This window comes from Dysidea avara, chromosome 8, assembly GCF_963678975.1.
Source record: "Dysidea avara chromosome 8, odDysAvar1.4, whole genome shotgun sequence".
In the NCBI taxonomy this organism is placed as follows: Eukaryota; Metazoa; Porifera; class Demospongiae; order Dictyoceratida; family Dysideidae; genus Dysidea; species Dysidea avara.
The window spans coordinates 36,269,767-36,322,623 of NC_089279.1; the positions used below are offsets into that span (position 1 = coordinate 36,269,767).

The 52,857-nt window shown below is 38.3% G+C and overlaps 3 protein-coding genes and 1 long non-coding RNA gene across 4 annotated transcripts in view; 2 read left to right on the plus strand and 2 right to left on the minus strand.

Moving 5' to 3' along the window:
- Positions 1-1,190: 1,190 nt before the first annotated feature.
- LOC136265196 (galectin-3-binding protein A-like) lies at positions 1,191-15,125 on the minus strand. Its single transcript, XM_066060035.1, has 4 exons — positions 15,010-15,125; positions 14,786-14,957; positions 9,602-9,741; positions 1,191-1,619 (listed from the first exon to the last, which is right to left on the minus strand). The coding sequence occupies exons 1-4, from the start codon at positions 15,068-15,070 to the stop codon at positions 1,321-1,323; spliced, it is 672 nt and encodes a 223-aa protein (XP_065916107.1). The 5' UTR covers positions 15,071-15,125; the 3' UTR covers positions 1,191-1,320.
- Positions 15,126-25,382: 10,257 nt separating this feature from the next.
- LOC136264073 (uncharacterized) lies at positions 25,383-31,580 on the minus strand. Its single transcript, XR_010704946.1, has 2 exons — positions 31,490-31,580; positions 25,383-25,603 (listed from the first exon to the last, which is right to left on the minus strand). It is a non-coding gene; the product is annotated as an uncharacterized lncRNA (long non-coding RNA).
- An 8,033-nt stretch (positions 31,581-39,613) lies between these two features.
- LOC136264120 (uncharacterized) lies at positions 39,614-42,337 on the plus strand. Its single transcript, XM_066058811.1, has 2 exons — positions 39,614-40,124; positions 41,189-42,337. Exons 1-2 carry the CDS (start codon positions 39,660-39,662, stop codon positions 42,200-42,202), a joined length of 1,479 nt encoding a protein of 492 aa, XP_065914883.1. The 5' UTR covers positions 39,614-39,659; the 3' UTR covers positions 42,203-42,337.
- Positions 42,338-52,053: 9,716 nt separating this feature from the next.
- The window catches only part of LOC136264048 (large ribosomal subunit protein eL15-like), a 1,399-nt gene continuing 595 nt past the window's right edge, over positions 52,054-52,857 (plus strand). The window contains exons 1-2 of the mRNA XM_066058730.1: positions 52,054-52,113; positions 52,277-52,595. Coding sequence (XP_065914802.1) covers positions 52,287-52,595 — 309 coding nt within the window. The 5' untranslated portion in view covers positions 52,054-52,113; positions 52,277-52,286. The remainder of the gene's footprint in view (positions 52,114-52,276; positions 52,596-52,857) is intronic.

Genomic DNA, 52,857 nt, shown 5'->3' on the forward strand with positions numbered 1-52,857 from the left:
TCATTTAGCAAAGGGGGATTCTTATAGTGACCATCTTGAATATATTCCCTGCCCAAAGAGAGAAAAGCAGTCTGGCCAAAAGACTTTGTTATTACACAAATAACCATGTGAAGTAGCTAACATCATTAATAAGACCACCTCATTATAGTGACCATGTCAAGTAGGTCTCAAACATAGCTAAATGTGTACTTCGTGACCTCATTAATAAGACCACCTCATTATAGTGACCATGTCAAGTAGGTCTCAAACATAGCTAAATGTGTACTTCGTGACCTCATTAATAAGACCACCTCATTATAGTGACCATGTCAAGTAGGTCCCAAACATAGCTAAGGTGTACTTCATGACCTCATTAATAAGACCACCTCATTATAGTGACCATGTCAAGTAGGTCTCAAACATAGCTAAGGTGTACTTCATGACCTCATTAATAAGACCACCTCATTATAGTGACCATGTCAAGTAGGTCCCAAACATAGCTAAGGTGTACTTCATGACCTCATTAATAAGACCATCTCATTATAGTGACCATGTTAGTAGAGTGGTGTGCCGACACATAGTCAGCACCATACTTGTAATGCACTTTGTTCATCCATCCTCGGAGTACTACCAGGGGGTGGCTCCTGAGTTTCCAGAAACCGGTCAGGTTCAGATCAAGATAATGTATAGTAATTAACAAGAGAATCTGGCTCTCCCCTACCACCTACAACTTAATTAGCCTATCTGTGCCCCTCCCCTTGCCAGCTCCTGGATCCACCCTGAACAATAATAAGCTTTCACATAGTCAGTACCTATGTGGTTATCTAGCACACCAGAATTTCGAGGTGGCCACCAAAACAGGTTCCACTATACAATTTAATACCATTCAGCTTGCGGTCTGACTTTCCACATTTCTTAATCACTCCTGGAAAGCAATGGCAGCTATAATTTACCACTGACTTTCCTATTTTATAAATGTAAAAGAAACCAAAGCTGAACCTGACCCTAACACTAATCTTAGGTTTGCCTGTTAAACACTATCTCCCACTCCACCCCTGCTCCTTGAACACCATTCATACAACTAGTGTGCTTGACAAACGATCATCAATTAAAGTGCTACCTGTATGTTGTAATTGCTCAATATAAGTATTACTTTTAAGTAACTGGTGTGTTGATCAGTAGTTGTCGCAAACTAGCACAGTACAATGATGTCAACAATTGCAATATTTTTAATAATAACAAACACAGCATATTGTAATGTAGGAAATAACTATGTATACAAATCATGGTGGTAAGCAAACAGACACACAATTAATAGCACCACACAGTAAATGTGTACAGTTAGTAATATTGTGTGGTAGGAGGTGGGGGGACAGGTTGATATCCTGTTTGCGGCATGGTAGAATAACCAACTGGTTTACCATATGGAGGAGGAGCAGCAACAGTTGCAGTAGTTGTGACAGCTTGTGGCTGCTCAACTAGTACGGTACGTACACTGTAGTAAGAACGTCTCCTGTAGTAGCAGGGACAAGTGGGGATGAAACAGCATATGCACAACATTATCATGGAGGTGATGAAGGCGAAGAAGAACAATGTTCCAAATATAATCCCAATGACCTCCCCAGCAGTGAGACTATCAGCTATGAGGAGATAAACATTATTTACAGATCATAAGCTATGATTTGTACCATCTACTATATGTGACCATCTCAATAAAAACCCAACTTGTTTGCACAAGCATGCGTATTGAGAAAAAAAATTAAAATAATTTATAAAATTACGAATGCTACAAGAAAAGATAAGTAAGTTTTATTGGGCCAGTACTTGAAGAAGGAAAGCTCAAATCGATTAAAACTATACACCATCTTATTCACCTGCTCATGGAGAGTTCATGAATCTTTATTTTGTTTCTGTAGCTCCAACGGTTTGCGTGTCATGTGTGTTTGTTTACAATTCAGTAAACGTAAACAAGATTGTCATCATTTCTCTACAAAGCTGCCTTCATATCCATATGCACAAGTGACAGTGTTGGGAGTAACGCGCTACTTATGTAACGCATTATGTAATATTACTTTTGTGGTAACTAAGTAATATAAGGAAATACACTATAAAAACAGGTAATATAACTCAAGTTATTTTACCTATAATCGGTACGCATTCACCTGAGCCCCCGCCAAATATAGTAATATCAAAGAGGTGAACATGCGTTCACTCCCAATGATTTTGTACATGTTTTTATGTTGTAAACATGTTTGCACGCCTGAATCGTCCATACTAAATGTATGGGATATTTTTAAAACCTCATAACTCACTTGTTCTTACCTATATCAGCTTTTTTGATTAACGTTTCCGGCGTTTAAAGGGCTTCACAGTGCTACTAAATGTTTGGGCAGCTGGCCCATGTAAAAAGAGTTATTAACAAGAAACTAGGGCTCAGGTGAACTCGAACAGACTATACAAACGTAATGCATTACCTAAGTAATATAGTTACTATAATGAATCGAATATTACATAATATTATTACTACAAGTAATGAAGTTACTAATCTCGTTAGTAATCCACTGAGTAACACCTAGCCAGAATGAAGTAATGAAGCCTACTGAATGAAGCTTATTCACCAGCTTCTTACTTATAACCAAGATTTGCACATTGTCTAACAACGCAATCATGTCATGTGATAACGTGGTAGTTTCACACGTGACAGCTTAAGGCTGTGGACACAAAGTAATATAATATGTAATATTATTATAGTTACTTTATTATATGGGTAAATTTAGTGTTGTTTTGGTCCTAAAGTACTAGAACTAAATACACTTTTAGTACAGCTATTTAATTTTAGTTTTGGTACACTAGAACTAAACTAAATTTATGAATAATTTTGGTTCAAAAACTATAACTAAACTAAAATTCTTTAAACTTCTGGTTCAAAAACTAAAACTAAACCAAAACCTTTTCAACTTTGAGTTCAAGAACTGGAACTAACTAAAAGGTTTCATGTAATCCTATGCCTAAAAGATTATTCCTATTAGCACTTTTCTTTGAAGATGCTGATGCTTGCAAATGATACACATACCACAAATGTGTTACCATTGATTCTGCTGATTAAGCATTTTTCTTTCTGCTATTTAAACTCAATTATTTAAAGCATTTGTTTATTTGTATAAAATGGCAAGTGGAGGTGGAAGACCAAAGTCAAGTGGAGTATGGGGCTACTTTAGGTTTGATAAGATCAATGACAAAAGTGTGTGTGATGTAAAAACTAATGATGGTTCAGTTTGTGGTAAAGAATTTAAAGGCCAGTCTTGATGAACTTGCCTGGGACAACCTTACTGCAACACAGTGGAAGCATTTAGAATTCATTCAACAACTACTTCAGCCATTTGCTCACCACACTAACATCACTTCAGCCGAAAACAGCACAACCATTGCAATGGTTATTCCTATCCTTAAAGAACTAAACCTGCACTTTGAAGAAATGTGCAAAACCAGTGGAGTAGCTGTAGTATCCAGGAGAATGCTTATAGATTTAAACCGAAGATTTATGTTTGCTACCAATCCTGATATGCCTAATTTTGATCTAGTTTATGTAGCAACCACTTTGGTAAACCCTGCATATGGTAAGATACTGAATGATAAACAGCTAGAAAAGGCAAAAGAGTTCATATTACAACTAATGCATATTAACAGACATGCTGAAGAAACGGAACAATCGTCACCAGGAAGTCAAGAAAATGACAATGAAGAAATTAATTTGCCAATTTCAAATGATGATCAAGATGGACAGCCCCCACCTGCAAAACGCTTTAAACATTTAGATCGAGTCAGTAGACTGCTAGATGAAGAAGACGATGAACAGGACCATCAAGAGAACATATCAACCACAATATCGCTGGAGGAGCAACAATTGAATCGGTACATAGAATCCAGAGTTAGTAAAGATGATAAAAAATCGATCCTTTTGAGTTTTGGCAGAAGAAAAAAATGAGTTTCCAGATCTGGCTTTAACTGCTTGCAAAATTCTCGCAATACCTGCATCATCAGCTCCTGTTGAGAGAATTTTTTTCTTCAGGGGGAGAGGTTACCAGAGGTAAAAGAAATCGTTTAACAAACCATAATCTAGAACGAGAGATATTCTTGCGAAAGAACAAAATGTACATTCAAATATGATTTAAATTCTTGCTGTGCAATAGATGTGGGAAAGTGTGCAACTGGGTATATTAATAACCTCTGTATGGCAAGGGTTAAATTTGGTTTCACTGATTCAGATTCAGATTGTAATAAAAACTGAACATACTAGTAGTACACTAACTAAAACTAACTAAAATTGGGTACTGCAACTAATACTAACTAAAATTACAGAAGAGCTGGGTACTAGAACTAATACTAACTAAAACTATAGTTAGCTGAGAGTACTAGAACTAAAACCAACTAAAATTGCAGGTATTTAGGGGTACTAGAACTAAACTAACTAAAACTACAGCTAACTAATAGTACTAAAACTAGAATCAAACTAAAATGATTTAGCAGTACTAAAACAACACTATGGGTAATATGTAACTGTAACTAAATAGTTCAGTTGCAAGTAATATGTAATTAGTTACTTTTACCAAGTAACTTTCCTAACACTGGCAAGTGACTACAGGGCTAACACTATACCTTGGCTGATGTGGTAATCCATGGTGAACATTTTAAGCCAAATTGCAATGTTGTAAACGGAAGTTATGGCTGCGAACGTAAGTGCCTGTAGTTCATTTTCAGTATAGTCGCTGTACAAATCAATTATCTTGCTCTTCCTACTGTCTATCGCTATAACTCCAAAACTACTCACCACAGAAGGCTGAAATTTTGGTGATCCATTCCTTGATTACTGCAGATAATGCTAAGAAAAAAGTTTAATTGTGCGAACAAGTTGGATTTTTGCTGAGACGGTCACATATTGAATCTCTGTTAAATGACCCTTAGTTGTAAAATTCTAGATGACATCATTACCTCATCAGTCTAATATAATAGAACATACCCATACCACATAACAACAAAATGTGACAATAAACTAAATTTGGTGAATTGGCGATTCGTTACCAAACCACCAAATTTAATATTATTTTCATCCCTTGCATCCAAGCTTTGATAGCATTTGTTTCAAGTGTGGCTTCTGCTACTTAAACATACCTTGTACTGGTAAATTAGGATGGTTCCATGCATGCAAAATTTAACTGCGGTTCACAACAGAAGCTGTCTGCTGTAAGACCATACTAGAAGTTGTACTCGACTAGTGGGCATGGTTCCATGTAAGCTTGTAAATAGCAACATACATGGATTCATGCAAAAATGCTTCATGTATGAAAACACACGATCCCAATAAATGGGTATGGCTTACAAAGAACAATGAGACCCAGATATTCTATAAAGAGGGTCAGACTTGGATGACCCAAACCCGTTAAAGTGACCAAGCCAGATGCATGCAGTGACTAAATCTACATATAAGATAAACATATTTTAGCACAAAAAGGATTGTACAGTGCTCCCTCGATTATCTGGCCCCCTTGGGATCAGGCATGCTCAGATAATCAAAGCACATTCATTTATATACAGAGCACTGTTCAAGTACTTTAATAGAACATACGTCTAGATAAATACTCTAATAGAGCAGTCATTTCTACTGTTCAAATAACCTGTCCATGTGTTTGGATAATCGAGGGAGCACTGTATTTGTACAGTTAGTCTTTCTGTCAGCTTACACCATATACAACCTCGTGTGCAACAGTGTACGGCCAATTTTACAGTAAAAGCATTGTGCCAAATTAAAATTTCGCCAATATTTGCTGTTATATGGTACTTTATTCCTTTGTGCAAAACCTATCTTCCACCACATTTACTGGTTTAAACATAACTTTAGCCTAGCCTGAAAATTGATTCAAGGGTGAACACAAGTTAAGGGCAGGCAGGCTTTTCCCCAGTAATGAACAATAAAGTCATTTTAGAAATAATGTACACATTCCTTTCAAGTACAGCAGTGCTGCATTGCCCTACCACTCTTTAGGGAAGAATCAGGCTGCTACAGGCGTTTATTGCATAAAGTGGGTTAATAACCAGCAACTATTCAGTATTGTATAGCAGGCTGCCTGTCATCACAATACCTTGGCAATATTTGTTATGCACAACTAAGTCCAAGCATAGATAATAGAGTAAAAGGAATAGGAAACGCAAGCGATTTCCGGTTTGATTTGCGTTACGCATGACTTGAAAGGACAAGACAGGTTTGTGCTCAAGCATGGTAATTAGTGTTCTAAGCAGCGTAAATAGTAATCCAACAGACTACAGCAAGTATTTAGGCCTTTGTGAGAGATTTTGGCGAGAGAATTCAGACCATAGATTTTGTAACAAAGCGTATCGCATTAACTGTAATTGTTACACGCTGTCATACTTTTGCTCATAGTACCTTCATGCCTCGTCCATACCGCTTCTTTTATAGCCGGTTCCACTTTCGAATATTGTGGTAAGCTAGGCGTGTCACCAACACAGTCTTTTACCATTACGTTGTACTGCAAGGTGGTTTAAACTTTTGGTAAAAAATGGAAGATACTTAGTCGTTTCTTCAAGTAACAGTTCCTGTTTTGCTCTGATATTTCCTCTGGTTCTCTCTGTTAAATGGTCAGGAATAGGTTTATCACAGTTAAAAGGATAGAATATATTTACGAAGAAAGTAAAGTGGTTTAAAGTAATTTTTGGGCTGTTGTTTTTTCACTTTCAATCTCCTTTAATTTTGCACACAACTTCCTTGAGGGTTGGTACCATCCTAGTTCCCTCGATTACTTACTTGAGTTCATTGTAGCAAAGTTTCACAGTTGTTGGTTGCAAAATTCTGTCGTTACAACAATTTGTTTCTCTTTGATACAAGCGCAGCAAGTATAACGAGTATGTTCATGATGTAATACGTGGAATTCCAATAGAAATGTACGTATTTTGTGACATCATGTTATTGCATTTCCTATCCCTTTTAAGTACTCTATTATCTATGGTCCAAGCATGTATTGTTCAAAGCAAACCAAAATTTTCCAATGAGTTCTGGATATTCTCATCAACTGGCGGACTGACTTACAAAAAAAAAACTGTTATTTTAAAAATGAAGCAGGGATCCAAGTAATTAAATGTAGTGAAACATGGGAAAATCTCTACATTGGCACATTATGACAATGATTTGGTTCAATGCGGTAGGGATTTTCCCACCGAGCTATGCTGTAATACCATCATTCATCTCTTGGATCCCCTACATCATTTTAAAACACTAGTTTGCAGTTTTTGTCTTTGTCGTTATACTATCCACGTGTGACTGTTCTATCAGGGTATTAGAGTATCTCTTCACCTACCAGGAGCATGTAATATAATTTTCATTTCGTTAGCATTATGAATGCAGCTAGACCAGTAATAAGGGTGTGTGGTCATCAAGTAAAATACACTGCATGGTCCCTGCCAGCATTGAAACTGGGTCGGATCATCCGGGTCACATTTTCTCCGGGTCATCCTGGTCTGACTCGGTTTACAGATTATCTGGGTCTGACCCGGATTGGATCACGTGAGAAACTAAATTGTTAGTTTGATGACGTGGAAACTTATTGATGCTAGTCGCAGCTCTTTTGTCAGCCATGCCCACTTATCGCGTTACAAACATATGCTCAGCCACGCCCATTTATTAGTAAGTGTAGTCTGTAGCACAAAACCGTGTCCGTTGCTTTCTGCAAGCTTATGTGGAGCTACGCCCACTAATCTATTATTGTACATAGTCTAGTCTTGCAGCAGGATAAATACTTTTGTGAGCCACACCCACTTTAATATATTGGGAAATTGTAATACTAGGTATGCACGAAGCCACACCCAATTGCTGTCTGTAAACTCACAGTAGCTACGTGGAACCAAACCCACTGACTGATTTTAATTATTAAACCATAGATTATTGAGAGTCTTTGCATAAGCTTACCGGCTTAGTTGTCACATAGCTACTTGTTTACTCAACATGAATCGAACCATAGGATCGAATGCTCAAGACTACCTGAAACATAGCTCTTATCGCACGTCTTGGCTTTAATTAATCCGGGTCACATCTGGGTAAAATCTGGGTCAGTGCGTCATCTGGGTCAGCAGTAGTGGCCTGGTTTCAACACTGGTCCCTGCACTTGATCGCTATTAAGACTATGAATGGGCATTGTCTCGAATCTATTAAGGTATCTACTGAGTGTAAGCGCTTTAAATAAATAATTTTGTGGCATTTAAATATGCTGCTCAAGGAAGATGTTGACATGGAAAATTAATACCTTGATATGGTTTAAGTAGATGACGACCAAGGATAAAGAAAAGACAAGAAGCGGAGGGCACACAAAAGGCACATGCCACTGGTGAGTTTGTTATTGTGGAGTAAAATGGTGGCTTTGCGCTGCTTCGTTTGGCCTCCAGCCTTGCGACTGTGGTCAGGCAAGCAGGCAGGCAGACAAAAATTTGAGGTTTAGTGATTTTAAAAATAAAAATTTTAATTCTATATTCGACTGCCTGTAAGTGTTTTCTTGATTTAATGCTGTATTCCATGTTAGATGGACTATTATTATTCCGTAAAAGTGATTTTCGTCACATAAGATGTTTCTAGGATGATTTTTAAAGGCAGCATTTAGGCGGCACCCGTCACTTAAGGGGTATCCCTACCCCTACATAGACAGTACTACCATATATACCATTTGATAAAATATGCACAAATGTCACTTGAAATAATGTCCACTTTCTAATTCATCTTACACTTGTCACTGCAGAATAGTGTATACTTACAAAAAGGCAGCATATGTGACCGAATTTTGGAAAACCGTTGATATACGCACAATAGTACTTTTGTAATAAAACGCATAAAAACTATGGGTAAAAAAACACAAGCTCCAGAAAAAAAATGCAAGTTTTTATCACCTCACTGGTGGGCGAATTAAGCATCCAATGGATACATCCTGGGCATCATCGTGTTCACCTGTGCATAGGGAGTACAACAATCTTTGTTTCATCTCCATACACAAAAGGATTTCAAAGTTACAGACGTTTGTTTACGTTGCGGTGACGAAAGAATTAACCGACGATCATTTTTCAGTGAATTTGTCTTCCTTCTCGTACACAGAAGCATGCCTGGGGCAAAACCTATACCTTGGTGGATGCACAAATTCATGGCAAACACAATGAGCCAAGATTCAATTCTGTATGCCATTGTATCAGTAAGTTATGATGGTTTATGTAAGCGCCTGTAGATTCTTTTCTCGATAGCTTCTGTACATATCAATTTGTTTGCTAGTCCAGCTGTCTAGCTAGTGCTGTATTTCCAACGCTGCTTAACTTAGAAAGCTGAAACTTAGCTAGTCCATACCTCTGTCCCTGTAGAAAACAAAGAACAAATAAAATGCATTTTGAAAATTGTGCAGATATCGACAGTTTTCTAAAATTAGGTCACATATAGCTAATTCCATTGACACAACAAATTCGAACAATAACCACGGTGGCTACTCAAGGATGTGGTGCAGCTTGTAATCAAATACAGTAACCCTTGAAAAAGTTGCTTGTAAACATCTAACCATATGACTATGGCATTGTCAACACTTACTACATGTCACCCCAACATCTTCAGAGTGGTCACACTGATTGAATGAATCACATTCTGTTATGATACAGTCTCTCAGCTCATCTTCATATCCAGCACAGTAAGTATCACAAATTACAACTGGAGCAGTAGACGAGGGAAACCTGTAGGAAGGTAATGTGATAAACATAATACACTCTCTCATTATATACTTCCATGATTGGTATTCTTAGGAATAGCTTATTCCTTCGAGTTAAAAGGGGTGTGTCTCATCCTTACACGAATGAAAATGTAGGGCAGCCTTGTGGCTTTGTCGAGAGAATTTACAGGGAAATTACGATAGACAAGCTATGAAACAGGTGAGACGATACTTCTGCATGTAATAGGTAGTTTTAGTGATGTGCAATATGTGATATATATCAAAATATCGCGATAATTTTTTTATATCGTGATACGATATAGAATCATTATATCGTGATATGAGCCAAAGTATAGATTTTAGTTATAATTAGAGAAAACTGTACCCAAGATGTCATTGTACACTGTAATATTTTTTTATAAAAGAGCTTGTAATGTTGTATGCTAGTGATATACCATGTTGTATTGTACTTCTAGTACATCACTGCTACAAGTGTCATCGGTGTAAGCACACAAGCTGAGTGATGAGTTTGTATATTGTGATATATATCGTATCGTGATAATTGTGTGTAATAATTGTGATGTGAAAATATCCTATATCGCACACCACTAGGTAGTTTGATGCAGTTTGTTCAATAGCACTTCTTTAGCAGTGTAGTTAGAGATTTCACTAATTACAAATACATAATTGCTAACTTATTATTGACTGTACCATAGAAATTTTAACTTCAAATTGGGATCATAGATATATACAAGTTGATGCTATGTTACTATGCAACTACAGGAGCTAACTCATCCAACTATGTATTTCTACGTTATTACTTTAGCTAATAGGCTTTATTTTGTAATAGTGCATCAATCAATTAAGTAGTTGTAATTTCGTAAATCATGAAATACTTCTAAATTATGTTGCTATGCACTGCTAAGGAAGCGCTTGCCATGTTACACACAGCATATCTTTCTCAACTGTTTTATAGTTTACCATGTTTTTTTTTCTGTAAATTCACGCAACAAAGCCTCCAAGTTACCATTCATTTTCATTCACGTATGTAGGGTACACATCCCCTTTCAAGTTGAAGAGATACAATTTCCTGGTAGTAGCCTATGGGTCCTGCTGAGGTGACCGTTAAATCTAATGGGAAACCACTTTAAAAGTTTGTAGTGTTGCTACACCCAGATTATCAACTGGGAAATGAAACCACCTTCGAGACCAAAGCTACCTGTGCAGTAGCTTTTATTTAGCGGCTACTTTTACCATTAATGATTTTGCTCACATGGGTACGTATAGACAAACGTATCTAGGTACACAAACTACATGCTTTTATGAAAACAATTTCAGTAAACCAAGTACCTACAGCTGGCTTTTGGCTGGTTGTGAGCGTGCGCCTAGTTTAACAAGAGAGGTCGGTGACCTCCCTTGTTTCACTACTTTTGATTTCTATGATTTCTTAGTTTTTCCTTGTTTCCTATAGTAAAGCTGGGCTCAAACAAAAGCTGAAATAAATAAGCCAATATCCTTACAGAAAGGTTACAGAACTGTGTTGAGAAATATCATACATGCATAGTCCACCAACCACATGATCCACGAAGGCTCGTAAAATTAAAGCCCATGGTCAAGAAGTTTCTAGTCTAAATTTGAGGGATCTGCAACAGGCCTAAAATGTTGTGATCGCTGGTAAAATCTGAATGAATTAATAATAATCTTTTTATTGGAAATCTTGAAATCTCACTTTAAATCCTAAATATTTCAACTGAATCTCGTGGCTGGCTTGTCGAGTTTGTCGATCCCTTGTCTGAATCAGAGGAGTATCACTAGATCTAATACACTACTATGGTTGAAAAGAATTCATCACTATCACTTTTGTACATCGAGAGTTCATCAAGAAGTGAGGAATGCCAAGATGAACAACAAAATTAATATTACCACAACTTTTGAAGAAAGCATTTGCAGACCAATCCTCATGTTTCAACTGTTAAACCCACCAAGAGAAGCCTAATGACACCCTACAAACGAGGTACGCAGCAGTTAAAGCAGTAACAGACAGATCTGCACAAGACAACTACCGTAACCCTTCGTAATTGGTACGATACCCGAGCAACCATAGCGATGAACTTTAAGAGACAATTGGCTGACAACACTCACCTATAAAGGAAACTACCAGGATAAATTCATGAAGAAACAACTTATTGGACCTGTAACAAGGATTGCCCGTACATAAAACTATTAGTTGCTATGGATATGGCATCACTGTTGCAAATCCCTATTTGCACTATATTTCCTATGGACACCTTAAGTACAAATATCCCCCACGATTATGCATACCTTTTGCTACATCCTTCACCTACCACAGTTTCCCCCTCCCCTATCAATTCTTGAGTGCATAACAAAACAATGAGAATACAAAATTTTATGATATCCTGTATTTGGTCTTTAAGGGAAGTTAACCTCAGGCATAATGCTTTACAAGTGCTATCCTCTCTAAGAGAACACCTTCACTTCTACGTGGTTTTGGCCATAAGGAGATTGGTTTCAAAACTAGAGTTATACAAGTTAGAGTCTATAGAGAATCTACAACCTCCTAATAAAAGTTGAATAAGAGTATGATGTACAAATCTGAGATAAGCTAAACAGCCTACAATGACCTATCTTAGATTTCCAATACACAAAATCATCACACAATTGAAGAGTTCTTTTGGCTGCCATAGTCCTAGCTATTTGCATGTGTTACCTAACTGACTGAATTTATTAGAATAGCCACCCTGATTCCCTGTAACATCATACAGTACAGTAGTACTGTATAGAAGCTGTTAGGGTTTTCTTACCCTTTAATATAACCCTGAAAACAGCCTCAAGTTTCTTTCAAAACAGATTGGTTAAGCATTACCAAGCCCAAAAATTCCTTTGGAGCAATCCCAAACGTTTCTATGGATGTTTACAAATTGTCTATTTAACTGTTTTTTCTACTGACTGAGGCCAGCATAACTTGACTATGCTTAACACTATGGGCTTACACTATTTGACATTGCTTCAGCCAGAGATATGCCTTTTCGCCACCCACAGTAAGTACAGTGCATGCAACATGTACTTACCTTTGTCCTCCTTTGTGTCCCATTCCTTTCTCCACTGCCTCAAAGGTGTTGACTGGCAGTAACATAAGGTATCTTCGGTGCATTACAAGAATCGTCCATAATTGTCATAGTAAGTGGATTGATTGTAGAGGCACTTCTTGTACTGTTCTTTGTGTATAGCAGGTAGAACATACTTGAAAACAAAGTGGAATAGCTATTCCCCTCCCAATAATTGATAGTCAGGGTGCACATTCTTTCCATAGTGACTTGATTGACTGCAGAGGTGTTTCTTTCATTTGTAATTCTGTATAGCAGGTGGGGTCAAAATGGGAACAATGTTTTCCAGTAATTGAGTCGGGGAGCACATTATGTCTGGCCAGCTCCATTCGATGATGTATGCATTGGTTCACCAGTCATAAATTATTATAAGAAAAAATTAATTTACACATATTTGAGTAGGGATCACAGAAATAAACCGCAAGGAAACAAAGAGAGGTAATCTACACCTGAAGATATACTAGTGGACATTGTATTTAGTATACTAGTATATCTGCAAGTGTAGATGACCTCTCTTGTTTCATTGCTTATGATCCTGACTCAAATATATATTTATAATTTCTAGTTTTCCTTCATACGTACATGTTGCTTATTTACTGTATGGGTAAGGAATGTATAAGTGCTGATACAGTAACAAAATCCTAAGATAGTTTTCACTTAGTAGCAGGCTACAGGTTCCCTGAAGGCCCTTAGCTACCAAGACTCAACTATAGCATGTGTACAAACCAAAAATATGTAGTCCAGTCTAGTAATTTAATACACCTAAGAAAATACCTATCATTTTACAACACAGAAACATCTCTTGCTAATCAACAAATGTGGTAAAAGTAAGCAATAGCTAATAGTAACACACATAGAACTTAGCCAGCATTTGTAGTAAAAAAAAAGCTGGTATGCTGATAAGATGTTGATGGAACATTTCTCCTGCCACCCACATGGAAACCACAAAAATTTGTGGATGAAAAACTGTCTAAAAGGGAGTGTCTTTATTAGAACGTATGTGACCCACTGAGCAAAAACCAGTCATTTTCGTACACTCCTCGAACTCCATTTTATTGCTTCTCTGTTATCTATAGTAACAAAGGAGTGGACAGCCAAAGTTTCAGCCTTAGGAGTTATAGCACTAGACAGTTGCAATAGGACTAAATACGAATTGCACTGGCTTATGTATCAATTCATTGTTGAGTATCGTATAGTTCAACATTTTTTTGTGGCAGCTGTGTAACACCAATAATGTTTATGTAGGGGATTTCAGACTAGCTAGAACCAAACAATCTACTGTTGCTGAATTTAAACAATGTAACTGTCCTTTACTTCATTAGCTTAAAACCTCATGTAAGAAAATCAATTGACATTGATCCATTTTGGGTGGATGAAGGGCAAATGTCTGTGTACATAGATAAATTATGGCAGTGGAAGTTTCCTATTTAGACACATTTGGCTGGTTAAGTTTGCCCCTTAAACTTTACTACAAGGAATGTTCCACCATTCATGTAATGTACAGACACTCCACATCCATGCTCAGTACAGTAGGATGTACAGTGTAGGCTTTCACAGACCCACTTTACTGGATTATACTGGTTTACATTTTTGTAGTATATGCTGTTTTAAACTATGCACCTATCAATGTCACGCCCCACCTACCCCAGGTCGGGCAGTGGGCGGGGATTTGCAGGGGATTCGTCACCCGAACTCGTCCCCAGGGTAGGAGCATAACACAAATAGCCATACTTGGCCATATTGTTAGTGATTCTCGGGATAAATAATACGAATTAGTAGGGATTTGTAACTGGAAGTTGTCCCCAGGGGTGGGGAATTTGTCATCTAACATTTACAAATCCCCACCAATCCCCGACCTGGGGTAGGTGGAGCTTGACATTGATAGGTGCCGGCACTATTATTGTTTAATAGTAGTAGTAGTAGTAGTAGGACTTCGATTCTCACTCTTGGCTATCAAGAATATCAGTAGACCGACGATATCCTAGTTGTTTACACGCCACGTCTCCAGCATCATCATCAAATCCATTACTACACACGGTACCCCATGTGCCATCAGCCAACTGAAAGTCTAGTCTACCGGAATCTCCGCCGTTATAAATCCTCAGATTACCATACCCTACAAGAAGACATCGCATATCAAACCCTAAAACAAAGTTCTATTCTATTACATGCTAAAGCAGGCGACGCAATGATCACCAACGCGATAAATAGTTGAAGGATCTCCTTCATCCTGTTTGTGACGTACCTCGTGACAAACTCACTTTACGCGCAGGAGCTTAGAAAACATTTGAAGGGCGCTATTTACGCATTAGCGCAAGCCCGGCTGGGCACGAGACTAGGAGTACGTCATCTGAGATAGCGGCCAAAGAAATACTTATTATCAAGAGTAAATTGTGACACTCTGTTGAACCATTGATAGTATATGGTTGAACTGTTGATAGCTAAAAGCGTTTAGTAACCTACAATATCAAGGGCGTAGGCAGGGGGGGTTCAGGGGCGGATCTAGGATTTATAAAGGGGGGGGGGGGGGGGGGGCTAACTCAAGGTACTAATCTCTTGGGTAGAGGTAGCGAAGCACACTTCCCAGCATGCCAAGCATGCTGGAACTAGGGGGGTCTGGGGGCATGCCCCCCCAGGAAAATTTTGAAAAATAGATGCTAAAACACTGCAATTTGGAGACATTTCCACATAAAATTCATAATATTTTCTGCCTGTAGATATTTTATATACTGCCTTTAGATTATAGGTATGGCTCTCTGAAGCATTTTGCTAATGGAAAAGTTTGGGTAGGTACAGACAACCAAGTACATGATGCACCCCTCTCACAATTGCACAACACTGAATGTACCACTCTGCGTGGGCAGTTCAAAGGCACCGCCAGTGCCATAATTTGTATATTGCACTGCTGCAGACCGCAGCGAGTGCATTATAACTTATAACGCACTGGTTGCGGTTTTTTAGACCACAACGAGTGCATTGTAAGTTATAATGCACCGACCGCAGTGCAATATACAGATATTGCACTGGCTGCGGTTTTGTGCAGCATAGCACAAGTGCCGGTGGGCGAAGACCACTACGACACCTCACCTAATAGGTGGAAAGACACTTCACAGATCACTCGAATTCTTTTATAGCCTGACATGTAAAGGTCGATTGTGGGCCATAACGTCACCAATACGTATAATGTTTACAAGCAGCCAATGGCGATCGAAAAATCCAACACGGGTGGCCACAACTCTAGTCTACATATATATATAAACGTACTTATACACCTTACTAGTCTGGTGCCATCTTAGCCCAGATTAAACTGTAATCCACTTCGACAATGACTCAATAAAACAAATATATTCTAAATAATACTAACCTTTACGTTCGATTGTGGTAACCAGTTTTGCCATGCCGAGTTTAGCCAGTGTGAATAGTAAGAATTAGACTAGCATCGTTTAGTAGTTAGGTTTTGTTTACTTAAAACGTCTATTTAGCTACTTTTTTTTGCTCGAGAGAATCACTATGGCGAATAGTCTGGTGCTTAGTCTATATGGCGATTGAGTGATCACGCTGGCATGCTGAGCACTACATGATGAGAGTCGAACAGCGAATGCAGGTTAGTGATATAACCCATAACGTACTAGCTTTCAATATCTCAGGTGGCTGCAGTACTGCAGGGGGAACGTCATCGCAACGTCCGGCCTGGTTACCCACAATCGATGTTAGAAACCTGGCCTTTATAAGTGTTATAGCTGTCTTGTGAGACTCTCCCCACCTATTAGGTGAGTGGTACATAACAGTTATACAACGTGCACTCGTGCTCTGCCTGTATAAACGCACTTGCCTTTGGGCCTAACGGCCCTCAGGCTCGTGCGTTTATATCAGGCAGAGCACTCGTGGCCGTTGTATAACTATATAATAGATGCATGTTAGAATAATAAGTAGATCTACCAGTGCCACTTACCTGGGAGTAACAATAGATGAACACCTGAAATGGACAAACCATATCCAACATGTAACCTGTAAAGCAAACTCAGCCAATGCCTTTTTGCGACGTAATATTAGCTCTTGCACTCAACAAACTAAGAAGCTGTGTTATCTAGCAATGGTACGTCCTATCTTAGAGTATGCATCAACTGTCTGGTCTCCATACACTAACAATAGCATCTACAAGTTAGAAATGGTCCAACAAAGAGCTGCAAGGTTTATTACAAACAATTATTCATCCTGGGCTAGTGTAACTGAGATACTAGATCACCTGAATCTACCAACTCTTGAACAGCGACGGAACAATTTGAAGCTAGTTATGATGTATAAAATGGTGCATAGACAAGTTCACATCGATAATGGAACCTATTTAATCCCAACAGCAAGCCAAACACGAGGTCACGATCAACGATTTTTGCAGCCACACTCCAGAATTGATTCTTACCTTTACTCTTATTACCCCTCTACAATTAAATTATGGAATAACCTATCTAGCAGTACTGTGGAATCACCTACCTTAAACACATTTAAACTTAATTGTAGCTAAGTACAATCACTATAATTTATTCTTAATTTAATCTGTTGTACTATATACTCCATATGGAGGTTTCTGTACAGTAAACAAATAATAAAAAAATAATGCTGAAAGTGGAAAATTTTGAAATTTGAACAATACAAGATTGAATCTGAGAACATTTTCAATGGAAATTGTGAACCTGAATTAAGTATTGTCATACACAAGTAGATGAATGAAGCCCTTTAAACAGACCAATTCATTTCATTGCATGTATAGGTGCAGGCAGATTTGGAAAAATTCCATAACAGAACCAACTACATGTTTCCAGTGAATGTTCTATTAGAGTAGTTAGCTGACTGCTCTATTAGAGTATCTCGATCTTGTAAACCTCCAATGCTGATTCGGGTCCTTGTTGCATAAATTTTAGCATAAATCCACTGATAATACCTTGGAAAGACGTTTATAAGGTGGTTTTATGAGTATTTGTATTATTAGTGATCATATAATTATGCTATGACAAAATTTCATTATAATACTCTGCATATTGATCAAGTAAAGCCTAAATATGAAGGGGGGGCTTCAGCCCCCAAAGCCCCCCCCTGGATCCGCCCCTGGCCGGTTCGGATGGTTCGGACGAACCCCCCTTTCAGTATGGGGTGCCATCTGTCTCAAAAACCCAAAAATTGAGATCTAAACCAAATATCGTCGATATTTACTAAACATCGACGACATTTTCTAAACATCGACGACATTTGCTAAACATCGCTGACCTTTACTTTTTTTTTTTACTAAACATTGCCGACATTTACTAAACATCGACGACATTTGCTAAACATCGCTGACATTTACTAAACATCGACGACATTGATGACATTTGCTAAACATCGACGATATTCAGCAACTCAGCTGCTTTCGCGTTTTAATTTTCTGCGGATCCTTTACTATAAAATCGAGGGGTCGCCAACGCCCACGCAAAATCACTAAATTGTGTACTGGAGTCCCAATATTTAAGTATTTCAAAGTATTTATAAATACATTATAATTATAATTTCGAAGATGTTTTTACCTCGAGTTTTTGCTAATTATTGTGCAGGAAACACCTAAGAGAGTAGCTGACAGGAGATCAGAGGAACTTCAGAAGAGACAGGTGTACTTAATTGCACTGTCAATTGAAGCGTTCGAGGGCGAAATCGTTGTCCTTGCTCGATAAGTGACTCAAGGGGCTTAAAGTGACTACTCCTCGGACTACCCAGTGCTATCAAGTGATTTCTATCGAGCAGTGATTTCTATCGAGCATGGCTTATAGAAGACTCGCCATGTGGCGGAGCATGTGCAAGTGTATATAGAGCGGCGGCCGTAATTGAACTCATGAACGGACGAAAACGAGAGTAACCTATTTAATACGTGATTGGGATTTGAGATTTCTAAATATTTAATGGATTTCTAATTGGATTTCTGAGATAGTGTTCGGGAGTCCCAAGGTGTTGGCGACCCCTCTTATAAAATAATAATATTATAGGCGCGTACAATACTAATAATTGCTGATTAGCTGCTTGCGACTGTAGCTAGATGAATCATCTGGGGTATTACGTGACTCATTAGGCATTCGGACCTCCTTTAATGCTGCGCATCTATTAAGGCCACACCAAGTCAAACCTTAGTTTCTGGTCACCCGCCCGCATGGAAAACTGGAACCCCAGTTTATGAGGACTATTATTAATATTACAAGCGCTTAAGTGTACGTGACCAAGGACAGTGATTTTTAATCACTGCAAAAGATCGAGATACTCTAATAGAGCAGTCACACTACCCTTAACTCTAATACTAGAATAGACAGATACTACTATAACGTTTTTGACTTGTCCTTGATTAGCTATATAGCTAGCTATTAGTAATGCTTCTGTTGCCAGTAAGTAATTTCAGTACAGTATGTATGTAGCATTGATCACTAGCCTAATGATCAGATATACCATAGCTTTAAACTTTCCTAACAATTCAGATGTAGTTCTCTAATGATGAGTCTAGTAACTCTTCTAGTGGATCTAAACTTGGACTTCCTTATCACTGATCACTGATATACTGACTAGAAATCCGGTAACGTTTGGTGAGCTCAAACTTCAACTATTCCATGGTTACATAATTGCAAGTATGGTCCTAAATTAGCAAGTGCATGACATCCCTTAGTTAAAACATTAACTTAGCTTTCCCACATGATCACTGAAAAACACTAGCCTGGAGCACTCAACAACTCAACTCAAAACTTTGACAGCTACTTTACTCAAGGTTTACTGTATAGAAGGCTGGAAACGTATGCATATATAGTTGGCTAAGACTTCACATTTGAAAGAGTTTCTGATGATGTGTTAATATAGCTTTGGATTTTTATTAGCTAGCTAATAAATAATAATTTCCTGACATAGCTAATGAAACATTTCATTTGTAAAGCAAAAGTAGCTACATGAGCAGACCTTTTCTTAGTGTTAGCTACACATTGTTGTGCTCAGCAGTGTAGCTAGCCATCAACAATTTTTCTGGTGCATTTTGTAGAAGCATAATTAACTACTTATGCTATAAGAATGTTGGTTAAGCTTGGTTGTAAACTCAATATGAAATGGGTAAATTGAGCAAAATTAATAACATTACAGTATTACTGGTGTATATGTAAGAGTCTATGATAGTCCTGAAGTCCTGATCATCCGCCCGCCCGCATCCTTTTGTTGGCTAGGGAGTGACCAGAAACTAAGGTATGACTTGGAGTGTCCTAAGGTCAATGTTGCTGTGTTGGCGACGAGTTGGACTGAGAGGAAGGAACTCATCAGTGAGGATACGAGGTATGGGGTTAGCCTCTAAAGCTGTTATTATTATTGTTAATTAGCAAAGCCCACTAGGGGCAACACGCTAATGAGCATTACAATCACATATATTATATTACTTACAGCGTTCTTAAATGTTTCAAGATCTATTGTGTCGATGTTAGGAATTTGAAGGGAGTTCCATTGAATAATTGTTCGAGGGAGGAAGGAGTATTTGTACACATCAACTCTTGTTTGCAATTGAGTTAGCTTGAGAGGATGTTGAGCACGGGTGGAGGACACTGGAGTTGGTGACGGTAAGCAATGATCAGGTATTGCTAGTAAGTTCCTGACAATCTTGAATAGGAAGGTGAGTCTAGCAATTGTTCTTCTGTTTTGAAGTGTAGGCCATTCAAGACTGGTTAACATGTCTGTGATGCTATCATGGTTTTGGTTAGATCTGTGCCAGGGTTTGTTCAAAATGAAACGAGCAGCGTGGTGTTGAATCATTTCTAGTTTACTAATACTAGTGTGATGATAGGGGTCCCAGATGGTTGAGCAGTATTCTAATGATGGTAAGAGCAATTGTTTGTAGACGTGTTCTTTAATTTCTGATGGTGCATTGTGGAGATTTCTTTTTAAGAATCCAAGGAGTCAATTTGCCTTGTTACAGATGTAATTGTGATGTGAGGATCCCATGATAACTTGTGGTGGAGACGGATTCCAAGGTAATTGTGTTCTAATACTGTAGCCAGTGGAATGTCGGACATTTTGTATGTGAAAGTACTCTTGTTATGGTGTGTTGTTATCTGTAAAATTTTACATTTGGAGATGTTAAATTCCATCATCCAGTCAGTTGCCCATCTTGTCAGTGAGTTTAAATCATCTTGAAGTATTTTATGGTCTTGTGGTGTTTTAATGGTTTTGTAAATAAGGATATCATCTGCAAAAAGACGGATCTCACTTTGGATGTTGGCAATGATGTCATTGATATAAATCAAGAATAGAACTGGTCCAAGAACAGACCCTTGGGGAACACCTGTAAATGTGACAGCATGTACACTGCACGTTTTTCACTTTTCAATGTTCCAGTGACAGAACTCAGTCTGGCAGAGGCAGACTCTCACGTGAACGAGGGTCTAGAGACTCTATAGCATACAGGATTTGTGCACAATGACAGCTACATACTTTAATTTGTGCATGCGTGGTGTATGTTGGGTTGCCTTGTGTGGCCAGACCAATTTGGTAGGGAGAAGAAGGGATCTATATAGTACAGTTCAAATCTTGGTTTATACTGGTCTTGACACTACCCATTTACATGTAGTGTTATTACATGGCAATTTAAATTAGTTGTTTCATGGGCTTGACTGACCCAGGTGAATAACCACCTAACATATTTTCAAAACCTAGCTCAAAAATGCACTATATGTATATGGCTGCAAATGAGTTGCTGTCTCATTGATACCATACCCCATTCTTGTATTTTGTTTTTATACTTTTATATGCCGACCTAGATTTGTTTCCTGTTAGTGCAGTGATGTACTATTATCATGCTATAATAAATATTTGTGACAAAATCAGTCTTATATATACACAAGCCTATCTTCATATGGACATCAATACAGCATTTTAAAAATGTGTATGCATCACTTTGTATACTGTACTTTACCTACACTGCTGTACTATTATTATTATTATGATAATTGCAAACCTCGCAAGCGAGTATGTAAGTGCAATATATGTACAAAATTAATTAATATTAAGTAAGTAAGTAAAAGAGTCAGTTGAAGTAGCGTTAACTATTTCAGTTGGTAATTTGTTCCATAATGCAATGGTGGCTGGGAAAAAGCTAAACTTGTATGGATCAATCCGTGTAAAGGGTACAGTAAGTTTGTAATCATGGCCTCTACAGTAATTCCTGGATTGTAGTTGATATAGTTAGGCCACACCAAGTCAAACCTTAGTTTCTGGTCACCCGCCCGCATGGTAAACCTGGAACCCTAGTTTATGAGGACTATTATTATTATTACAGGTGCTTAAGTGCATGTGACCCAGCAAGACACTTATTTTTTTACTGCAAAAGATCGAGATACTCTAATAGAGCAGTCAGGGATTCCAATAGAGCAGTCACACTACTCTTAACTCTAATATTAGGTATATATGCCACACTAATAAAATGTTTCTAACTATAGCTAGTTTTTTCCTTGATTATATAGCTGTTCAGATTATAACTGTTACTAATGCTTCTGTAACCAAAGTAATTTCAGTAGCATTAACTACTAGCCCATGCAGGTGGGCCATAGCTTTAACTTTATAATTCAAATGTAGTCATCTAATGATTAGTCTAGTAACTTCAAATTCCTTATCACTGAACACTGCAGGGGTATGGAAAGCCGGCAACATTCGGTGAGCTTAAACTTAAACTTTTCCATAACTAAAATTAGATTGGCAAGTAGAAACCCTTATAGTTTAAACATTCCCAGATGATCACTAAAAAACACTAGTCTGGAGCACTCAATGATTCAAAACTTTGACAGTTACTTTTCTCAAGGTTTGCTGAATAGAAGGCTGGAAACACATAGCTAGTGGGCTAAGACTTCACATTTGAATGAAGAATTTCTGATGTGAAAATAGAAGTTAAATTTCATTTTGGATCATGATCATTTGAACAACTTAGCTATAAGTCATAGTAATACTTTCCTGACATAGCTAATGAGACATTTATTTCACTTGGAAAGCATAAGTAGCTACATGAGCAAAACATTTCCTATAGTATATTCTAAATAAATAAATAAATATACTTAAATGCTATACATCAGTGTATAGCTAGCCATGATCCATCAACAACTTTCCTAGTGCATTTTTTGCCGAAGCACAACTACTTATGTTGTTGGTTAAGTTTGACTAAAAACAAAATCAACATGAATTTGCTAAATTGAGTAAATAATAATATCATACAGTATATTGTCACAGTAGAGTCTATAGTCCTGAAGTCCTGATCATCCGCCCGCCCGCATCCATTTGTAGGCTTGGGAGTGACCAGAAACTAAGGTATGACTTGGAGTGGCCTTAGGTAGTTTTAAGTCTATTATATGGTGGGTAATCTTATACATCATTTGTAATCTGAGAGTATCTCTACGGCTGTGCAGGCTGTTCCATCTTAGTGTATTTATCATCTCAGTAACACTACTCGTATATCGGTAATCGCCATTTACAAATCTTGCTGCTCGTCGCTGTACCGATTCCAGTTTATCGATGTTACATTTAGTATGGGGGGCCCAGGAACAAGCAGCATATTCTAAAATTGGTCGAACATACATTAGATAAGCATCAGATTTCATTTCACATTTACATGAAGACAAGTTCCTTTTTAAGAAAGCTAGAGCACTGTTTGCTTTTTTACACACCGAGTCAATATGCTTGTTAAAATTTAGCTTGCAGGAATCGATGACAATTCCCAAATATTTAGCTTCATTTACATTTTCAAGAAAGTGATTATACAATGTATAGGAGAAAGTACCATACACAAGGAAATTTTGATGCAAGAAAAATTTGACGAATTCACATTTCAGCAGATTTGATGAATAAAGTGTTGACGAAATTAAAAAATTGTAGACAAAACCTGTACTTTTAAAGACATTTGACGAACTTAAGTTTGATGAATTTAACTGATTCGTCGATTTTGTTAATTTTTTCTATTGTCAAAATTTCCTTCGTACGGTATGCAAGGTGACTAATGTACTGTGAATGCTAGCTAGCTATTGGCCTTCTTATTCCAAAGATACCTATCTGTACGTGTCTTAATACGATACAACAGACAGTCATCTGCAAATTAGGCGACAAGTAGATTTAATACAGCTGGGAAAGTCATTTATAAAAACAAGAACAGTAAGGGTCCCAATACAGAGCACACTGGTAAGGCCAGGCCAATTTGATGGACAGTTTATCGTCCGGGATATTTGAAAAAGTCATGCGGGTGGGAGGTCATTTTTCATATTTCATAATTTTTTTAACATGGAAAAACATTTAAAAAGTAGCTTCACACAGTTGCTAGCTACTTTAACAATGATTGCAGAGCTTATTTGATTACGTCACTGTTAATACTTAGCTATTCGTTTATACAATCTCTCTTTAGAAATCCATTTATTGAATGTACTAATAAGTCCAGGCTGGGAATAATCGTCACGTGTGTTGCACACAACATGTTTTAATACACAAAAACGAGTTCAGAAGCGTAAGCAATGATTATCACGTGAGAAATAATGAATTATGAAATTATTGCTCTATTCCTAAAAACCCATGCGGGCGGTGACGATAAACTGTGAATTAATTTGGCCTGGCCTAACGTTGACAGCTTCTGAAATAGAACCATCACAAAAAAACTTACTATTTACGGTTGTTAAAAAAGACCAAATACAGTTAATTGTCTCTCTGGTAATTCCATAGTACCTTAACTTTAACAGCAAGAGTTTATGGGAAACCTTGTCGAATGCCTTGCTGAAATCCAGTAGTATGCAATCAGTTTGTGCTTTGTCATTTAAACTGGATGCTAAGTCATGGACAGTTAATAGTAGTTGAAGATCAGCAGAATGTTTTTGGTAGAAGCCAAACTGATTGGTTGAGAGGATATTGTTACATTCTAAATGCCCCATCACATGCAATTAAATAATGTGCTTGAGAGCTGACTGTTTTATTAGAATATATTTTGTGACTGCTCTATTAGAGTATATCAAATCAGTAAAAATAAGAGTACTGTACATTTGATATCAAATGCAGCATTATGCATAGTGTGTTCATGTTTTGCTGTACGTATTTCTTACATTCACATTGCTTTAAAATCTTGTATTATATGCTGGCATAATACTTGATGCTTTTGCTAGCTTGTTAATATACAATCATGCCATCATAATTGGCACAAGCACATTAATTTTTAAAAGATATTAGCGTTTATAAAATACAAGTGCACCTGTAGCTTATAGCAGTACCTTCCTATTGTAGTTACTACACAGTAAAAAGAAAGTGTTCGAGCACCCCTACATCTATTCTTAGATGGCCTTCTGTAATAAAGCACATTTTATCTGTGCTTGGAAGCTACTGAGTTACACATGTGTACAGTACTTATGTATTTTGTACTGATATTAAACATTAACATGTTTAACCTTTTATTAATTAAAATAGTACGAAGTATGCAACCATTGAAATCACTACAGCAGATCTTTGGTGACAATCAATTTCACCATTGCCAAAGTTTCTCAAGTAGTGGAACAAAGAATTAAGCATATTACTAAATGGTGCAGTGTCAGTGTAAGATTCTACTCCACTGTATTTGCTTCGTATGTAGGTCTACCTAGTATGCAGTTGCTCATCAACTCGCTATGGATGATCCACAGTCAGAGCTCAGAAATGTACTGTTTTGGGTTTCTTTTGTGATTTGTTAGAATGTCCGCATCAAGTTTGTGAGTGTATACCAGGAGACAACTAAAAAGGAAAGAACAAAAAAACATAATATAGTGAGGCTAGACTTTAGTGACATCACACAATGCACATGTGTGTTTTTCAGTTTGCTGTACAGATGTAAAAAACTGCACTATAGCTGTTTGAAATTACAGCTGTTGATTTACACACAATATGTCTCATGTTTGAAAATTGTTGACTCTTAAAACTGGGAAAAAACTGTGATGATTTATTGCCATTGACTTTGAAAATTGTAGCAGCCTGCTGCTGAGTACTGACAGGGTAGCAAAAGGTAGAAGCAGTACTTTCAAGTATTAATTAAAAATTCTCATTCACTTTAAACTTTTCACACTGATACAGTAGATAGGTAGGTGTTCATTGACACAAACTGGAATCATTTTGCACTTTGTAATTCAACTGTACAGCCTCTGACTCACACATTGCTCTACAGGACTAAGGGACCTGTGAAATAACTTTGAAATCTCCCTTATCTGGACCTCTTTTATCCAGGCCCAGACAGTCCAAATTAGTCACATGCATGTGGCCTGTAGTCTATTGACAATAAGATGTTTACGTGTTAGGTGGCTTGTTGATTCTAACTACCACTTGGTTGCTAGGTGATAAAAAAATTTACAACCCAGGGGAGTGACCACGAATGCTTTGTAGTTACTTCCCCTTCTACCCACTAAAATGTATAGTAGCAATAGTAACATATATTGCAGAACAGTTAGCTTTACTATATTAGCCAGTTACGGATATTTCTGAGATAAGGACAGTATACCAGACTACCTGGATAAGAGAGGTTCCACTGTACCTGCTATAAAATAAATTACATGGATGACTCTATAGCAAATAAAATTCTTCAATTATCCCTGTTGCCTCTCTATAATGTTGATGATTCTATCAGAGTAATTTAATATTGACTGCTCTACTAGAGTATCTTGATCTAAGTTACCAATATTAAAATTCCTTGAGGGTGAATTAAAAGCATGCAACCAATAATGCAAAACTGGCAATCAAGCTAAACAAGTTGCTCTACCTTTGAGTTGGGAGACCAGGCAGCAAATTTCTAGAACTACCCTTGTGTGTAGCTAGTTGACAAGTTTCAGAATTTCATCTTTGCAGGCAAGTCCATATTATATTGTTTGGTTGGGAAATTTGACTAAATAAAAAGTACTGGTCTGGCAAGAGCACTCAAATTGTGGCCTGCTGAGATTCATATGAATATTACAACAAGCTATTTTATTAGTTTAATTTTGTGTATTGATCTGTTATGTACCTATCAATGTAATCCCCGACTACCACTAATACGGGCTGAGGTGGGGGAAGGTAGGGATTTGCATCACTGAAAATTACAATTCCCCACCTACTGGGGACATACTGGCAATGCAAACCATGACCAAGTCTCGACTTGTAGCCCCCGGAAATACTGGGGCTAGGAGGGGATTCGTACGGTTGTGTGGCGTTGGTCTAGTGATGAGTTAGTTCGAGTGGATTCTAGTACGAACGTAGTAGCTAGCACCCGAGACACTCCTTCCTAATTAACCTGAAAGCACACACCTTAGCTGTCTGAGTGAATTTCTTTAGTGAAGATAGATCCCCACTATGTCAGAGAAATTTAGCGATCAATTCCCCCACCATCCCCTACCCTCAGCCCGTATCAGTGGTAGTCGGGAATTACATTGATAGGTGCATTACAGTCCTGTAAAGCATTAATAAACAACTAAATAAAACACTATAGTCCAGTCATTTTATGGTTTAACCTTTAACTAATTGCAACACAAATGGTTTCAACAGTTTCTAGCACAGAAAAATGTGCTCTATAACATATCAAAAGTCCCGGAAAATCCCATAAGGGGAAGTGACCTTTTGCATGACCTTTTTTGCCATTTTTAGCAAAAAATTAGGATTTGTGCTTCTATTTCAGCTGTACATTATCCAAACTATTTATATTTGGTATCAAATGATTGCTCTCACTATAAGGAACAAGATGACACTTGTTTGGTATCCATAGCTTAATCTGTTCTAAAGTTATCATCATTTTACTGGACAAAACTAATATTATTTAGTCCCGCCCACGCACTTAATTAAATTTTGGTTTAAGCTATTTATTTGCTTGTCTAATGATAGTTTTCCCATGGCAAGGGACTATTTTCATAACAGAGGGTCATAATGAAGACTATAAGGTACATGTGTTACCATGGAAACCGAGAAATAGCATAGCTTTATATACAATTCGGTTGTTTTCATTCTCCATTGTCATGAAGATGGATTTAATTCTTTACAACTCGAAACCTGACATTGTACAAGTTAAGTTAGGTACATACACAATGACACACGTTAACCATGGCCGTGGTAGGGGAAAATCTATTCCCTTGTGTATATAAATGGTAAGTTTCGCTTTCATTCAGCTAGTGTTGGTATCTGAATCATCTTCTTCATGGATTGAGGTGTCTGAGTTGGTGCAGCCTGTTCCCTTGCAGTTGCCACAAACAGAAGAGCATTTCACCTTGTATTTCTTGCAAGTGCATCTCATGCTGCTGCAGCCAGTGTGGCAGTTACATCTAATCATTTTCAACAGCTCATCTGGAGCAGGTGATAGATCAGTTAGCACAGGCATCAGTTTACCATCATAGTCTTTCTACCCCCATGCAGTTGGCTGCATTTCACTGGCATCACCTTTCCACTCTTGTGTTTGGAATTATACACGGAAACTGTGATATTCAGCAGCAGCTGAAGTAGGTGGCAAAGTTTGTGGAAGAACAACTGTAGTGTTTTTAGCTACCTATTCACAAAACGCTTGTATTGGAGAGAGTTTAATCCTTCCTTTGGACTTCCACTGTATAAATCCACTAGTGCTTGCTCTCCTGCAGCCACGGTGTCATTTGGTGTAGATGCTACTGCACTGAACACTTTGGCCTGCATTTGAAAGTATTTACTGGACTTTACCTTTCCCAATGTCATATAGCTGTGGTGTTGTGCCACATCCAAGTATTGCATGTAGGAAGAGAATGTTGTATATAGCATATAAAAGCCAAGTTTCTCTTTGACAGCAGTTATGTTCCACACCCTGGGTTTCATAGTGGCTTTTTTGGCTCTGATTTGAAAAATATGTTGTGTGATTCCAAGCAGGCATGATAACACAGCAATACAAGAAGATCGGTGTCATCACCAACTAGCACAGTGTCTGCTACTCTGGCTAATTCTACTGCTTTTTTGTAATGTACAATCATCACATCAGCATCTCCTGAAGCATGGTATACTTTACAATTTCTTTCCAAGAAGCAGCTAAGCATATTAATGAACTGATACTTGTTGGTGCTGTTCAATAAAAAGTACCCTTCTTCATGTTCAGCTTCGTATCTTTGGTGAATGACACAGCTACTCCAGAGTACCCTTTGGCCCTCCTCAGATGTACCATATCTTTTGTTGATGACCTCTCACATGTCATTCACCAAAGATACGAAGCTGAACATGAAGAAGGGTACTTTTTTGAACAGCACCAACAAGTAGCAGTTCATTAATATGCTTAGCTGCTTCTTGGAAAGAAATTGTAAAGTGTACCATACTTCAGGAGATGCTGATGTGATGATTGTTAAAAAGCTGTAGAATTAGCCAGAGTAGCAGACGCTGTGCTAGTTGGCGATGACACCGATCTTCTTGTATTGTTGTGCTATCATGCCTGCTTGGAATCACACAACATATTTTTCAAACCAGAGCCACTATGTAACCTAGGGTGTGGAACATAATTGCTGTCAAAGAGAAACTTGGCTTTGAAATATGCTACAAAGTTCTCTTCCTGCATGCAATACTTGGATGTGACACAACACCACAGCTATATGACATTGGGAAAGGTAAAGTCCAGTAAATACTTTCAAATGCAGGCCAAAGTGTTCAGTGCAGTAGCATCTACACCAAATGACACCGTGGCTGCAGGAGAGCAAGTACTAGTGGATTTATACAGTGGAAGTCCAAAGGAAGGATTAAACTCTCTCCAATACAAGCGTTTTGGTGAATAGGTAGCTAAAAACACTACAGTTGTTCTTCCACAAACTTTGCCACCTACTTCAGCTGCTGCTAAATATCACAGTTTCCGTGTATAATTCCAAACACAAGAGTGGAAAGGTGATGCCAGTGAAATGCAGCCAACTGCATGGGGGTAGAAAGACTATGATGGTAAACTGATGCCTGTGCTAACTGATCTATCACCTGCTCCAGATGAGCTGTTGAAAATGATTAGATGTAACTGCCACACTGACTGCAGCAGCACGAGATGCACTTGCAAGAAATACAAGGTGAAATGCTCTTCTGTTTGTGGCAACTGCAAGGGAACAGGCTGCACCAACTCAGACACCTCAATCCATGAAGAAGATGATACAGATACTAACACTAGCTGAATAAAAGCGAAACTTACCATTTATATACACAAGGGAATAGATTTTCCCCTACCACGGCCATGGTTAACGTGTGTCATTATGTATGTATCTAACTTAACTTGTACAATGTCAGGTTTCGAGTTGTAAAGAATTAAATCCATCTTCATGACAATGGAGAATGAAAACAACTAAATTGTATATAAAGCTATGCTATTTCTCGGTTTCCATGGTAACACATGCACCTTCTAGTCTTCATTATGACCCTCTGTTATGAAAATAGTCCCTTGCCATGGGAAAACTATCATTAGACAAACAATAAATAGCTTAAACCAAAATTTAATTAAGTGCGTGGGCGGGACTAAATAATATTAGTTTTGTCCAGTAAAATGATGATAACTTTAGAACAGATTAAGCTATGGACACCAAACAAGTGTCATCTTGTTCCTTATAGTGAGAACAATCATTTGATACCAAATATAAATAGTTTGGATAATGTATAGCTGAAATAGAAGCACAAATCCTAATTTTTTTGCTAAAAATGGCAAAAAAGGTGATGCAAAAGGTCACTTTCCCCACTATGGGGCATTTGACGATCGTTCAGTAAGCACCCAAATATTGTTTGTTGTAACTTCCTTCGCTATGTCAAATCCCGAGTAAATCCCGCATTGCAACTGGGGCCAACGGTGGGGATTTGACACGATAGGTTTGCCCTACTATGGGGCATTTGACATTCGGCTGTGTCAAATCCCCACTATAGCCCCATATATGCCCGAGGGGGGGGGGGGGGGGGGGGTAGTGGGGCAATACATTGATGCTACAAACCTACAAGGTGATAAAGTATTAAATGGACCAACTTTATTTTCCCGAGTTAATCACTCTGGATCTTCGTACAGTGTAGTGGCATGCCAGTCTAATTTTCACTTTGTCAGTCAGTCAGATAATCCGTCACAAGCTTACAAATTCTGCTAACGGGAAAGGTGTAGAGTTGGGATTTCGTGCCAATACATGGCGTTTGAATTTCTCCGGCTGAAATGAGTGAGCTCGTCATACTATGCCAGCCGGTGTGCTAGGACTGCAGCACAGACTTTGGCTGATGTAAGTAACTGTGACACATTGTATTTGTACTAAAATATTCACAATATAGTTCTACTGGATTGTGGGCAAATTTATTGGAGTACAGTTGTGGCATGTGCGATGATGCTCGACGAAATACTTCCATTGATAACTGGTAGCAATCAGTAATGAAGTAGTTATGTAGCTAGTTACATAAGCTGTAATAATACAACACCGTATGTTGGCTAGCCCATCATTGGGTCATTAGCCTTTTGTGCAATCATGAACAATGTCGAGTGTTTTGTGGGGGTGTCTGTCCCCCCACCACCGTCTGGCTAGCTACGCCCCTGACTCCCAGTGACAGCGGACAGTATTATATTCAATAATGCTGTCACTGAGAGTATTGGCACCCAGGGATGAAAAGTGAAACACGTGCAGTATACAAATTGTCACATTTACAACTGAAAAGGTAACTCCATACCTCACATCCTTAGTTACAGATGAGATCAGTTCCTCTCGTCGCCAATGACAGCAACATTGATCTTAATAAACGCGCAGCAATTATTTCCATTTTTTATTTTTATTTTATTTTTATTTTAACTGCTTTTTAATGCAGGCAAGGCCTGCATTAATGGTCTGTGGGCAACTGGTGTCCACAGCCAGAAAAAGTATACGTACAACTTACAATTACAATTGAATGTATAAAATTACAATCAAATTAAGTTAGCTGGCTAAGGTTATTACATACATTTACATTTGGTATATAGTTGAACTATCCTATAATTTTAAAACTTACATGTGTATTTAATAATAAACTTACTTATATAGCTAAGTACTTATTTTAAGAGAGAGCAAGAAGAAGAAAAAAAAAAAAGATTAATTACTGCTGAAGTTTGGTGGGCGAGGAGACTTGGAGCAGGTACTACAAGGGCAAACAAAGTGCATACTGTGGGGATTGTCAGAGTTAACATTAAAGGTCATGGACTCATCCGAATGAAAACAAGCCTAATGAGTCACGCATAGCACCACAGATGGTTCATCTACAGTCACAAGCAGCTACCGTACGCAAGGAAATTTTGACGTCAAAAAAATTTGACGAATTTAGACTTCAGCAGATTTGACGAATAAAATGTTGACGAAAATCAAGAAATTGTAGGCAAACCTGTACTTTATAAACATTTGACGAATTTTAAATTTGACGAATTAAACCAATTCGTCAAATTTTTTGACGTCAAAATTTCCTTGCGTACGGTAATCAGCAATTAGTATTTACAAGCATAAGCGCCTGTAATATTATTATACTGAAGGATTCGCAGAAAATTAAAACGCAAAAGCAGGTGAATTGTTAAATATCGTCGATGTTTAGCAAATGTCATCAATGTTTAGTAAATGTCGTCGATGTTTAGTAAATATTGTCGATGTTTAGTAAATGTCATCGATGTTTAGTAAATATCATTGATGTTTAGCAAAAGTCGTCGATGTTTAGCTAAATGTCGTCGATATTTAGCAAATGTCGTCGATGTTTAGTAAATATCGACGATATTTAGTTTAGATCTCAATTTTTGGGGTTTTGAGACAAATGGCACCCATACAGATCTCTATGAGTAGAAACTTTAGATATTACATTGTTGCCTATAGAGGATGTTTTGCAGGTGAGGTTTTATTAAAGGACATGAATAAAATTTTGGAAAGACTGAACAGTAGATCAGAGTTGATACTCCATCCATCTAGATTATCTACGTCCTTTTATTTTGCAGATCTAGACTGTCATTTATATCAGTTATAGTCTTAAAGCATTTTGTGTTGTCTGCAAATAGTAGTAATATTGAAGTAAATACATGGTCTGGTAGATCATTAATGCAGACAAGAAACAGTAGAGGGCCCAAGATGCTGCCCTGGGGAATCCCTGGCAAGACTGGTGGGAAATCAAAAAATTGAGAGAGAAGACCATCATGATTATGATGAATGTGTACAACAAAAAAAAAAGACAAGTATGTGAATCCTCAGACTAACATGCGACCACAGATCTGATCTACACAGTAGTCAGTTGTGGGCATGGCAAGGAAAGAAAAAGTGTAACTACATGCGTACGTACATACATACATACATACAACAAGAAAAAGCCCTATAAGGTAACTATAAAATCTAGTTCAATCAGTCTGGGTCGATAGTCCATTCCTTACAGTTCCTCCCAAAAAAGATCCTCTGAGATGCAGAAATTGATGCCCCAGCCATTTCATTCAAAACAGCTCTAACACTGGCTTTTGAAAACAATAAATCTTATTTCATTAAAAGGTGTTAGAGAACTGTTCCGCTGCTTCAGCCGGAGTTAAATCATCACTGCCCAAGGAGAAATGAAGCCAACCCAATCTTTCACAGAGAGTTTCATAATTTTCATTCAGTAGTGTCCAACACGGCGAGTTAGTGTATTGCTGTGAGGAGGTAGTCTGGTGACAGCCGCATTCAGCACCTGTGCAGATGGAATGCAATTACATTTGAAAATACGCGCGAAACACTTGGACAATTTGCGGTAACAGAGCGCGACAGTTACTGTACTTGCACTTAAATGACGTCTATGTATTTCCTCTACAGACCCTTACATTTGTGCTGGTTGTGGAAAAGACATAAGAAGCTCACCATAATCAGTGGGCAAATCGGAAATAACGTCATAGAATGTTGTTAATTGGTCACTAAGCGATCTGATTGGACGCACCAGTTTTTCGTAAGGCTGGCACAGGTACTGAATGCGGCTGTCACCAGACCATCGCGCTACGCGCGCGGGTCGGCTACGCCAGACTAGTGAGGAGGTTGAAGCGGACGCCATCTTGATCACGTGCAAATTTATCTTTACGCACTGCATGTTGACGGTGTACGAGATAGAATTTAAACCATAGCCATACGCTGCTAGATATACCAAGTCGATTTAGTTTTAGCAATACTGAGTTGATTATGAGGCACACTGTCAAATGCTTTACGAAAATTCAAATAAATAACGTCAGTTTGGTGGTTAGTATTTATCAGTGTTTATGCACCTATCAATGTATTCCCCCCCTCGGGCGTAAGTGGGGCTTTACAGGGGGAATTGACACGAAACTGCTGTCCCACTACGGGGCATTTGACGATCGTTCATTAAGCGCCCAAATATTTTTTGTTGTAACTTTTCTTCGCTATGTCAAATCCTGCGTTGCAACTGGGGCCAACGGTAGGGATTTGACACGATAGGTTTGCCCTACTATGGGGCATTTGACATTCGGCTGTGTCAAATCCTCACTATAGCCCCATATATGCCCGAGGGGGGGTTGTGGGGCAATACATTGATAAGTGCATTATTAGCTATACTTGGTTGAAAAGGATAAGGCCACTCCAAATAAATTCTCTGTTTTCCGTCCTAGACTCAGGCATATTTGCATGCGGGCGGGTGGTCCATTTCCATTATTTCATTATAGTATTGTCAGCTTTTCAAGCCATTATATTTGGCAATTGGCAAAACCATAAAAAGCTGCTTATAAGCTTGTTCTTTCCTTTTTAAGTTGCAAAATAGCACAAACGTGAAGTCTGTGCCGAGGTGGCAGCACTGCTGACACTTAGTCTGGCGTGTCGACCAGCGCGCGTAGCGCGAGGGTCTGGTGACAGCCGCATTTAGTATCTGTGCAGATAGAATGCAAAAATACGTGCGAAACACGTGGACAATTTCCGGTAACAGAGCGCGACAGTTACTGTACTTGCACTTGAATGACATATATTAACCCTTACATTTGTGCTGGTTATGGAAAAGACATAAGAAGCTCGCCATAATCAGTGGGCAAATTGGGAATAACGTCATAGAATGTTGTTAATTGGTCACTAATCGATCTGATTGGACGCACCAGTTTTTATTTTATTTTAGAAGCACAAATTATAATAGCGACGCCCTAACAATATATTAAATACAAAATTCTAACTAGCTTAACTACCAAACTAAGTACTTTAACTACAAAACTAGCTACCTTAACTACAAAACAACCTTAATTAATAACTTAGTTCAACAAGTCTATGCCATCTTCTGGGCATAAGCCATAATGCCTCAGGATCATTTTGGCATTATATCGCCAGAGAGTAACTGACAAGCGCTGCAGCAATTGTTTCCTTGCAAACTGTCTGGGAATACCACTTTTAACAGTGGTACGGTCGGCAATCGAGGATAAGGTTGATAAAGCAAAGGGTATCCAAACACCAAACGACTCGCAAACCAGGGGAAAAAATTCACCACCATGGTTATTAACAGTTTCCAAATAATGGTCATCCTTAGCCTCCTCACCGGCAGCAGCAGCTACCCCAGCCTTAGATGCAGCAGCGGAAATAAAGGAAGGCTGAGTTGTGCACCTGACAGAGAGGTCAAAGTAAGCAGGACGGCCTAGAGTAAAATCAGGATGGTAAATGTCCCCAGGACGAGATTGATCAGAGGCAATGCTTTGCTCACGGAGAACACCAGGGTGATCTTGCAGTAGAGCATGATGTACTATAGAACAAGAGCATCATGGCGTTGGATACGTAGTGGGCCATGAGAGCAACCAAGAAGATGGTCACCAAACTGATCTATGACAGACAAACATGTACAAAGTGGTAACAATGGGAAAAGAGGAACACCCAACCATAAACGGACAGCGATAACAAACTCATGTGGAGAAAAGGCCAAACCCAATGTTGGTTGAGGGATGGCCTTCAGCCAGCCACTGCTGACACCAGAGGAGTGAGCAACAGCACGTAAACGAGCCTGGTCACGGATTGTGGAGGTGTTGAAAATGCTTGCAAATAATTGATCATCAAGGGAAGCCTGTAAGTCATTTTGGGAAGATAAGTTAGAAGGCAAGATGGATAGACTTTGGAAATAGGAGATAGCACAATTTTCACCTGGAAAAAAGGAAGTCACATCAAAATTTGGTGCTAAACGGGACACCAAAATCCGGGCTGAGTTACAGGAACCCAAAAAGGCTGGGTGTGAAGAGCGTTGGGACTCACGCAAACCCAAGCCTCCTAAACGGAATGGCAAAGTAGCTTGAGACCAAGCATTATCAGAGATGCTACAGCACAAAATTCTACTAAGACAGTTGCGTAGGTTAGAGTCAAACACAGATGGAAAGCAGCCTAATGATGAAGAAGGGACACAGCGCAATATGTGAGTGATCTTACAAACACTGAGACAGCTCCTAAGCAAATTCAATTCAATTTGAGGATCTCCAAGTTCTGCAAGCTTATCCTGAATAGATGCAGTTTTTTCAAGTTTACTAGACAAAAAAGAATCAAAAAAAAGTAGGTGGTCCCCACACAGGAGACCCTAAAAGCTCCAAACCACTGCTTTCGGGATTAATTTGTTTTATTGCATGAGGAAATTCAGGGAAAGAGCTATCTCCAGAAGGCCAATACAACTCACATTTGGATAGATTGATATGCAAGCCAAAACTTGGCCCAGACTGAGTAAAGCATGATAGTAAAGCAAGGAGAGAAGACCTAGACCCAATAAAAGTGCCATCATCTAAATACCACAAACTTAGGAGACAATTTTCACTAAGAGGATTTCGGAGGATTGGAACCAAGAAACTGAAGCAAAACTGATGAGAATAACAGAGGACCAAGTGGATCACCCTGCTGTACACCAGTGGAAGCAAGAATACGACGGTGGCCAAAACGTAATTCTGCAGGCTGGTTATAACACCAGTACACCCAACAAGATATTTCAGGAAAATCCTTATAAACACGGCTGAGAAAAGCAGTGCGGCTGCATTCATTAAAAGCATTTTTCATATCTATCTTCAGAAGAGCTAGTGATTCATCACCACCCAGCTGAGATAGAGCATGACGGACAGCATGAATAGCCCATAAGGCTTGGCACAGGTACTGAATGCGGCTGTCACCAGACCCTCGCGCTACGCGCGCGTTGGTCGGCTACGCCAGACTAGCTGACACGTGGGCCGACACTGTTTTAGAATAACCGGAAAATAATGGAAGAATACGGAATAATGGAATAATTTAGAGCTGACAGTAACCAGATGCGGGCGGTGGACGGGAAACAGAGAATTTATTTGGAGTGGCCTAAAGCATATTACCACCCAATGGCGGATCCAGGATGGGACATTTGGGGCAAATGCCCCCCCCCCCCCCTTCAAGAAATTGCATACAAGATCGAGATACTCTAATAGAGCAGTCAATTACTCTAATAAAGCAGTCACAATGTTCATGAGGCAGTGTAGCTTACCTATGAAGCTATAAATAGGATTTTATTTTACATAACAGACGTGATATAATATATTTGGTAAAGGATAACTATAGTTATTATTGTTGTGACCTTTTTTTTTTTTTTTTTTTTTTTGGTCTTCAACTGTTTTTCAGCAAGGTGCCCCCCCTCTTTCCAAACTCTGGATCCGCCCCTGCCACCATTATTACACTCACCTGAAATCAAAAATGAAAACGACTGTCAAACTCTCCTATATATAGCACCTTCGTATGTACTAAGCGCCTCTAAAATAATTGCTGGTATTTAAGACTTCATAGCCTTTTAAATAGCTTTTAAGACATCACAAAGGCCATAATGAGAATAACCAGCCTGCTAAGGAGTGATTATTGCTACTTAAAGTACAGCAACTAGTGCTCTCCCCAACCACCTACAACTTGTGCCCCTCCCCTTGCCAGCTCCCGGATCCGCCCCTGGTAACTGTTTGCAATTGTCAAAAATTTTAAATATCTAGCTTCTCAGTGCCCCTCACCCCCCATGCACCCCCTGCATGCTTTATATAGCTACCTAATATCCATATATGGTCATGATGCACCCCTTGTTAAACCCTGGATCTGCCCCTGATATATCATGCACATGTAACTATATCTAAGTGATGTAGTTTGGGTAACTACTGACACAGGATTCCATCAGTATACTATATGTATATCACTCAGTTACATATACATCTTAATGTAATTATATGATCACAAACATTAATGATGAAAGCATACCATCTCCAGACAGCATATGTCCAATCATGAAGACTTCTCTGCTCTATATACTATAGTTTGCAAGTCCTTTAATTGCTATGCATGGTATCAGCTGTAGAGGACAGCTAATGCATTTCTGAAATTCTGGAAACCTCTTAGGCTAGCCATTTTGAAATTGTACTTACATAGTAGGTTTGCAGCGGTTACAAAGTTTATCAAAACCACAGTTATAACAATACAAGTTCACAATGAACACTAATTTCTCAGGAGCAGGGTACACGGCACATATCATTCAAGATATTCTAATACAGCAGTCAGGAGAACTCTAATAGAACAGCCTAATATATAAAGAGACTTCTTCAGAATTAAGGGTTTCTGTATCAGTGGCAATTCTAGACTTGAGGGAACAGCATGTAAGGCTGTAATATAATGTAGGAACAACCCCTAGAAACTGCAGGAATTTTAAATTGATGCTAACTAACAATGCCAAATTTGAAGGTGGTCTTATTAATGATGGTAGCTAGGTCCCAAACATAGCTAAGGTGTACTTCATGATCTCATTAGTAAGACCACCTCATTATAGTGACCATGTATACAGTAAAAACAAACTAGTGAAGGTCACTACTAATGTCTGCCACAATACTCACTAGTTTTGTGTAGTGACGTTCACAACTAATTTTGTAGTGACAATAGTAGTGACAGTCACTACAATAGTAGTGAATGTCAAAAAATAGTGAGTATTGTGGTAGAAATTAGTAATGAAATTCATTGCTAATTTTTTACAGTGTGTCATGTAGGTCCCAAACATAGCTAAGGTGTACTTCATGACCTCATTAATAAGACCACCTCATTGTAGTGACCATTTCAAGTAGGTCCCAAACATAGCTAAGGTGTACTTCATGACCTCATTAATAAGACCACTTCATTATAGTGACCATTTCAAGTAGGTCCCAAACATAGCTAAGGTGTACTTCATGACCTCATTAATAAGACCACCTCATTATAGTGACCATTTCAAGAAGGTCCCAAACATAGCTAAGGTGTACTTCATGACCTCATTAATAAGACCACTTTAATTTTGTGACCAGGCAATGTTCCAAAAACACTATAATTATGGTGTACTCATTAGATATGAGTCTCATGGGTACTTCAAATTAACTACACATTAGTTCATTTAATTGAAGTACCTATGGGACAAGGAATGTGGTCACACTAGTACAACTATTTGACCAATCTCATGCAACTTTAGTTTCAATTTTCAGTTTTAAATTTCCAGTATAGGCTAAATTCTACAGCCATGACATGGGGCTGCAGGGATAACTGCCCCTGTCATTAATATAACCATACAGCTATTATGTGATTAATTTGATAAGTAAACAAGAAAACAACACTTCCATAAAGAGTATATTAGGTAGACAGGCCACCCAAATGCTGATGTAGCTCACATTCTCGTTATGATAACATGCAGTGTGTTTGGGTGCATGTGTAGGTAGGTGTGTACTGTTTAGATAACTGATTTGTGTCTGCTGATTCACTGATATAAATGTGTCATGCATGCATAAACTATATGCATGCACATATTAGTGTACAAGTAAGTATAACTGTATATTAGCTCTGTGGATGCACTACATGTGTATAGTAGGCATTCGTGGCTCTTAAGCTCTTGCTAGCTATATAGTACATCCATTTTCATGTCTGATAACATGTACTTACTACTGATAGTAATGATATTATTGTGTCCTTGCAAAGCTCTGGGATTTGATGATTGCATTGAAAGAGGTGATAATTGTGGAGCAGCAGAACCTGTCAACTGTACCAAAGACTATGGTGAGCTGGAGTCATACATCTTGAACCATGATGAGATTATGGACAGTCTGAAAGAAGCTTTTTTCAGAACTGGTAGAGATCCCTCACGGTTTGTTAGGATCAGATATGTCTTCCTGTTGACTGGAAATAACACCAATGATTGTTCTATGGCAAACAAGACTGAAGAAGTGTACATATGGAGTGATTCACCAATTTACCTACTTGGTCCAAAACCACTACTATTTCTTACATTGTTTGCCATCAACATAGCTGAAATAGGTGTCCGAGTACCTCTACCATGTCTGTGTTATGGTCAGGATGACAGGCTCCTCTCCAGGCTAACTTATCTGGTAAGTGCCAGTACATGCAATTGTATCTTATAGCTAGCTACGTAGTTACTGATGATGCATATCGGCTGGCCAGAGATATACTGAGCTTGCTAGCTCAGCCGTGCATGAGGCATATAGACTAACTAAATCATACATGCTGGCATAGCTGATAGCGAAGATATTGGTGCATGACTACTCGGCCTTGGGGGCGGTGCCATTTATTACACAGGCTATTCTCCACAGTGAATTTTCAAAACGTTTATAGACCACTAAAACAAGCACACTAATACATACAGGCAGGCCCGGGACCCTGATCGCGCACGGCCACGGCACGTATATAACTAATACTGTGGGATTCTACTGCATGATCTCCTGAACGGCCAGCATGCAGGCGTAATACAAGCTATGCAGCGAGGCCTTCGAGGTCTACTTGATTCTTGACTCAATTTAATGCTGCAGCGGTGACACCGCGGGGTTGGCTTTGATGATGCTATAGTAGCTAGCTAGCTAGCGGCTACTTCCGAGTTATACATGCACGAACTTCATGAACAATTGGAGTGTTATTGATATGCAGTTTGCGGTCACAGTCGTAACAATTAGTGCTGGTCACTGTAAAGCATTAATACAATGCAATACAATACAATTTATTAAACCACTGTCTCGCATCCCATACAGTAGCTACACCTACATGGTATATAATACATAGTCCAGACTGTGTTTCTACGTCGCAAATAAGGGAAATGAGCAGCAGCAGCAGCAGCAGCAGCAGCAGCAACAACAACAACAAAAACAACAACAAAGAAAGATAAATCAACAGTAAAGTTGCAGTCCAGATTGCTTGTGCAATTACAAAAACATCTAATTTAAAACAACTAAATTGTGAAAAAAGTCAACAATGGCTAGTTTGAAATTGAACGGGTAATGTGGTCAAGAAATGGTTGCAGTAATATTGATATCGATGCATGTCAGTTGACTTGTAGCAGTGGAATATGGAGGAATGGAGGCTTGCATATGCATAATACAATACATTTCATTATGAATGTCTTCACTGTTGTAATATTATATGCAACTGTTCCCCATTACAGATCAAAGTGTATCCAGCAAATCAGTTTACTGATGGAGATTCTTTACAGTTTATCAACAAATACTTCTTTCACGCAAAGGGACTGGATAATGATAACTATAAATCCATTGTAAATATTATGAGAATAACAATACCATTTACACTAACACTAGCAACTGTATTCATTGCTCTATCCAACAAATATGTCTATCCTAAACTTTATTCCTATACTAAGCGACTTCATAACATGCAACACTCAGATGAAGAATTCTTTAAAAGCAAGGCACACCTTCCAGCACACTTATTTACCAGTCTTTTCTTAAACTTTGGACTTCTTTCATTCCATGTTGTATCAGTTGTGAATAATATAAGATACGGCAATGAAGTTCTGGATAACGAAAACTATGATGTTGAATCTACTACCTACGAGGATCACCAGGCCATAACAATATTCCATGCTGCATGGTCATTTATCCCTATTGCAGGATTGTTTGTCACAGGAATAACATATGTTGTATTTAAGTGTTATTACAAGAATGACAATCTAATGGTCCTTACAGCATCAGTATCAATGACAGGAACTATTGTTTATTTGGGATCATATTTCATGCCTTACATGTTGCTGGCTTTTATCTATGATCCGCTGCAAACTGCTTTTATCTATTTAACCCTGATAGCCTTTGGTCTATGCATCTACTTTTACAGTTTTGGATTCTTTCAACTCAAGATGGCCACTATGTATGCAGGTTCGCGTAAGTGGCGTGATGCTGGAGAGAACATGAAGAACCTAGCAATGGCATGGGGGTCATCAGCCACAATCACTTATTTCTTAGGTGTCATTATATACATACTCGACTTGGGTAACTTTCACGACTTCATGTCAGCACAGAATCTACTGCTACCTCTGATGGTCGGCTTGTTTACTTACCTTGTCCTGAAGCCAGCTAACAAAGCTGTGGAACAGATGAATATCAACAATGGAGCAATAAATGCTACAATTGACACTCAAGTGTTAATGGAGTCACAATTATATTAAGTGTTAATCATGTTGTAGTATAGTCTAACTGTTTAAAAGACTTTGTAATATATTAGTTGTCTGTATATAGCTAGACAGTGACAGAATTTGTTTATTTATTTTTATTTATTGTTTGTTTCTACAACATGCAGGGGTGAATTAAATCCTTGCAATTTTTAATATTTCATTGGTATATTGTACATCACTAGCTAGGTGATTGTTCTATTAGAGTGGTTAACACTGTCTAACTACCTACTTGACGTGGCGAGGTAGTCTTATAAATGAGTTCATGAAGTACACCTAATTTGCTATGTTTGGGACCTACTTGGCATGGTCACTATAATGAGGTGGTCTTATTATAATGAGATCATGAAGTATACCTTAGCTATGTTTGGGACCTACTTGACATGGTCACTATAATGAGGTGGTCTTATTAATGAGGTGATGAAGTACACCTTAGCTATGTTTGGGACTTACTTGACGTGGTCACTATAATGAGGTCATGAAGTAAACCAGTTACATTTAAGACCACCTCATTAAAGTGACCTATATAGCTGTCAAGTATAGATTTAAAAGTGTTCCAAGATCTCGTTAATTGACACCATGCAAATAATTATAAGGCATACGATCTCAAGGTCTCTCATGAGGTACAAACTGAGTAACATATCAGACAAAAAATGTGGTCTCAATAATTGACCTTATTATGATCTGATTCAGCTTCAACCTTTCTGTTTCAATGTATAATGGTTCTGCTTGAAGGTCTACAGCCATGAGTCCTTTGTTGTGCATAATGTATCAGCAGTATCAGCAAAAATGTCCCTGCCATTCACTATAGCTACAGCTAATGAGATTTGAAGAGTAAACACAGAAAATAACACCTCCACAAAAGGATGTCAGGCCACTCAAATATTATCAGACAACAAATTAGTTGTCTAAACAGTACACACCCACCCACACACCCAAATAGGTACACACAATGCATGTGGTTTTTGCTAGTTACATCATGCACTCATCAATATTAGCTGTTATAGTTTATAGAACATATCTGTACATGCATGGCATTGCATTGCATGCATTCAAACCATCAAGCATGCATGTCACACAGCACATGCAAACAAGTAGCTAACACTATTCCAGCAGTATATATACATGTGTACTGATAGCAGACCTTGCTGATGACTTGTATGTTCTTTACTAATCATGACTGATATTGTGTACTTATTGACAGTAGCAATTTTACTGTGTTCTTGCACAGCTCAAGAGGAAGATAATTGTAATAGAACTACCATCCAGCAGTTTTGTAATGCTCAAGGAACAGATAATTGTAATGGAGCCATCATCCGAGGCTTCAGTGAGCTGCAGTCATACATTATGACCGATGAAACAATCATCACAAACTTGACAGAAGCATTTTTTAGAACTGGCAGGGATCCTTCACAATTTGTTAGGATTAAGTACACCTATGCAAGTAATGAGACTGGTTGTTCTCATTTGAGAAACATGACAGCAAGTGAAACATACATTTGGAGTGAATCACCAATTTACTTACTCGGTCCAAAGCCATTACAGTTTCTCACATTGTTTGCTATCAATATAGCTGAAATAGGTGTTGAAGTACCTCTACCATGTCTGTGTCAGCGTCAAGTTGATGCATTACTCTCTAGACTCACCTATCTGGTAAGCGTATGCTGCATGTGATTGAGTTACTAGATAGGCCCATTAATAGAGGAGCACTAGCTGATATGATATAATGTCGCTTGATCAAGTATATAGGTGAAAACCGTGAAGTTGCAGCTGACCGCCGCGAAGCCTACCGCCAGCTAGTGCATGAACCGCTGAGCTAGCTACTGTAGCTACCGGTACGAGTCCCGCAGTTTTGGTTAAAACAAAAAAAAAACTGAGTATAAGTTATGCAACAAAAAACGGGCAGGTTGTAAATTCTTCTTGCAAGAATATCTTGTTATAGCTACCGTTTTCCATACCTTGGCAAGTATGATCCTGTAAATCCTACTGATAGCATCAGCTAGATATACAAAACGCCTACCTGACTTTAGGGCGGTGCCCACTGTGGAACGTATTTCCGTTTTACGCACCGTTATATTGTTAGCCCCTCAGGCAACAATACATAAATAAACAATAGTATATATACAAGTGGTTTTCCTCGACTGACTCATGCGACCACTGACGACAAAATTGGCGTGACAAGGAACAGTGACGTAACTAGGCTAGCCAAGCTAGGTGTGATCTACCGAAACAATCTGGTGCCCAGATTATTTATTATTTTAGTATTTAGCTATTTAAGTCTGCCGAATAGTATCTTTTAGTCTTCCTGTCCGGCATACAGGTAGTGGTACTCCAAATTATTAAGCTTTACAGCATGGGTACAAATAGTGCAATTATAACCGCAGAAAAGAAATATCAGTCCACGCTGAGAGTCCACTAGCTTAAGTTTCTTCTATATTGTCTGCTCTCAAGTCAGGCTTAGACTAACTGTTGAATCTTCTCTCCCCCACAAGGCTCTTGACCATGAGAATTCTATGTCCCCCGAGGACTGCAGGCATCTTCAACATGGTTGGGAATACCTGCTTTATGAACACCATTTTTTAATCTCTTTTGGACTCTGCCTCTGATGCTAAAACAAAGGCTTGCCTATTGTCAGTTTCCTCAGAGTCTGGTGGGTAGTTTGGTGCTCTCCCTGTACCTCTCTTGGCACTAAGCTGGATAATGAGTCTTTGAGGATTGCTACGTCTTGGTAGTCCTATCATTGTCGAACAAATGTGTGTTTGTGGTAGTAAAGTTGATGTTTTGGTACTCACAGTTTGTCAGTGGAGGCCATATTTCACAGCACGCTGATTCATTGTGATTGTGCTCTGGCATCTGGAGGTGTAGCTGTTGTTTTGGAGCCTGTCAGTGTGTGTCATGACGATGGTAAGAGGCCAGATGGCACATTATTGATTCCTTGGTGGCAGGTCTTACCCTTGTTCTGGAACTTTACCTGTTCAGACACCCTTGCCCCATCTAATATTCTTCCGTAAGTGGTGCCAGCCTCTGCGAAGTATTCTTCTTTAACTCCATCTTTTTACTTCTCCCCTCTGTGTGTTGAGACCCTAGGTGCTTGAGGATCATGCCCATTTGGGAGATAGTGGGGCCACCTAATATTTGATTCAGAAGGTTGCTATTGATGTTCAATGTGGTGCAACAATTTCATCATCACAGGATTGGGCAGAGTTTGCTTCTCTGCCCATAGTTTGAGCAAGACAAAGACTTTCTTTTTAAATTGAACTTCTGTATTTGTAATAAAAGATTATTTATTTATGAAAAAATCTGGTACCCCACCAGAAGTGTTTATCTCTATATATGCATGACTGAGATGCCCTATAATAATAGGACAGTATACTCTAATAGAACAGTCACATGTGGTACTTAAAACAGATAAAAGCAGTGTACCAATCTATTATTATTATTATTATTATTATTAATGCTCTATAAGTGTGTATTTACAAAGAAGACTCATTTTAATTTATAGCAAATTAATGTACAGTTGGTATGCAGTGGCCATCTTCATTCACAGCACTGTTCATTATCATCAATCAACCTGTTTCAACCAGAAACTCCTCGATGATACTTTGATTTCAGCATTGGGAAAGATATTCCAAGCTAGACACTGTCCACTACAATTTACTTGTGTGTTTATTTGTAGCTTTCCTTCCGTTGTTCTGGAATCTGGATCATTGTACCATTGTATCAGAGTGCTATCAACTGTGCAACCACTGCTAGCACCCTTAGTTTTAATAATTGTTGTAACCTATAGCTATTAAAAGATGGCATGACCCCAAACTCTGGATCATTATATCTATTTCTTCCACACAATATAATTACGTTCTACATTCTTGAGGCCATGCAAATATCTTCACCTATGAATGTGCAATTTTCACCCTGTATGTGACAATCTGTAGTTCTACAAATGGCGAACCATGTATCCTTCGATACAATTGAGGAACTGTGAGCCTATGAGATACCTTGTAAAAGTACAAATTTGTATGGCCAGAAACCATTAACATGCAGTTTAGAAAACTCTAGACATCACCAATCCTTAAGTAAATTCCTCGCACTTTAAATAATTGGTGAATGACTACGTACTAAGTCACGTGAGACCACAGACAAAGTGTATTAATTTTTATTATGGTAACACAGTTGAAGAATTTGCCAATAAGAATTCTTGCCAATCAGACCATGTATATAATGTGGTATTCTTGTAACCACCAGGCCTAGACCTACTAGTGTGCTGTACCTGATCTCTCAGTAGAAAAGTACCAGAGAGCATGGAGTAATTTTTCTGATCTGCAGAAACGTTTACTTAAATAATTAAAAGATTCTCAGTATACTTCAGTACTTTTCTTGTGTAATTTTTTATAAACTGTAACTTTTGTGTTTTGCACTGTGTATTGTATAAGCTGTGTATATATACGTTGTGTGGTATAGAGAGCACCTTTGCAGGCTTAGCATCCTTATTGTGTATCTGTATAAACTGACCTCTAATTAGAGCAAAGTCAAGTGCTGTAGAATCTCTAATCAAGTAAGTAGCTAAGGTTCCAGAGTCTAATACCACCAGGTATACATATTGGTAATCTTTCTATACAAACTAGTGGTGACTGCTTGTAGGCAGGAGCCACACACAGTCATACAGGTCGTGTAGTTGACATAGCAATGAGATATTTAACAGCAAAGAAGGCTATAGAGCAAACAGAGAATCAGAAAAATGATACTAAGACTACGTATGTTGAATTTAGAAAGAACTGTGCTGACTTGATGTCTTGACCCACAAATGACTTTCAGTTTAGGCAATATTGCATGTAGCATCACATGAGCAGGTTCAGGCCAAGATAATTATGACAAGCATGCTGGTAACACTATCATTATAAGTAAATCAGTTCATGCATGGCAGATATGCTTTGGACATGTACAGATCCATAGCAGTACTTGACTTATACATGTCCACAGAGGTTATAGCACTGATTTGAAACAAATTTTCTTAATGTTAATAAGACACAGGGTTTTAGAAAACATCCTCTGACTTATACAGCTATTGTGATCAGTCAATATTATTGATGAATACAGAATCAACTGTATTGTATAGCACATTTACACTGCAGTAGTTACAACTTGATGTCTTCACTATTTTCCATTACAGATCAAAGTATATCCAGCAAACCGGTTTACTGGTGGAAATTCTTTACAGTATATCAACAAGTACTTTTTTCATGCAAAAGGAAATGATAATGACAACTATAAAGCCATTGTAAACATCATGAGAATTACAATACCATTTACACTAACACTTGCATTGATGTTCATTGCTCTATCCAACAAATACATTTATCCCAAGATGCATGCTTATGTTAAACAACTTCAAAATATGAAACACTCAGATGAAGAATTCTTCAACAACAAGGCACACCTTCCAGCACACTTATTCACCAGTGTTTTGCTGAACTTGGGACTCTTTTCATTTCATGTTGTATCAGTTGTGAATAATATAAAATATGGCGATGAAGTACTGGAAGATAGGGAATACACCCTAGGTGGTGCCACCTATGATGATCACCACTCCATACCTATATACATTGCTGTTTGGTCACTGATACCAGTCATTAGTATATTTTGCATGGCAATAATTTATGTTCTATTTAAAAGTATTTGCTACAAGAATGTCAATCTAATGGTCCTTACAACATCAGTATTAATGACAGGAACTATCATATATTTGGGGTCGTACTTTATGCCTTTCATGTTGCTGGCATTCATCTATGATCCGCTACAAACTGCTTTTATCTATTGTACCCTGGTAGCCTTTGCTATATGCATCTATTTCTATTGTTTTGGATTCTTTCAGCTCAAGGTAGCCACTATGTCTGTGAGTACGTGCAAATGGCGTGATGCTGGAGAGAACATGAAGAACGTAGCAATGGCATGGGGGTCATCAGCCACAATCACCTATTTCTTAGGTGTCATCATATACATACTTGACTTGGGCAACTTTCATGATTTCATGTCAGCACAGAACCTACTGCTACCTCTGATGGTTGGCTTGTTTACTTTCTTAGTTCTGAAGCCAGCTAACAGAGCTGTGGAAACGATGCGTCAAGAAGACAATGAAGCAATGAATACTACTGCTGACACTCAAGAGTTAAAGGAGTCACAATTGTATTAAGAGCTAAACACTTTGTACTGCATACAATTAACTGTATTTTTCACTGTATAGCAGCCATACTAGTTGGTCTGATAGTTTTTATATTGTAACTATACAGTGACAGAATAACAAGTGACGTTTGATTACGTATGTTGTAAAGCTGGGACTTAATTATAGTGGTCTCTGCCATTACGTATAGTAATTGGGTGATATTGCCTTTTTGATAATCTAGATTCCTCTTTTAAAAATTATCTCGATTTTTGATTAAATCTTGATATCTGATTTACTGATAGTATACAATGTACCCCTATGCATCAAGGCATGCTACAAGGTCTCTATCAACCATGATGGTCATTTTGTTTGTCAACAAACTCAAATTCTTAGTTTTCCTATGTCTATAGGAACTTTAACAAAACCAAATCAAGTCTATATTAAGGGTGGGGCATAAAACTCATGTCCCAGCTGCACTATTATCATGCTCCACCAGCAAAATCGATGTTTGCTACTTGACAAGGTATAAAATGGATTAGTGACACATATCTAGATTATTGAAAAATATACCTACATTAATTGATTAATTGCCCAACACTAATAATTATGTACACATCATAGTAAAAAATTTGGGACCTACTTGACATGGTCACTGTAGTGAGGTGGTCTTATTAATGAGGTCATGACTCTTGAAGTACACCTTAGCTATGTTTGAGACCTACTTGACATGGTCAATATAATGAGGTGGTCTTATCAACGAGGTCATAAAATACACTAGCTATGTTTGGGACCTACTTGACATGGTCACTATAATGAGGTGGTCTTACTAATGTGGTCATGAAGTACACCTTAGCTATGTTTGGGACCTGCTTGACATTAACTTGTGTTAATTTATAAATACTTTCTTACCACCCTCCGGACCCAATACTTCAAATCCTCCACATTCAAAGAACTTATATAAATGATATCCTAATCACATACTCCCCTTAGATATAAAATTATTTATAACCAAATTAAAATACCAAGCTTCATATAAAAATATATAAACCCCGCAGAATACTAAACGACTAACTCCTAATAACCAACCACAAATCCCACCTACCACAACAAAGACAAGAGGTAAACTATTTTCAAACATAGTTGCAAAACTCAATAACTGCCCGGACATTAAAGGCTCTATTGCACTAAATCCCAATATTATACTTCCCAAACTGGTGGTCTTATTAATGAGGTCATGAAGTACACCTTAGCTATGTTTGTACCTACTTGACATGGTCACTATAATGAAGTGGTCTTATTAATGAGGTCATGAAGTACACCTTAGCTATGTTTGTGACCTACTTGACATGGTCACTATAATGAGGTGGTCTTATTAATGAGGTCATGAAGTACACCTTAGCTATATGTTTTGGGACCTACTTGACATGGTCACAGACAGGATTTCCAAAGAAGGTTTTCAATGTCAGCAGGACAGAGAAGAATAATCTTAAAATGAGCTTAGATTCTCTCCCAGTGATCAGTGCTTTACAAGACTTACTTCTTTGCATTACACAACATGTGAAGAAAAAATATCTTGTTGGTTATGATATGTATACAAGGTTAAGCACATGATCATTAACAAGCAACTACACACATTTATATGTGAGAAAAAATCAAGAAGGAATTACTATAGTGACCCTTATGGGCACATTTGACACATTAAATATTTAGTTCTGTAACACAGCATTATAAGTTTAACTCCTACCCATTTAAGGATAGAATAAACCATAGATACCTTGAATTACAAGAAAAAAATTAGAAATATTTGAAAAGTGTTTTCTGCTATTAACAGCAACATGCTAGTTTCAAAAATTCTAATTGCTGCAGGCACAACACTAAGGGTTATTTCCAAAATTCGGTCACACACACACACACACACACACACACACACACACACACACACACACACACACACACACACACACACACACACACACACACACACACACACACACACACACACACACACACACACACACACACACACACACACACACACACACACACACACACACACACACACACACACACACACACACACACACACACACACACACACACACACACACACACACACACACACACACACACACACACACACACACACACACACACACACACACACACACACACACACACACACACACACACACACACACACACACACACACACACACACACACACACACACACCTTGGGTCATAAAACTAGGTGGTTTAATGAAATGCTTTCCACAATATATTACGTAGTTGGAAGATTGCTCCAGTCATTTAACCTACTGTATAGCACTGTCCTTTATATTTCTGTGCTTCTTTGTGCTACTCAGGTGAGTGCCGGAATCTTGTGCAAGAAGATCATATAGAGGGGTACCTACAACCTCTAATCAATGAATGCCTCATAGAGTCTGGCTAAGTGAGACTAAGTATTCGGGTGTTATAAGCTATACTGAATACATTGTTCCAGCTGTACTAGCCTGTAAACACTATCTTATTTAAGCAAATTAGGTGTTCATTCATAATTTATCATCACCACTTGTGTGGTATATATATATTTAAGGTTGCAAAAATTTATTTATTACCGTAATCCCTCAAATTTTTGGCTGTGTAGGGCATTTATTTCAAGCAACATTTCAGTTATGCTAAGACTGGCAAATATATGAGACCGAGATTTGTATACAATCTATATGACTTTGTATGATATTCATATTTCTGAATTTACAGTGTAATACAGTATTCATTTGTGTTGTACACATTTATGGGTGGTCTATTGCTTATGCACAGGAGTAGCAGTGAGGGGATAGGTACTCCTGAATTTGCTGGAATCTAGTTTCACATAAATACTCTAATACAGCGGTTATTATACTCTAATAAAATAGTCAGGCACAAGAGATACGTATACCATTTTGCAGGAGGTTTTAAGGATAGCGCATTTAGGCCACTCTATATAAATTATTTACCTGTTTCTTGTCCACTAGCAAGCTAAAATCCAGTAGATCCACCATATTCTGAAAATCATTTAGTCTGGATTCTTTGCAAAATAGCAATTTGTGCTAGCTAGAAACTGTAGCTAATAAGATTATTCTTAGCTAACAAAATGAGCTAGTTATTTCTTTGTATGTCTACTCTTGTAGCTAGCTAAATATGCTTGTACAATATCATTATGAATAATACATTAGAATTTCCTACCTGCCTACATCCAAAATTTGTAAAATCGATTCACAGCAATTTAAAAAAATTCTAACTTAACTTTATATTTCAGCTGTAATTTTGACCATTCAAAATTTGCAAGCTACTTAAGAATTAACCTGTTAGTCAAATCCTCACCTGAGGGGGGGGGGGGGGAATACTATTGATAGGTATAACTCAGGTATAACTGCAGTGAGCTAGCTACTTAAAAGAGATCAGTGAACTCCCACTTCTATAGCTTTATCCATATTGATTGAGATGACCTCCCACTTCCATGCCTAATTCGAGAATACAAAGGAAGGGCCTTCGAAGATCCATGATCACGCAAGGATAATAGTTGCAAGTTACGCCGCTTTGTGCTAAATATGATATCGCGTCCATTTGGAAACGCTCCCCAATTGAGTACTGCTAGGTGTAAGTCCTTAGTTCACTCAGTTGACCGCTGACAGTCCCTTCTTCTGATTTAGCGCACCAAAAAGTATTTATTCTAATTATTACACACCTCTTTGCGCACGCGTCCCGACAAGGTGAGTTTTGTATCGTTGTTGTACTTGATAATCGTGCTTTGTATGTTGTTGTACATACTTTCACCAGTGAAGTTGTATATGTTATTTGACTTTCTTTGTACAATTGTATTGTTTGAGAAGAGCCCGGGTTTGTTATTAGTGCTGTTTATAAACTTGTTCAAAGGAATCGCTCAATGGGGGCCTACAAGTATCTAGAAGAGCTGTACAAGAAGAAGCAAAGTGACCTGTTAAGGTTTTTGCTGAGGGTACGGTGCTGGTACTTCAGACAGTTGAGCAAGATCCATCGTGCCCCGAAACCAACACGACCAGATAAGGCACGTCGTCTGGGCTACAAGGCGAAACAAGGGTACGTGATATATCGTGTGAGGGTACGCCGTGGAGGAAGGAAGAGGCCGGTTCCTAAAGGTGCTACTTATGGTAAACCAACTAACCAGGGAGTGAACCAGTTGAAGTTTCAAGCCTCGCTGAGATCAGTGGCTGAGGTATGACTCTAAAGGGGATCACTAGTAGATACAGACACTCACTGTAGGCAGATCTGCAACCACAGTCAAACTGTAGACTGCTAAATGAGTTACTTTGAGCCTTCTTAAACCTGTACTATTTAACTCTTTTAGTTCAAATGTCTAACACAGTATTTATGGCCAATCAATTTTCACCATACATTTTGTGTGGGGAGGCCATAAAATGCGGTGTCCAACAGACCTTTCCCGAACTTATAATGTAGCCAAACCATGTATGTCTGCT

Excerpts from the sequence above, each read along its gene's own strand:
- LOC136265196 (XM_066060035.1), bottom strand. The coding sequence starts at position 15,070 with ATGAAGGAGATCCTTCAACTATTTATCGCGTTGGTGATCATTGCGTCG. Across the intron at positions 14,958-15,009 it reads TGCGTCGCCTGCTTTAGCAT|GGTATGGTAATCTGAGGATT; the intron begins GTAATAGAATAG and ends GTCTTCTTGTAG. Across the intron at positions 9,742-14,785 it reads GATATTCTTGATAGCCAAGA|GTTTCCCTCGTCTACTGCTC; the intron begins GTGAGAATCGAA and ends ACCTTCCTACAG.
- LOC136264120 (XM_066058811.1), top strand. The coding sequence starts at position 39,660 with ATGTCTGATAACATGTACTTACTACTGATAGTAATGATATTATTGTGT. Across the intron at positions 40,125-41,188 it reads TCTCCAGGCTAACTTATCTG|ATCAAAGTGTATCCAGCAAA; the intron begins GTAAGTGCCAGT and ends TCCCCATTACAG.